This window comes from Mixophyes fleayi, chromosome 5 (assembly GCF_038048845.1).
Source record: "Mixophyes fleayi isolate aMixFle1 chromosome 5, aMixFle1.hap1, whole genome shotgun sequence".
In the NCBI taxonomy this organism is placed as follows: domain Eukaryota; kingdom Metazoa; phylum Chordata; class Amphibia; order Anura; family Limnodynastidae; genus Mixophyes; species Mixophyes fleayi.
This window is the reverse complement of record NC_134406.1, coordinates 274,856,343-274,928,431: the sequence shown is the minus strand read 5'-3', so window position 1 is coordinate 274,928,431 and position 72,089 is coordinate 274,856,343. Positions and strand designations below refer to the sequence as shown.

The 72,089-nt window shown below is 41.1% G+C and overlaps 3 long non-coding RNA genes across 3 annotated transcripts in view; all 3 read right to left on the bottom strand.

Annotated features, from left to right (window-relative positions):
• Nucleotides 1-26,384: 26,384 nt before the first annotated feature.
• LOC142159353 (uncharacterized) lies at nucleotides 26,385-32,830 on the bottom strand. Its single transcript, XR_012692941.1, has 2 exons — nucleotides 32,465-32,830; nucleotides 26,385-26,602 (listed from the first exon to the last, which is right to left on the bottom strand). It is a non-coding gene; the product is annotated as an uncharacterized LOC142159353 (long non-coding RNA).
• A 4,667-nt stretch (nucleotides 32,831-37,497) lies between these two features.
• Nucleotides 37,498-50,944, bottom strand: LOC142157915 (uncharacterized). The gene is made up of 3 exons (XR_012692693.1): nucleotides 50,691-50,944; nucleotides 38,659-39,602; nucleotides 37,498-38,544 (listed from the first exon to the last, which is right to left on the bottom strand). It is a non-coding gene; the product is annotated as an uncharacterized LOC142157915 (long non-coding RNA).
• Nucleotides 50,945-66,310: 15,366 nt separating this feature from the next.
• Nucleotides 66,311-72,089, bottom strand: part of LOC142157914 (uncharacterized) — a 9,275-nt gene continuing 3,496 nt past the window's right edge. The window contains exon 2 of the long non-coding RNA XR_012692692.1: nucleotides 66,311-66,531. This is a non-coding gene — a long non-coding RNA (uncharacterized LOC142157914). The remainder of the gene's footprint in view (nucleotides 66,532-72,089) is intronic.

The window sequence follows — 72,089 nt, the reverse complement described above, 5'->3', positions numbered from 1 at the left end:
AAATATATAGAAGGATAAATATAAAGCATTGTAAATTCATCTGAAATTAGTCTGAAATGTATATTTTGTTTTCTAAGACAATAATCCCCAAATTGCAGCATTTCTGTTACCTGGAGGCAGATTTATTGCAGATTGTGCTGATCTGTAACATATACATTTTCATAGAGCCATCAGTGCACCTCATGTCTCAGTTATATCACTAGATTCTTGTTACTTGATAGGCCTCATTCTCATAGATATTGATTCAGCCCCAAAATGGCTGCCCCCACTGTGAGCAGACCATATGTATGCCTTAATACTAAGCGTCAGATCTATTACAATCGACACTATGAAATGGCTGTGGAGTGGAAGGACCAATTGGAAGCCACAATGTGGCAGTGTCCATGATTGCTGACTCCGGCTCACCCCCCCCCCCCCCACTCCGCAACCTCACACAGTCCCGGTTTTCTGGCCTGGACTGTAAGATAAACCATGGTGCCTTACAAAAAATGGTTGCAATGAGCAGCTCTGGGGCGGGGAAGGACCAGGAAATCCATAGGTGGTAACGCAGCATTAAAAATAAGTACTTGGACTGTAAATTTTACAGATGGAGATACCATGAACGTTAAGTATTTTATGAGTCAAAAAACTAACAATCTATAGACTGTTAAACCCAGGATGCCGGCAATACAGCAAATTACAGGTCTTAGTCATATTGTGATGTAGCATACAGCATGTTGTAGTCATACTGCTGTAATGTAACTTTGCAATGTTACTATCATAGGCAAACCGAGGGGGGTTTCCTAGTGTCTGTAACCCCCCTCCGAGCCTGGGGCACTGTATAATAGAGTTGGCTGGACCCTGCCCCTGCTTCACATGGCTCTGCAGTGCATGCAGCATTGCCCATGTATATTATAGGGATAGGAAGAGACAGAGAGCAGCCAAGCACTGTCTAATATTATAGCGACGCCCCCATGTATGCTGGCCATGCCCACTGGTGGCGTGGTGGGGAAACCCCCCCTCTTCAAATCCTGCATTTGCCCCTGACTATTATAAGTTTGTGAATGTTGATTTCTTTGTAGCAAATCCGCTGTCACAGGTACTTTTGCTGATTAGAGAAGAAATATAAATATATAACCCTCTATTGCAAGTCCTGCGGATGAAGTATGGTCCTGGCTATTGAATCAATATTAAACCAGCAATCCCATGAAAGAAGGAGGTGCATTTTTCTTTAACATAAATCCCTGTGGAAGGCTATAAGAAGAATGTTGATATTTACCATTCTCCCTAATATATTTTTCTTCAGGCTGCTATTAATGATTTATCAAACCATGGCAACCACAGACACATGGCACATAATGCAGTGAGCAGAGAGGCTTTGACACGCCCCTCTGAGCTCTGTCTGCTCTCTGATGCCTTCTCCCCCTTCTGCCATCAGATGACCTGCTGAGAGCTGTGAGCCTGTGTCTGTGCACAAGACTGACTGTGTATGGCAGCCATTTTTGTTTGCCAACCAGAGAGACATTCTAAAAGGAGATACTGATTTGCACGGGGACCGCTATGAAGAATGACTATCAGATACACGCTTAAGAGGTACTTAACTTGCCATGTAAAGAAAAATAATCTATGTTGCATTGCTGCTTTAAAATAATATTTATTTTGACTATCTCACCAGAAAGTAAACCCTGCTCACAAGAATTCATTAAATTAAATAATTCTGGGTTGACATGAAATAAATGGGTCATTATGATGATATTATTCTGAATGATCGATGAAACTAACAGGTACTTTCCTGATATTAAAATATTGATTTCCACATCCCATATCACACCTGGAAACGTATGAAACATATTTTAAATGTAGTCAAGTGTCAAATTGTATCTTTCTGGAAAAGAACAGACTCTCCTCCATTAACTGACACAATCAATAGCATATGGTAAATCCACTCTATAGCAATAAACCGCTAGAAATTATGGTGATGTGCGGCGTATTGTTACCATTGCACAAAGCCCCAATTGTTACATTTACCCCACTGTGAATTGGCGTCTCTGCAGACGTGCTTTGGGTCTTCATTTTGAGCCACTTTTTTTTTGACAGGTTTGAAAAGATTACTATTATATATTTTGATGTATAGTCTTTAGGAGTTTTATAAAACACATGAGTTTAGAAAGGAAAAAAGTGTGGATGTGGAGAGGGGAGCGGGGAGAGGCAAATCAAATAATGACATTTACAAGGATAGGTAAGTGAGAGCACTTAATCAGTGAATAATACACATTTAGCAGTATTACACAATGATAATTTACAGAGAAGTATCTAACAATGAGTTATTTCCACCTGTAGTATTTGAACTGAGTATTTGAGACGTTATTCAATTCACCCCACATTTCCCGAAAACCTAAATATCTTGTGAGTTATTATATTTATCTCAACTTGTGAATTGAATGGAACCATTCACATATATCTCAGACATCTCCTTCCCTGATTTATTGTTCATGATCAAAAATGATCATGAACAATCAGCATACTTTACTTTGAAATTGATGTTTATAATGGTTGGGGGAGAATTAAATGGGATGGTGATGATTTGGGGTGGAATCAATATGGGAGTGTGATCAATAGGAAGAAATCAGCCTTTACCCAAGGAAAATGAATTGAGGGGGGGGGGGTCTCCCCGGTCTTTGGGGAGACTATGCCGTCCCTCATATTAAAATATATTTTACTCTTACAGTATTCCACTTTACTTAATGAAGACTAAGGAGCACAATTAAAATGTCCACAAGAATGGCTGTGTCCCTCTATACCAGCTCAGTTAAACAACACATTTCTCTCCTGAGAGGGTCACAACCCCTGACACAGGTCAAGCAGTAAGAGATGACCGCAAGAGCCATCAAAGTCCTTGGTGGACCCACTAACGGTGGCTAGAAAGTGACATTTCATTTTTTTAGCTTACTGCTTTCATCTCAAACTTAAATTACATTTGGAGATATCTAGAGATGTGTAAAGTTGGGTAAGATATTTGCACAACTCGAATTTAGAATCAAGCAACACAATGCTCAAGTTTTGTTTCACCATTCTGTGGAATTGAGGAATAGGCTGTATTTATACATTCTGCATTAAATGTTTCTGAATTTATAGTTTATAAATAGAGCAAGTTCCACTGTAGTTCCAGCCCCCACCACTGCAGGAGGAATGGCACTGTAGTTCCAGCCCTCACTACTGCAGGAGGAATGGCCCTAGAGTTCCAGCCCCCACCACTGCAGGAGGAATGGCACTGTAGTTCTAGCCCTCACCACTGCAGTAGGAATGGCCCTGTAGTTCCAGCCCCCATCACTGTAGGAGGAATGGCCCTGTAGTTCCAGCCCCCACCACTGCAGGAGGAATGGCACTGTAGTTCCAGCCCTCACTACTGCAGGAGGAATGACCCTATAGTTCCAGCCCCCACCACTGCAGGAGGAATGGCACTGTAGTTCCAGCCCTCACCACTGCAGGAAGAATGGCCCTGTAGTTCTAGCCCTCACTACTGCAGGAGGAATGGAACTGTAGTTCCAGCCCCCAACACTGTAGGAGGAATGGAACTGTAGTTCCAGCCCCCAACACTGCACAAGGAATGGCACTGTAGTTCCAGCCACCACCACTGCAGGAGGAATAGCACTGTAGTTTCAGCCCCCACCACTGCAGGAGGAATGGAACTGTAGTTCCAGCCCCCAACACTGCAGAAGGAATGGCGCTGTAGTTCCAGTCCCAACCACTGCAGGAGGAATGGATCTGTAGTTCCAGCCCCCAACACTGTAGGAGGAATGGAACTGTAGTTCCAGCCCCCACCACTGCAGGAGGAATGGAACTGTACTTCCAGCCACCACCACTGCAGGAGGAATGGCACTGTATTTCCAGCCCCCACCACTGCAGGAGGAATGGAACTGTAGTTCCAGCCCCCACCACTGTAAAAGGAATGGAACTGTAGTTCTAGCCCCCAACACTGCAGGAGGAATGGCGCTGTAGTTCCAGCCCCCACCACTGCAGGAGGAATGGAACTGTAGTTCCAGCCCCCACCACTGTAGGAGGAATGGAACTGTAGTTCCAGCCCCCAACACTGCAGAAGGAATGGCCCTGTAGTTCCAGCCACCACCACTGCAGGAGGAATGGCACTGTAGTTCCAGCCCCCACCACTGCAGGAGAAATAGCACTGTAGTTCCAGCCCCCAACACTGCAGGAGGAATGGCGCTGTAGTTCTAGCCCCAACCACTGCAGGAGGAATGGATCTGTAGTTCCAGCCCCCAACACTGTAGGAGAAATGACCCTATAGTTCCAGCCCCCACCACTGCAGGAGGAATGGCACTGTAGTTCCAGCCCTCACCACTGCAGGAAGAATGGCCCTGTTGTTCTAGCCCTCACCACTGCAGAAGGAATGGCCCTGTAGTTCCAGCCACCACCACTGCAGGAGGAATGGCACTGTAGTTCCAGCCCCAACCACTGCAGGAGGAATGGAACTGTAGTTCCAGCCCCCACCACTGTAGGAGGAATGGAACTGTAGTTCCAGCCCCCAACACTGCAGAAGGAATGGCCCTGTAGTTCCAGCCAACACCACTGCAGGAGGAATGGCACTGTAGTTCCAGCCCCCACCACTGCAGGAGGAATGGAACTGTAGTTCCAGCCCCCAACACTGCAGGAGGAATGGCGCTGTAGTTCCAGTCCCAACCACTGCAGGAGGAATGGATCTGTAGTTCCAGCCCCCAACACTGTAGGAGGAATGGAACTGTAGTTCCAGCCCCCAACACTGCAGGAGGAATGGCACTGTAGTTCCAGCCCCCACCACTGCAGGAGGAATGGAACTGTAGTTCCAGCCACCACCACTGCAGGAGGAATGGCACTGTAGTTCCAGCCCCCACCACTGCAGGAGGAATGGAACTGTAGTTCCAGCCCCCACCACTGTAGGAGGAATGGAATTGTAGTTCCAGCCCCCAACACTGCAGGAGGAATGGCGCTGTAGTTCCAGCCCCCACCACTGCAGGAGGAATGGATCTGTAGTTCCAGCCCCCACCACTGTAGGAGGAATGGCACTGTAGTTCCAGCCCCCAACACTGTAGGAGGAATGGAACTGTAGTTCCAGCCCCAACACTGCAGGAGGAATGGTGCTGTAGTTCCAGCCCCCACCACTGCAGGAGGAATGGCACTGTAGTTCCAGACCCCTACAGCTCTGATTAACAGTTAACACAGAGGTGGAGGTCAGGGACAAAGTGTGGGGGAGACATGAGGATTTTTTTTAAATGTGTTTAAGTTTAATCCCAAATTTTCCAGATGACAGATCACGGCGTGCAGCGGGCCGTGAAGCCATGAGTACAGGAGTGCTCCCCAGAATTTGTGCATCTCCCGCACATTTCGGGTGAGTAGCCAAGTATGGTGCGTATTAAATCTCTGATACTCTGAGCTCTGTGTTGGATTTTTTGCCAATTTAAACATTTTATCCATGATTTCAATAAAATTGAGATGTTTTCACAACCGTTTCTGCACTGCTGCTTTAAGCGGACATTGACAGTTTTTGGTAATAAATAGAGATGGTCACTGACCCCCGTGTTTTGGTTTTGGATTCGGTTTTGGATCTGGATTACCGTCGTGTTTTGGTTTTGGTTTTGGTTTTGCAAAACCGCCATTGCGTGTTTTGGTTTTGGTTTTGGTTTTGTTTGGTTTTGTTTTGCTATTTTTTGGGAAAATCCATGTTTTTGGGCCTAAATTAACCCAATTTAGTGCTCCAACTGTTTTAGAGACAAGTAATCTAATTGTTGAGGTAATAAATCATCCAAAAAAACAGTTTAATTCTTCGTTGGTAGGCCTATTCTACACACAAAACAGATTGTCTTCCTCTCCATCTATGCATATTGGCAATGCAGCCATCGTCTTTGAATGTATATTACACCCTACACTTATAGTTAAATATGTAAAGAAATGGAAAAAGCCAGTTTGCTTTCTGTCTCTCAAGGCCCCCCTCCACTTGTATAAAATAGCAAAAAATTCAGCCATTATAGACTGTACAATATTAATTGACATGGAGAAAGCCAGTTTGGTTTCTGTCTCTCTAGGCCCCCCTCCACTTGTATAAAATACTAAAAAATTCAGCCATTATAGACTGTACAATATTAATTGACATGGAGAAAGACAGTTTGGGGTCACTCTGTCTCTCTAGGCCCCCCTCCACTTGTATAAAATACCAAAAAATTCAGCCATTATAGACTGTACAATATTAATTGACATGGAGAAAGCCAGTTTGGTTTCTGTCTCTCTAGCCCCCCCTCCACTTGTATAAAATACTAAAAAATTCAGCCATTATAGACTGTACAATATTAATTGACATGGAGAAAGACAGTTTGGGGTCACTCTGTCTCTCTAGGCCCCCCTCCACTTGTATAAAATACCAAAAAATTCAGCCATTATAGACTGTACAATATTAATTGACATGGAGAAAGCCAGTTTGGTTTCTGTCTCTCTAGGCCCCCCTCCACTTGTATAAAATACTAAAAAATTCAGCCATTATAGACTGTACAATATTATGAAAAATGGACAAAGCCAGTTTAGGGTCACTCTGTCTATGACACCCTACCCTTAAGGATAAATTGCCCTAACAGCAGCCTTTCAAGATGGTATGTGATATGGAAATGCCACAAGTCCCTTTCCTCTTTGGGGGTAGATTGCACCCTACACTTACATAGAAAGTTTTAAAAAGATGTTATCGGCATCATCTTCAGCTTCATCCTCACCCTCATCAGTGTGTACGTCATCATCACAGACTATCAATTCATCGCCGCTTGAATCCGCCATTAGAGAACAGTCAGTGCTTGGATGTCTTGGATGGTGAAGGCCTTCCTCGTGGAAGATGTAGTTCATTTTTATAAACATCATTTTCTCCACATTTTTGGGAAGTAACCTTCTACGGCGATCACTGACTAAGTTCCCTGCTGTGCTGAACACTCGTTCAGAGTACACACTGGAGGGTGGGCAGCTTAGGTATTGCAAAGCAAGTTTGTACATGGGTTTCCAAATGGCTTGCTTTTCTTCCCAGTAAGGAAAGGGACTGTCTGACATTTCCATATCAACTACCTCTTGAAAGTAATCCTCCACCATCCTTTGCATGTTTATACTCATATTGGATGGACTTATGGGCAAAGTGACACTTTTTTTTGAAAAATCCTTCAAACCAGCCCAGATGTTAAATTGTTCTCGTCTGCCCCCTGTGTCTTCCCTGCTTCTTTTTTGGAAATTTAATTTTTTACGAGCAACAGCTTGAGAAAGTGAAGGAGGACACGTCGTCAAGCCGAGGCCCAGTTCAGCGGCCAACTTGCTGAGCAATAGCTCCTTGCAAAAGTTCACATCTCGCTCATTTACAAGTAAAGACTCAATGTAGGTTTTAAACCTTGGATCAAGCACAGTGGCCAAAACGTACTGATCCGAGTTCAAGATCTTAATAACTCGAGGATCATTGTGAAGCGAATTAAGTACTTGATCGACAAGGCCAACATACTTTGCTGAATTGCTTGCTTTCAGCTCCTCCTTCATTTTCTCAAGCTGCTTTTCCAATAGTCTAATTAAAGGAATGACTTGGCTCAAACTAGCAGAGTCTGCACTGACCTCACATGTCACAACTTCAAATGGTTTCAGCACCTTGCACAGCACTGAAAGGATTCCCCACTGTGCAAGAGTGAAATACATCCCCCCTCCTTTCCCAATGTCATGACTTGTGCAATATGCTTGGATGGCTTTGCGCTGTTCCTCCATCCTCTGAAGCATGTACAGGGTGGAATTCCACCGAGTTACCACCTCTTGCTTAAGTTGGTGGCAGGGCAAGTTAAACTGCTCTTGGAGCTGCTGTAATCTCCTACATGCTGTGGCTGAATGCCTGAAATGGCCTGAAATTTTACGGGCCACCGAAAGCATCTCCTGCACCTCACGGTTATTTCGTAGGAAGCTCTGCACCACCAAGTTGATGGTGTGAGCAAAACAGGGAATATGTTGGAAATCACCCAGCTGTAATGCTCGCACTATATTGTTGGCGTTATCTGAAATGACATACCCTGGGGAGAGTCCGAGTGGTATAAGCCATGCATCAATCACATCTCTCAGTTTGCGTAACAAATTGTCAGCCGTATGCCTGTTAGTGAAGCCGGTGATACAAAGAGTGGCCTGCCTGTGACAAATGTTACGTAGTGGTGTACATGCTGCTGCTGTTCCTGCTGGTGAAGGTGAATGACCAACCCAGTGGGCTGTCACAGTCATATAGTCTTTGGTTTGGCCACTTCCACTTGTCCACATATCTGTGGTTAAGTGAACAGTGGGCAGAATGGCATTTTTCAGCGCAATCTCTACATTTTTACACACTTTTTGGTATAGTTGTGGAATAGCTTTACGGGAGAAATGGTGTCGCGATGGAATTCTGTAACGCGGACACAAAACCTCAATTAACTGTGAAAAACCAGCTGCGTTTATTGTGGAGATTGGACGCAGATCTAACACTAACATTGCAGCCATGGCGTCTGTGATTCGCTTGGCGACTGGGTGACTGCTGTCATATTTGCTTCCCCTCGCAAATGATTGTTTCACAGTTAATTGCTGAAATGTAGGACTGCTCATTTTATTCACCTGCCTCTGGGATGACGATTCACCCCCAGCAGCAGCAACAGCAGCAGCAGGACTAACGCTTTCTTCAGAGGAATCAATAATAGTGCCGGAGTCATCCAGCCTTAAGTGGGATGCCGGGCTAACTCCGAGCGCTACTGAGGATATTGATGAGGATGGTGTGGTGGGTGTATTTTGTAGCCGTCGGTATGTCGGTGAGCGGAGGGTCTTAGCTGATGAGGGAGTGCTTGTATTCTTTTGGGAAGAACTTTCAGCTTTTCCCAACACTTTGCCATGAACTCTCGTTAAATGGCGTAACATAGACGAGGTTCCAAGATGGTTAAGGTCCCTCCCTCGACTGACTGTGGCTTCACATACACTACAAATGGCTATACAATTGTTGTCTGGATTTGGGTAGAAATAATTCCACACATAAGAAGTGGATTTTTTTGTTTTATGCCCAGGCATGACAATGGCCTTTTTCTTGTCACGTGCCAGAACTGCTGCCACTGGTGCAGGACTTACACAAACAACCTCATCCTCATCAACATCCTCATTAGCGCCCTCGTCGCCTACACAAATCTCCCCCTCATCCTCTTCTAATTCCAAAGTGGCATCCTCAATTTGGGTATCACCGGCTACACTCGGGCTATTAAGGCACACATCAGCAGAATGCTCACGATTAGACATCCCACTATTGGATGGACTCTCCACAGGGATTGTTGTCATTTGTGAATCAGAGCAAATATTCTCCTGTAATGCCTCACTGGTATCTTGCAGCTCAGCTTTGACGCGTAACAGTAGTTGTGCACCAATTGTAGCCTGGGTAACTTTTTGGGATCTGCCACTAATAGCCAAAGGTGAAGGCCTCATTCTCTCTTTGCCACTGCGTGTGTAGAATGGCATGCTTGCAATTTTTTTTTTATCGTCACTTAACTTTTGCTCAGTTACACTTCTTTTTCGCTTCAATACAGTAAATTTTTTTTTGGTTTTTGTTTTTTGCACTAATTTGAAAACACTCTGTTGTTTGACATCGCCTTGGCCAGATGACGTACTGGGAACACTAACATCAGGACTGGTGACAGAACCTGGTTGCTCATTTAGATCATATGTGGACTGCTTTGAATCCATTCTGAGCGCAAACCACTGAGGAGTGCTAAAAATTATTGAGTAGATACTGCTGACAGATATGACTTTTGACAGCCAGAAATATTAATGCACAATTAGGGAGGACACCCCAAAAACACTGAGGAGTGCTACAAATTATTGAGTAGATACTGCTGACAGATATGACTTTTGACAGCCAGAAATATTAATGCACAATTAGGGAGGACACCCCAAAAACACTGAGGAGTGCTACAAATTATTGAGTAGATACTGCTGACAGATATGACTTTTGACAGCCAGAAATATTAATGCACAATTAGGGAGGACACCCCAAAAACACTGAGGAGTGCTACAAATTATTGAGTAGATACTGCTGACAGATATGACTTTTGACAGCCAGAAATATTAATGCACAATTAGGGAGGACACCCCAAAAACACTGAGGAGTGCTACAAATTATTGAGTAGATACTGCTGACAGATATGACTTTTGACAGCTAGAAATATTAATGCACAATTAGGGAGGACACCCCAAAAACACTGAGGAGTGCTACAAATTATTGAGTAGATACTGCTGACAGATATGACTTTTGACAGCCAGAAATATTAATGCACAATTAGGGAGGACACCCCAAAAACACTGAGGAGTGCTACAAATTATTGAGTAGATACTGCTGACAGATATGACTTTTGACAGCCAGAAATATTAATGCACAATTAGGGAGGACACCCCAAAAACACTGAGGAGTGCTAAAAATTATTGAGTAGATACTGCTGACAGATATGACTTTTGACAGCCAGAAATATTAATGCACAATTAGGGAGGACACCCCAAAAACACTGAGGAGTGCTACAAATTATTGAGTAGATACTGCTGACAGATATGACTTTTGACAGCCAGAAATATTAATGCACAATTAGGGAGGACACCCCAAAAACACTGAGGAGTGCTAAAAATTATTGAGTAGATACTGCTGACAGATATGACTTTTGACAGCCAGAAATATTAATGCACAATTAGGGAGGACACCCCAAAAACACTGAGGAGTGCTACAAATTATTGAGTAGATACTGCTGACAGATATGACTTTTGACAGCCAGAAATATTAATGCACAATTAGGGAGGACACCCCAAAAACACTGAGGAGTGCTAAAAATTATTGAGTAGATACTGCTGACAGATATGACTTTTGACAGCCAGAAATATTAATGCACAATTAGGGAGGACACCCCAAAAACACTGAGGAGTGCTACAAATTATTGAGTAGATACTGCTGACAGATATGACTTTTGACAGCCAGAAATATTAATGCACAATTAGGGAGGACACCCCAAAAACACTGAGGAGTGCTAAAAATTATTGAGTAGATACTGCTGACAGATATGACTTTTGACAGCCAGAAATATTAATGCACAATTAGGGAGGACACCCCAAAAACACTGAGGAGTGCTACAAATTATTGAGTAGATACTGCTGACAGATATGACTTTTGACAGCCAGAAATATTAATGCACAATTAGGGAGGACACCCCAAAAACACTGAGGAGTGCTAAAAATTATTGAGTAGATACTGCTGACAGATATGACTTTTGACAGCCAGAAATATTAATGCACAATTAGGGAGGACACCCCAAAAACACTGAGGTGTGCTACAAATTATTTAGTAGATAATGCTGACAGATATGACTTTTGACAGCCAGAAATATTAATGCACAATTATGGGGGACACCCCAAAAGCGCTGGGGAGTGCCAAATATGAAGAAAAAATAATAAACCTCTATCCTCCTCTCTGCACTAGCGATTTTGGTTAGAGCAATTGCAAGAACAATATGGTATTCTCTGTCCCTGCTCTAATTAGCCTATGACTACACCCTGCTCTCTCCCTCTGTCAAATGGCGATGGATTGCTGTGGAGGCGTGTATTTATAAAGTTGAAGTATCGCGAGAACCGAGTCCCGAGATCCGACGACGTCACAATGACGTTCGGCCTCGATTTGGATTCGGAATGGGCGGGAGAGTACCGAGCTGCTCAGCTCGGTACTCGGATACCCAAAGTTCGGGTGGGTTCGGTTCTCGGAGAACCGGACCCGCCCATCTCTAGTAATAAAGCACATTATCTAATATCATTAATAACAGCATTTTCTACTAATGGCTAAATGAAAAATAATTGTTCTGGGGTTGCAAACATTTATTACCTACTGGTCTGAGTCTTATTACTATTTGCACATTGAGCAGTCAATTCGTGGAAAACTCCATAATGGCCGAATATTGATCTCTGAAGAACAATGCAAAATATAATGTGAGGCTCAAGATTGCTCCAAAAGAGGATTAATATTTAATTGTTTTTTGTTTTCAACATGATCAGCAATCAGCTTATTAAACCAGTTTGTCAACATTCCTATGTAGGGTGGGAAATAGTGAAAGGAAAAGTTGTATTAAAATAAAAAGTACAGACATGTGAATATCTGGGATTTTTTTGATAAGGGCTTTCTCCCTAAAATATACCAAATTACATTTAAAAATTACCCCAGGTTTTCAAAAAATCTCCAAGTGGCAGGCTGGTTAGCATTGCTGCCTGATCGCACTGGTATCATTGCCTTATCTGTGAAGAGATTGTATGTTCCAGTTCTCCCCATGATAAGATGGGTTCTCACACAGTCCAAAAAACATACAGTTAGGTTAATTGGTTTCCAACAAAAATGGATCCTAGCTTGTGTGAATTTAGACTGTAAGCTGCTAGGGGCAGGGACTGATGGGAATGATCTGTTGAATAGCAGCTTAGTGTGCCCAAGATGCCAGCCTTACCCTCTGCAACAGTGTCATGCTTTAAGTCCTGATAGCTGCTCCCCATACATTGCACCCTGGGCAAATAGCTGTCTAGCCGATGATAAGTGATACTGTACATCCTGCTGCTGATAACTGATAGAATATAATAACTAGAGATGAGTGGTATGGATTCAGAGAAATCCAAAAGATCCAAGATTTGGGTTCCCAGTCATGCCTCCGTTTCGCGCTCCAATTTCTTATCTCAAAATGAGGCAAAAACGTAATTTCCGGGAAGCTAAATGATACTAAAGGTTATATCTTATATATATCGCCCTTCTTCCTTTTCTCAGGGGCCATTTTAGAACAGATAGCGTGTAGGCAGGGCGTTACCTGCAGTGCTCTGCTCTGAAAAGATTGTCCAGGGTGAAAGACTGAGAAAACAATAGGCTTGTGTGATTATTGTGAAACAGTTCTGTAGGGATCAGTCAACTAGAATAGTTTGCTGATCCATTGGTTTTAATTTCAAACTGTCAGAGAGTTTAGACGGAGTAGTGGCTACTGGTTGTTATTAATGCATATATATAGTATAGTATATAGACTGAGTTAGATATCTAAATCAGGCTACATACATCTAGGGAACATTTCCAGAATTCGCACATGTCTCACGCAGGACACTGCAGAAACCTTGATTCATGCACTCATCATCTCCCGCATTGACTATTGCAATTCCCTTCTTACTGGTCTTCCCAGAAACAGACTCAAACTTTGCACGCTGCGGCAGGACTGATTTTCCTTGCAAATTGTTATTCCTCTGTTGAATCACTCTGTATGTCTCTACACTGGTTGCCTGTTTTCTACCGAATCCAATCTAAAATACTTTTACTAACCTACAAGGCCATCAACAAAGCTGCACCAACATACATCTCCTCTCTTGTCTCTAAATATCTCCCAACTCAGCAACTCTGTTCTACACCAGATCTGCCTCTCTCATCCACCCTCATTACATCCTCCCATTCCCGATTACAGGACTTTTTTCGAGCTGCACCCACTCTATGGAATTCTCTCCCTCGCACAATAAGACTCTCCTCTGGTCTAACTTTCAAGCGTTCTCTGAAAGCCTACCTCTTCAGACAAGCTTATAGTATTCCTCAACCACCCTCTTAACCTCATCGCCTTTAGCCTATTACCGCCTGTTACACAATTTTACACAAAACAACTACCCCCTGACCAACATTGTTGTGTGACAGGATCATTTAGCCTATGAGTCACTTTTACCTTTATAGCCTGGCTGGGCCAAAATGCAAAATGTAGACTTAACGTCATGTGTCAATCTCCCATTGTCCCATAGATTGTAAGCTTGCGAGCAGCCTCCTCACCTCTTTGTCTATTTTACCCAGTTTGTTTATTAGTTTATTATGTTTGTCCCCAATTGTAAAGCGCTACGGAATATGTTGGCGCTATATAAATAAACGATGATGATGATGATGATTCTGACGTAACTAGCATGCTTAGTGGAGAAAAGCAGAGTGCTTTTGCTGTATGACTATGAGCAGCAGAATCAGGGACATCTGTATTAAGTGGGGAAAAGCTGTGTGTGAGTGTCAGCAGCAGAACCTCTTCAAAAAACTATATTCTCAGCTTTTTTGTATTTTTCAATACTTGTTAAGGATCATTCAGTGACATCTATATTTAATGGGAAAACAGGGTGTTTGCATGTGAGGGTTTTGTTTGGGCATTTTCAATATTCAGCAACCGCAGGTAGAGGATTGCAGCGGCTGCAAAATATCTGCTATGACACAAGCTGAAGGAAGCCAATTAGATAAATTAAACAGCAAAAAAAATTTAGTGTAAGGTCCAAGAGATAAAACTGATGAAACACTAAGCACGCACTACATTTGGAACGTTAGTCTGCATGCATCACAGAGAGTGAAGAGGCAGTAACAATCAGATGTCATTAGATGGACAGAGGCATCAGTAGATATTTATACAAGTAGATACCCGGTTGTAAAGCGTTATATAATTTGCTGTCGCTATATAAATAAATGATGATGATGATAGATAAAGGTGGCCTGAACCCATACTACAAATTCAAAGACTGCACACACAATACATTTTGAATGTTACAGGTCATCCATCATAGACAGTTAAGCTACAGTAACAGGGTGAGGTCATTGGATGGACAGTGCTATGAATGAATAGAGTTAGATATTTATAAAAGTAATCAAAGTGGCCCGCACCCATACTAAAATATTCAAAGACTAGCACTATGCACTTCTCGATGGGCAGAACATTCATCAGGGGCCAAGAGCGAAGTTTTCAAATATCTTGTTTTACTTATATTTATATATATATATATATATATATATATATATATATATATATATATATATATAAAACACATAACAGGAAAGGCACTCGCGTTTGTAGATATTTCTCAAGCCTGGGTACATGAATGTATAAAATAGTATAATTAGGAGGCACTCACAGGACTTTTCAGATTGTTGAAGTATTTATTCCATTAGAAAATAAGTAATTTTTGGCTCCACACAGCCCTTTATCAAGATTTATATATATATATATATATATATATATATATATATATATATATATATATATATATATATACATGTCCATATGTACACATAAATACTGTATATATTGTGAAGGGTGATCGGGTTGGGAGATTACAGACAGTAATTAGCAAACAGGTCTTTCTATTACTGCATTGTGTTCTTAACCACACCCCAAAACTCAGTTCGGAATGTTTGGACTCCTATTATAATTTAACTAAGGCTGAACCAAAAATACCAATCATTAATTATATATTGCTCAGACTTTATTAGGCAATCTGCTTCAGTCTGGAAGATCATATCAACATGGTATATGATCACAGTTTGTATGTATGAGCCAGATCAACAAGTCTGGTGAACTGAGTGTATGTCCTGCCAGTATGCAACCACCAGCTGTGTTCGCAATATTGCCCCATCCACTGCTTTAGTCCCTACCCTGTTCTACTATGGCAGTCCCAGCTCAATATAGGATCCCGAATCATAGCTCTCCATCATTATGGTCCTGCTTACATCTCTGGCCTAATCTCCTAATACACTCCTGTATGTCCTCTGTTTTCCGAAGTGTCCTTGTGCTCTCCTTCTTATAACGTCTTCTGACAAACTCCTCCAATACTGCGGCACCTCTCCGACCTCTGACTTTCTCCCAACATTCTATCATTCAATTGTTCCCTGAACACCCACCTTGTCAGCTCATCTTTTATGGCTGTAGATATGTGTTGATGCTTGCTGATTGGCCTCACTATATTCCTTCATCTTTAATTGGTCTGATTCTTCAGTGGCACTTATTTATTGTCCAAATTTTGGGTAAATGGAGACCTATGCACAACCTAATCCAAAACTTTCCTAATCCAGAGAACTTATCAGCACACATCCCGGGCCTGATTCGTGTACATTGTTGTATTTAAAAAAACGAGCATGGAACTTGAGCGTAATTCCGACCGTATTTATATCTATATGGATCTCAAGATACGTTTCCATTTGAATCTGGGTGGATGTATGTTCTGCCTATACTTTACTTATATACTAAGAGGCAGATCAAAGTGCAGGATACGTACATATGTCTCATCAGAACGCGTGTAAAATAAAATAACTCATAATTCTAAGATCATTAATTAAAATGTGTTTTATTTTTTTTTTATAAATTAAATATATAAATGAGGATGTTCTTAATGCATAGTGTACATATAATGCATTTTGATAGTTCCTTTTACTTGTAAACACATGTTCTGGTATACATACGTGTAGTCATCACTATCAGTCGACACTTACATCTGCCCTGTAGCTGGTGGAAATAATATGGCTAAAAACCACGTACCTAAGAGACGCACAGAGCTTGAATCAGACAGACGTGCGTCCGACTGACCTCGCCGCGCCCTTTCTGTACATTGCCTACGTTTGTCCACAAGCAGCAATCATATTTTATCTTTCTCCGAGTGTCAGAACATCTCTATGTCCAGCGATCAACTTCATCCTTAAGCTACTATCCAGATACTGCCATATTTCTGTAAAAGTACGGCCCTGATCATTAGTTTCTTTTAAAAACTTGCTCATTTGTTATGAAAGCAATAAACACCGTGATCATTTCTAGTGTGTAAGATTTGTAATTGCTGATTACATGTAAAGATAATTCTGTATGTAGATGAAAATTACCGCAAGAACTATTAATATCTAAAGAACTCGAAGGAAGTGCTGCTACTATTCAAAGTTAAATTAATGGCTTAATGAAAGAATTAACATCATTTTCTTTTACAAATTAAAAACTGAATCTAAAATGTCATTGTTCTGAGATGTTCATTGGTTTCCCTCATAAAAGCTTTAAGTCTATATCACCCCACTGTTGAAGGGCTGCGTCTCTCTTCCACTCTCATCACATCCTCCCATTCTCGGTTACAGGATTTTTTCCGGGCTGCACCTACTTTGTGGAATTCCCTCCCACGCACAGTAAGACTTTCCTCTAGTCGCCAAACCTTCAAGCGTTCACTGAAAACCCACCTCTTCCGACAAGGTTATGATATTCCTCAACCACCATCTTAATTTCCCTAGATTACCCTATTACCATCCTCTACACAGCTAACGCAAGACAACAACCTTCTGACCAACATTGCCACACACACAGCCCACTCAATACTTTTACCTTTGCATTCTAGCAGGTCCAGTTTGCAATATGATGTAGCACATGCCCTTGTGTTTCAAACTCCCATTGTCCTATAGATTGTAAGCTTGTGAGCAGGGTTCTCTTACCTCTCTGTCTGTATGTATTACCCAGTATTGTCTTAATAATGTTTTTTCCCAATTGTAAAGCGCTACGGAATCTGCTGGCGCTATATAAATAAATGTTGATGATGAGTTCTATGGAGGTTTGAAGGATATGAAGTAGCAATTATTTTGAGTTGATGATAGATGGAGAGAGATTCAACATTCCCAGCCGACTGTATATCATCTTCCCCATCACCATCCTGGTCTTCGCTTGGTATTGCAAATACCTCCACAGGGATATGTAGTACTACAAGTACTTATTAGATCCAGTGATCCTAATACATTTAGATATTATACCTTGGGAACCAGCACTAGCTGTGTGGAAATATCTAAAGAAATATTGGACTGAATAGAGTCTGTTGTTTCATCTATTACTGCTTTGGAACGCTCAGGAATTACACCCCCACGTGGGGTACAATAAGAATGGAGCTGCAGCCGCCCCTTTGTTCTGCTTCTATTATATCTACAGCGTCACTGAGGCCGACCTCTACAATAGGTCAGGGCCGTAGGGGTAGTATAGGAGGGCCATCGGTTGGGTCAGTAGTAATGGTCAACACAACACTGAGAAAGATTTCAAAGTATTAATTCTATTTTCTTTAGGCTACAAAGTGCCTTTCTGACCAAATCTTAGTGAAGGTATAGGTTAGTGTTAAAAGTGTAATGTCTAATATTTCAGTGTTATATGTAATATTAAGGGAATGTCTCTTGATACATCTGCTCTGTTCTGCTGCTTTCCAACCTCCAGTGTATTTTTACCAAGAATAGAATTTTGTGCCTTCATATTTATTTTTCAGACGATGGGTGTATGTATAGGAATTAGAATTTGTTAATACCGAATAAAACGTTTGTATTTTATCATCATCAGCTATTTATATAGCGCCACTAATTCCGCAGCGCTGTACAGAGAACTCACTCACATCAGTCCCCATCTCATTGGAGCTTACAGTCTAGATTCCTTAACAAACACACACAGGCAGAGTGAGATTATGGTCAATTTTGATAGCAGCCAATTTACCCACCAGTATGTTTTTTTTGGAGCATGGGAGGAAACTGGAACACACGGAGGAAACCCACTCAAACACAGGGAGAACATACAAACTTCACACACATAAGGCCATGGTCAGGAATTGAACTCATGACCTGAAGGTATGGTTTACTAGTATTATCATGGGATAGGAATTAGTACAGTATATTATTATTATTATTTGTATAGTCCCACCATACATCATGGTACAGGAACCTGCAGATGATTACTCTGTAGGCAACATACATGACCTGATGCATAATTTTTATATGCAAAGCCCTGTTAAAGGTCTAAGTGAATATTAACACAGAGAAAGTCTGCAGAGTATCAGCAATAACTCGTAGGTTCCTCACTGCTTTTACATTTGTTTATATGAAGCTCATAGCACAGGATGACTCAATCTAACTGTTCCAAGTCAGTCCAGCAGTTGAGAAACAATCCTTTTTCTTCTACATAGAATAAAACTGTATATCAAAAGGCTAAAGGTACTTGTGGTTTATAACAGCATTTAGTACAGTTTAGAGGTTTGTTGTATATATTAATAAATGGTCAATAGGTGATATTAAAGAATTAAAATATAGTAGGTGATGAGGCATAAACAAGTATTTGTAAATGTCATCGGTGAGGGGGAATTGACCTTCCTATTTTACATAGGAGACAAGTACAAAACATGGGATAGGGTTCAAAAGGTGGGAAACCCCTACAAAGTGCTATAAAGTAAAAGGTGTTTCTTTTTACATTGGTTCTGTGAAATAAAATGTTTTAAAGGCTACTGTGGGTTATATTCATTTATATACAGGATTTGAATCTTGATATGAATAAACTGTTATGGCCGACACCTATACCGATAATATTTTTATGGTCTCACAAACACTCTGAGCTAAATAGTGGCCCCTGACTTAACCCCAAGCACTAGCCAAGAGTCATCCTTATATAATAACGACGATGATAAGGAAATTACTGTCTTAAATCTCAGCTATATATTGAATGCTGCCCTTCCTGACTAATAATCACTCATACACGTTACACATTGCCAGGCTTCTTTATTACACCTTAGTTGTTATACTTGAGTTACCGTGTCTGCATTTAAACACTTTACACAACAAACAGTCAATGAGGCCTTTCTGTGTCTGGTTCAGGTTGACATTGGCAAATTCAGGGTCTGTGGGCTTCCAGTGAGAGGCGTTACGTGAATAGTAACCTGCTGCGCCATTAGGTTCCTAAAGGAAAAATCAAACAATGAATTGATTTCAGGTTCCAGGTATGTGATTTCTTCCATTGCTTATATTTTTAATCGGCAGTGTACAAGCGGTTGTTCTCTACTCAGTCAAACTTACATTCTGGTTGTTTTATGCCTGGGACACAGGACAATAAGTGAGTTTTACATTGTCTTAGGTCATAAAGAACTGACACTGACATGTATTTGCAGGAATTCCTTCTGATTTAATGAGGTATAAACTTCACACATAAAACACAGTCCCCCTGTTGATATTTTGATACAGGAAAAACACTGATCAAATTCAGTTCTTGACCTGTTGCCCCCTAAACTTGTTGTGCCCAAGTTAAGTGTCTCTACAGCCGACCACTTGTCACAACCCGATAACCATTGGCCCCTATCCTGCCATGTTTTTACAATATAAATACATATGTTTAATATTCATGCTATAATCCTCAATCATTATTTCCATACCTATGTTACCTGGTGCTCCTATTTGGTTTACTTATTTGATGTTTTTATATTGAGTGGTTTGTCAGTTTAGTTCTAAGATTAATAATACTAAGGAACATTGTTTTTTATGCTATAATCATCAAGATGGGTAAACATTACACATAATTAGTTCCTCTATTGTGCAGGTGATGTTAGATATTCCCCCTCTAATGCACTAAGCAGACCTGTCCCAAGGGATGTGTGTATTACTATCTTTAAAACATTGTTACTAACTCAATAACATTTTTTACATTTAATTTTCTGTAAAAGTGACTTACGGCATCAATTGTACTGCGACATTCACAGCCTCCACACCCTGCGTCATTGCAACACCGAGGGTGTCCTTCTTGCTTGACATCCAACGCAGCTTTCACGGAAATAAATAAGACAGTGGCCCCAATCACCAAAATAATGTCCCAGTGCCTCATTGTATGTTGCAGACGAGTTGTCTTGTTCCAAAATGTTGTCACCTCTCATCCCGCATCCTTTATATTATACTGTGCTGTACATCCACGCCTAAATCTGTCACTGACTCTACCATAAAAAAGCAATTACAAAGAGTATCCAAATAACAACTAAGTGAGTGGAAAACAATTATATAATTTACAACATATCCAATAAAATCGTGGAGTATAAATAGCTAATTCTTCATAATCACTAAATGACCTAGTAAACTGCTCACATTGTTCTGTATGTAGAGTCACCATTTAGCTCAGACATTTCTGCGTCCTCTTGTTTCCTAAGATATTTAGCAGCCACTTTATTCATATATTGTCAGTATTATTGATAATGTTTCAGTTCTAGCTCACACATATAGCAAGCTCTCTGTTTAAGTAAATATTTGTTAATTCCCCCACCCTCCGAATACAAGCCCACCTTCACCCCAGTGTCTGCCCTGCTAAGCCATTTAATAACCATTATAGATGGGAATTTAACATCAGAAACCTCTTTTATACAATGCTTGGGTAGCATTGTTGCAATTCCATGACTAGGGGCTGAGTGGCAAATTGTAGCCTGAAGGACAACTACACAACAGCTGCCCTTGAGAAACACAGGGATCATTGTTTTGGATAAAACTGTTTTTTTTTTTCGTCAGCAAAGGGGATTGTTTTGGCTTGGTCCTATATAGTAATATCGATAACCCCAGTTGTGGGTGTCTATCAAGCCTTGAGGCGGTTCTCCCAGTTCTGCGAATGCCATCATCAGATTTGTTACTAGAGCAGAAGCATGAAAAAAACTCTTTTTGGAGTAAAGCATGGGTTGTAATGCAGTATAATGTACATTAGTTTTATTGATTTATTAAAAAGAAAGGTTCTGATAAGGTCACCACTGTAGCTCACCAGTGCCGCACAACTTTCACTTTAACCATTGCTCTCAAATGTCCAGCTGCCTGACATTAAGAAAAACAATATATTTTAAGATATTAATATATATATAAACATAAGAGAAGAAGCGCCAAACATAGTGTAATACCATAAGGTTATAATACATAAATTACGTGCTTCAAAAGCCGCGTACCAAATATATAAATAAATCAGGCTTATCTGGTTGATAATATATTTGGTACGCGGCTTTTGAAGCACATAATTTATGTATTATAACCTTATGATATTACACTATGTTTGGCGCTTCTTCTCTTATGTTTATTTAGGTTGTCTGCATCTGCAATTGGTGCATGTGGAGTTGGAGCAGCCTACTGTATGTGTATTTATATTTAAGCACTCTAAGCACTTTTTTGGTGATATACACTGAGCGCCGTTTTGGTCTAAATCACTATATATATATATATATATATATATCACACAAAGCAATAAACACTGGAGCTCAAAGCAAGTCTGTATATTAATCAATATAAAAGTTCACACCATACACCTCTTCCTTGTAAAGAGGCTGCCTTCCTTCAAGAATCCGGTTGGTTAAGTCGATAACAAATCTGGGAAACAAGGCAGGAAGACATGAGGGTGCCTAATAGTGTAGTAGTTTAAGGGCAGTAATCCAGAAACCATAGGTGTGAATAAAGGCGTACCAGAACTGGACTTGAGAGTGCTCTTCAAACCAGGACCCTGGATACCTGGATAGTGTCACTTGGAACATGTATATTTACTATTTACTCCAATCTCATGCACTCATACAACAAAAGGGAGAAATACCAAACATGGTGTAGTATTGTCAGACCAGTGGAAGATTGAAGTAAATATACATGTTCCAAGTGACACTATCCAGGGTCCTGGTTTAAAAAGCACTTCAAGTCGAGTTCCGGTACGCCTTTATGGTTTCTGGATTACTGTCCTTAAACTAATACACTATTAGGTGCCCTTGTTTCCCTCTGCTTTGTTTCATTGATATATATATATATATATATATATATATATATATATATATATATATTTATTTTCAGCCTCATCCATGCCTATGTGTTGTACACAGACTGCTATAAAATTATAAAACTCTTTTGTGTGGCTGCATGAGACTCTTTTGTGAAGATTGTGAAGAAACCACTAGATACCTCAAAGAGCCAGCTACACCTACATGGAGAGTGGGACCACAGACAACCCATAAGATAAAGGGTGCCAATCCAGACAATGCTGGTTATCACTCACATTCCCAGTACCATGCCATGCCAGCATGGAGATTGAACAGGGTATAAATAGGAGCACTGTCTGAGATTCAAGATTTTCATTATAAAGTACCTACTGTTCAGGAAATAAAAATAATTGCCCTGGACACTCCTAGAAGCCTCCAATGGGCTTGAGGCGATGTGTGCCTTTAAAAAGCAGGATGACATTTGACTTGGTCGCTGCCTTGCTGACAGAGGAGTGAATCAGGAAGTGAATGCTCAGCTGAACCCCCCGTCCATCTCAAAGAGTGACTATAGCATTTCCCTTGAAGAGTTTGTTCGGAGAACCTATCATAAATTTATAAAATAGTTGTAGCCACTTAGTGAGTTTGTTAATAAGATGTGTCTGTTTTCAAAGATAATCATTTAGGTGTACAATTTGGGTTACCAGGAGAAAAGGGTAGTGGGGACCGAGGTTCTGGAATTACCCTGGCAATATTGGTCTGGTGTTGGAGTTGCTCTTGGTTAAGGCTGGGCGCACTCTTTACTGGTTGGCACAGGTAAAAGAGCTAATCTGAGACTCAATGCCTTGACAGATGCTATGTACCAACTGTCCACAGGATAGAAGTGAAGATGGAGATTGGAATATTAAGAGGTTACTGATAAGTCACAATTTATATCACAAGTAACAATTGGAAATAATCGGAAATAGTCACATTCACAGATGTTTTTTTATAGCGAAGTCCAGGAACAATAAGTGACAGATGGTCTGTGAGCTCTTCTATTAGACTATAAACACGTCACGTTTGTTGAACCTTACAGATACTTACTTATTGGCATTTTTACATTCCATGCACTGGTATTGGCCTGATTCTGCAGGAGGGAATAAGTTATTAGGAAAATTTGGGGAAAGTCTGAAATGATATGCAAATTAATTTTAATTTGATAAAGTAAAATTGGTTAAATTGACCTCCTATACCCAGGGATATTATCTGTATGTTCAGCAAAATACATAGCAGATTTAATAAGAACTGCAAACTTGGATTGATAATGCAAAAGGATATGGCTGGGCAGCAATTATTATTATTATTATTATTAATTTTTATTTATAGGGCGCCACAAAGTATCCGTAGCACCGTACAGGGACAAACAATGGCACAGTACAAGGTGAAACAGCACAGTACAAGTAACAGTAAGCACTATAACTCTGGGGGCTCAGGCACAGCATGAAAGAGAGGGGGGGGGGGGAAGTGGGTATAGGCAGGTAACTATGGCCCAAGAGGGTGGGCACGGATGACAGGTTGAGAGTCACTGAGGGGAGCGGAGAGAAGCGAGAGGAGACAGAGGGCAGAGGGACTGAGAGGAGGTGAGCTGAGTAGCTGGAGAGCGCAGTTAAAAGTGATGGAAACAGAAGGTAGGAGAGCCCTGCTCAAAGGAGCGAACAATCTAAAGGGAGGGGAAGACAGACAGACACATGGATGAGACGGAGAGACGGGACGAAGGGGGAGAAGGGAAGAAGGGATGAGAAAGAGAGGTAGCCGACCGGTGGGAGTTTAGGCATGAGACTGGAAGGCTTTAAGGAAAAGGAAAAGCAATAATATATAATATAATATATTCATTGCCATAAAGGGGTGTATTAAGTCTGCAACAATATTTAGGCAGATGGTACGTGTCAGCATCCACATGAATGCCAGGGCCCAAGGTTTACAAGCAGAACATTGCCCAGAGCATCACACTGCCTCCGCCGGCTTGTCTTCTTCCAATAGTGCATCCTGGTGCCATCTCTACCCCAGGTAAACGACACAACCGGCCGTCCATATGATGTAAAAGAAAACATGATTCATCAGACCAGGTCACCTTCTTCCATTGCTCCATGGTTCAGTTCTGGCGCTCATGTGCCCATTGTAGGCATTTTCGGAGGAGGGCAAGGGTACATATGGGCACTCTGACTGGTCTGCAGCTACGAAGCCCCATACACAGCAAATTGCGATGCACTGTGTGTTCTGACACCTTTTTATCATAGATGAAAGGGAAAGGTTCTATGTCACACCAATTTCAAAAGATATATAAATAGGAGTAACTTTACCCTGTATTTGAATACCTGAAATAATATTCATCTTATGAATGCGGAGTGAAACCACTAAACTGATTAGGAATAGCAACAAAGAGAAAAAAGAGTTTATTTGATGTGGTGCACTAAGTTCTTCTTAATTTCAGATACAGATAGATTGGCTTCTCTTTATACTTAAAAACAACATTATTTTATATTTAAAAACTTGTTTAATAAATAAAACAGCAAAATAAAGGTGAAAATGTGTGTATGTGATAAATCAAATGTGAATTTAAAATTGCTGGATGCACCTAATATTTTAGTTCCTATAATTCAGTGAGGTATTTATTAACTATCTTATTTGAGGGTAATTAGCCTCATTATTTACCAGCTACTATTACAGGCTTGTGAGAGGGACAGGAAACTCTATTATGTTTATTATAATAATATACGAGGAACTGTGTGCAGGCAGCCAAACGCTGACTCGCGTTTCGCTGGGCAAACTGCTTTGTCAGGGCCCAGCTGCTCTCCCAGATCCCCGGAGCAGCAATGATATTTGGAGCCATAAGAATGAAGTTGATCCTCCGACAGAGTACAGTGCCGGGAACACACTGGTGATAACGGTGAACATCAGAACAGAGGCAACAACAGGATCAGGAGTCAGTAATAACAGTTCACTTGGCCATGGAGTTGCCCAGGGATTCCAGGGCAATATGTAATTTTAACACTAGAATGTACTATTGTTAGTTTGTGAAACGGGAAAAACCAGAGTAATGTTCATTAGTGGGCAAGTGGTGGTTACAACTGGTAGCTGGGTCAGTATGCAGGCAGCAATCGTATAGCGAGCAGTCTGTTTTGTCTGTCTACATACGGCAAGTAACATATAGTCAGAGCGTAATTATACGCATATTCTTATTCGTATAATAAGATTCAAGTACAGAAAACTGACATACGTGTGTACAAGTTACATGCCTTTTTTTAAAAAACGCAATTGTGGGCACAGCACGCGGATGAATTAGGGCCTTGAAATTTGTCTGCCTTGAAATGAATTCCTGTTTCTGCTCGACCAGTGAAATACCCAGCTGAAATCTCCGGTTGAAAAGTTCCCGTCTATTGTTATAACACACAAGAATGTGTCCCTGTCACAAATAGAGTCTTATAACATAACACTGCCCTTAGTTGTATGCAATGGAAGAGCAGAGGAGCGCAACAAAACTGTGTTTTACCCCAGGACAATGACAATAAACCCTTCTGACTAATGATATAAATACTGAACAACCCTTTTAAAGTATCAATCCCACATAGAATATTTTGCCTTTAAATAGCAAGTTAAGTATGTTTTAAGCATGCATTGGTATATTTTTTTCTTAGGCCTCCTCCCACAAATCATTATCTTCTTTTCAATACTTCTCTGTTTGGCAAACAATGACTGCCAGGCACAGACACAGTCAGTCTGCTACACAGACACAGGCTTACAGCTCTCAGCATGTCATGTGATGGCAGAGGGAGGGGGAAGGGGAGGAGGATGTCACAGTGCAAACAGAGTTCAGAGGGCATTCCAAAGACTCTCTGCTCACTACATCATGTACCATGTGACTGTGGTTGCCATAGTAGTCATGAATCATAAATCATTAATAGCAAGAGAAAATGGTAAAAACCAACAGTCTTCTTATAGCCTGCCACCGTGATTTATATTGAAGAGCACACATGCTTTCTTAGGATTTCTAATTACCAATGTGCAGAGTCCAGTAATAAGAGACAGAGTGGTTTTTATAATACTTTGAAGTTTTTTTAACATGTTTTGCAGAATCTTATATTGAAACACTTGAACATTATTAACAGAATCGGATTTTACATAACTTGCAGTCCAACAATCCAACAGCTGTTTCAAAGTTTGTCGCGTTATGCAATGACTTGGTCGTATAATTATTATAATTTTCGCTCTCTGACTTGTTTCTTAATTCTTCTTCAGAATCCCATAAAATCTAAGGAAAGAATCAGACATTAAATATTTTGATTACTAATAACAACGCAACATTAGTCAATGTGATACCAGGTAATTATACTGTAACAATACTTCTGCAAAGACAATACTAAGTGTCATATGCAAGCTAATGACTAGTTATATAAGACTGTAAATAAGTCTTTGTGAATTAATTCATAGTATTAGCTTGGTGTGGCTCAGGTGAAGTCTGTCTCCAGCCATGGGGTAAAACCAAGTAGTGGGAGACTAAATTACTTTATACCTTTGGTCTCTAAACTCTTCTGCTCTGGCAATGAGGTATTTATGGATAGAGAGTTCCAGACAAGTAGTTACAGATGAGTACCAAATACCAATTTATGGCAAAAGTCGGAAAAGCTAAAGCCCTTGAAATCTTTCTCTAAGGTTATATCAATATCAATAATACCCCAAAACAGACACTTAACATTCTTGTGATTCTGTGATATCTCAGGACACCTCAACTGGGTGACTGAGCAGCTGGGTTACATTTCAATGAAGGGGACTAAGGACACAGGAAAATGTCATATTTTCTCAAATATCATATTTACAGTAGTCATGTTTGGTATGCAAATGATACATATCATCTTTCTAGGATATTCTGGTGAGAAGTTAGGCCAGTGTAAATAAACCCTGACTTGAAAGGCATTTGAAAAGAGGTCATGAAAAAACTTATTTGCATTTACACAGACTTTCTAGGCTTGACATCACAGGGAAGGGTGCTGTGGGTACTTGCAGCAGATTTGTTTGCAGCAGATTTGTTCACTGAGAGTTAATTTCATAATGAAAGAGTCCCATTATTCCTGTTCTGCCAGCAAGCATAAATCGTGTGTCGAAGTAAAAATTAAAAAAACCCTATATTACCAATTAGTTCAATAGAATGAACCAATAAACTTGAATTTTGTTTCTGTGCTTTAAGAGAACGGAAAAACACATAGTGCACAATACAGAAATTACACAACAAGAGACACGTTTTTAGTAAATTTCCAGTATTTCCCAATACCGCCGAATAAGACCAAAGAAATATTGGCTTCACATAAGGCCAAGATGACCCATCCACAATGAATATGTCACTTTAATTATAGAGACTTAGAGTGCCAGCAGTGATGTAAGCTGGGAAGGTGTGTTTTAAAGAAATAAGTAGTAACATATTCTATAAAAGAATGAGTTCATAAAATATAGAGTGTCAATTGGCATTTGAGATCCTGGGCGTATGTCTGCTTCGTCCGGTATGGCTGTATCTATGTATAATATAATTTTAATAATAAACTATAGAAATATTATATTTTGGAAACCTGCTCATCTCATTTATTATTTAAACAGAAGAAAAGAGAAAATTTTATGCACGTGTTTTTGAGTTAGCCATTTTCTGTTGTTTATTCCTTTTTAATTTACCAAAAACTATTAAATTATATCTTTGTATGTCATTTTGTTAATTGTTTTCATCTTACGCATTGTGGATTTATTTTCCATATTAAATTACACTTAATAAATTCAGGCCTCTTTGTTCTTACTAATTCAAGTGTCGGACTTGGCTTTGTTTTAGAATGCTACATAGTTGAAACAGAGGAGATCATTTGGTTTATTATAACTCTGGGTCAGGGTAAATCATTTGGTTTATGATAACTCTGATAAAAGTAAATTGTAATAGATTAGTTTAAAGAGAGAACCGAAGGTTTCTTGAGTAAGTGTGTCAGCTCTTCACAAAAAACCTTGTTGGTGGCATAATTGGCAAGGCAAAATTAGTGTGTGGGGCAGACAGGGAGAATTTTAATTATTTTTAAACAGACCAGGTTGTTGTTTTTGAGTAACCCTTTGTTACAAACACGTAACCCAGACTCAGGTGAGTGTTGGATCGTGACACTAAGGCGCTGTTATAATTGAGAAGCTTTGTTCAAAAGTGACAATTTAGTAAAGACAATCAGGTATTTCACCATATTGCGTAATATTGTCACCACTAGGGGCGCTGCTACAGGGGTGCTGAAATGCAATTTTTCCAGGCATGAGAGCTGACTGACCGCAGTTGAAATTCGGCTTTAAATGATCCTACTCCTGCCCCAAATTCTACATAGCAGACTAAATTGATTGTTTTCACTTTAGCTCGCGCAATAAATTCTGCAAAATGCAAATTTATAAATATAACATCGAATGTCTACTCATAAGCGGAAAGTCGAAAAACGGATCCTACTTTATGGTATGGGGAATTAAAGGGGGGGGGGCATATTTCTTGTTAAGGGAGGAATTGCAATCCATTTTTATCCACAAATAGAGAAAGCGAGATGAGGTCAGGTAGGAAAAGAAGAGACGGAACTTAATTGTCCAATTTGCAACATTAAGGGGGGTGTAATTCATTTTATCAAGTCCCCCCCACCTCAGCAAACAGGGGGCATGGAGCCCAATTAGCATCATCGCATCCCTGCTACTTTGTGTTTGATGACGCAGTTAAGCTCTCTCTGGACAACATAAAATGCATGTTCTGAAGTGGGAGGGGGTTTTTGATGTAATATTTTTACTGTTTCCATACTACTAATTTTGTAGTCAGACGCGAAAAAACATATATAGGCGTATTTGCACTACCTTAATCTAACAGAAATGAAAAAACTATCCGCGCAAAAGATGAGACAGCTGCCGATATTTACATACAAACAGGGTCCACCTCACCCTGAAACATTACATAAGACAACACAATTATGCAATAGACGGCGCTAATCTCCAGCTCGTATAATATAATCAATTATATAACATCCACAATATATTATTTTCAATTGTCCATGGAATAAAATGTGTATCTCTTCCAATATTTCTTCCTTGGTACAAATGCTGTATTATAATTTCTTCCCCCAAAATTTTTTGGTCCACTTATGATGTTATCCTCAAAATAAAGAGAAGTTGGTATCAGAGTGTTTATCAAGTAGTATATCATATATCAGCACCCTGTGTGGATCACAGACACTGCACTTCAGTTACCAGAAATGAGTGAAGAAAGACCCCATCATTAGCAAAATATCATGCAAGAAAGAAAGGGGGTATTTATGTCAAAAGATAGAATATCCTCAGAAGGAACACTTACACAATACAAAGTGGTATAGGAAATGGGGCACTTATATGTTGATGGATCACAGGTTCCTTATGTTACCAATAATTCTCCCTCCAAAATCTCCTCAATGTTTTCCAATCAAAGGATATAAGACAGGTGAGAGAGAAGAAATTATAATACAGCATTTGTAGCAAGGAAGAAATATTAGAAGAGATACACATTTTATTCCATGGACAATTGAAAATAATATATTGTGGATGTTATACAATTGATTATATTTTATGAGCTGGAGATTAGCGCCGTCTATTACATAATTGAGTTGTCTTCTATTTGCACTACCTGTCGGCCTAGTGTGGAGCAGTGTAAAAATGAGATTTAGTTTTGCAGAGCGAGATGATTTAGCTGAGATATAAGGATGGAGTTGGTGCGTGTGGAGGCGTGCAAAGCAATTTTCATTACACAAAAAGATTTGAATTTTGCCCATCTAAGCTAGCGCAGATCGCTTCTCATTATAATCTTTTTTGCACCTTCCGTTTGCACTTCAAAAGAGATGTGCCAGTGTACTTTGCCCAATGTACAATAAAATCTCCACAAACAAAATCTCCATATATAAGAACAGAAGTCCTCATGATTACCCTCCTCACTGCGTACTAGTTTGCTGAGCTGCCTTTCAAGAGCAGAGAGCAGACGTGCGCATTGAATTTCGTTGAGTGGACCATCCAGGCACACCGATGCAATACAAAGGCATTGTGTGGTGCGTATCCAGCACTTGTCATAAATAAGAGTCACTGTTTGCAGGAGGACGCAAATTTTAATCCTTACACTGGGTGTCACTTAGGGTTGAACTATTGGGGGAATAGAGAACGAGCTAGAATCGGTTGCTGTTTGAGCAACACTTCCACTCTTCTTTTTTAGAAGACTTGATACATTTACTCCTTAGTGTGGTACAACAAAATGAGGTTCACGCAGTTGGATAAAGTATAGTCCACTAATACCTGTTAGGAGCCGCGGCGGCCGCAGGCACCGCCACCACTCACTACCTTCTGTCTCTGACGTCCCGGCCGTCTCCATGACAACTAGGATGTCACTTCCGGCTCCTCGCTTGAGGCTCCCTGCCGCTGTGCCTGGCCAGCTGGCCAACAACCAGGTGCGCGCGAGCAGGAGTGTATAGGCTCAGCCATCCATGACTGATTAGATTAATTATATTGCAGCCACCTGGCTGATTATGCAGCTGGGCACACTGCATGTTCATTGGCCACCAGTACTATTTAAGGCAGTAAGGACTGAGCCTCACTGCCGGTTATAATGTTGTGATACCAGTTTGCTTACCTGCTCCTGTGCTGTATTGGTGAATACTTTTTGGACTGCTTTTCTGTGTCTGACTTTCTGCCAGTATCTGGACTCTGAACCTTTGCTTGTTGCCCTGACCCTCTGCCTGTACCTATACTCTGAGCCATCGCTAGTTGCCCTGACCTTCTGCCTGTTACTGGATTTGCATCATTGCCTGTGACAAAGACCCGGCATGTACCTGACGTCTCCGCCTGTGCCCTGTTGGCCAGTCAGACATTATCATCTCTGTTCCAGTCCGCAGACCTCTGGCCTGTCCCTACCCCGTGTATTACCTCCCACTCCTGAGTGCTGCTGTGTGACCATAAACTTGTACTACACTGAGTGTAAGACCTGTGAGCATAACCAGTCTCTACGGGAGAGGCGGCTGCTATTGGTGAAGACCTCTTCTGCTAAGTTCTACAAGTTTATGACGCACTGGTGGCCATAACAATACCATTACATGTTTTGAGATATATGAAACTTATTGTCTATTTGTACTTTTCTTTATAATTCTACCCTTTAAAACTGAATTGTACTTATTTTCAGTACAATCAAAGACATGTCACCCGAATGATCTTACTGTAGCCATTGCTCATTTTATAGTTAAGAAATAAATCTGTTGCATTCATTACACAGGTAAAATCACTCTAATCTATTTTGACAATGAAACTACCCAGACAGGTCTGTTCAGGAGTAATACAGGATGAGCCTCAGTGCCAACTTTTAGAAATATTTAGATAAGAAAAACTGTCATTTTTGCTTGTTAGAGTTAAAAAAATGATATTACCTAAGTTAATCATATATATACATATACAGTATTTATTTCTGATGGTACTCAATGACAGTGTCATTACAGATTATTTCCATTTGTCATAGAAAAAAAGCACTTTTATATACTATTTCATTGGTGGAAATATTACTGGCCCAGCCAATTAATCTATGTCAGCTATGTAACAATTGCTTATTCTACTGTACATAGGGACTGTTTTCTTACAGGTGAGGAGGAACCGCTAGCAAATGTGCTTCTCAAAACCATTAAAAGTATTTTTTATTACTTTGAACAACACTGCTGCGGTCCAGGGAGGATAATTTTCCTTTTTTTAAAGAAAAAACAACAATTTTTGAATCAGAGAAAACGTCACTGCAATTTGCTTGTTTTGAGCTAGAATTCTGGCAAATCAGAACGCCTGAGGCTACACACTAACCTGGTTAATGCCGTCTGTGTCACTGAGCGTTCCAGAGAACACTGTGTTATATAATTCCGATATATTTCACACTCGTTATCACAATCAGTTCTTGATCTGTGTTTTACACTGGTGTTATAAAGAGGGAACACTTGAAATATAATCTACCCAGTGAGACACACATAATGCTAATATACTATAGGTCTATAACCTTTTAATTAACTGGATCAATATGTCTTTAGATTTCTAAGACCTGAACTAGGACTTAATAAATTATAAATTCCTGCATAAAACTTACCTTAAAGCTCATACTCCGACATCTACAACCACTGCAGGATCTACTCTGGCAACACATGAAACTTTCATTTTTGTCCAGCTCCGGTTTAGCCGACACCGTCACAAGAGCGCTCACTGCCCCAACCAGCAGAAGGACAACCAGACGCTGCATTGTTTATGGCAGCTACAGAAACTGCTGGAGTCCTGTCACAATCTCAGCACACGACTCTTATATCGTGCTGCAACCTCCATACACGCCCCAATGGAATGATTCACTATAGAAATTGTTATATAATCAACCAGGAATTTCCAGCAGATCAACAACAAGAGAAATATGCAAATACATCTGTGTGAACCTCTTTGTCTGTCGTGTGAGATCAGATTCATCCAGTGATACTTTCCAAATCTGTAATGTTTTTGTTTTGCTAGATACACACAGATATGCAGTGCTAAGAACAAGCGCTAACAACTGTCGTTTTGCTTTTTTATACATATATTGGCATTTATATTGCCACGCAGCTGGTACCATATACGATATGGAATATACCAAGCACAGGCTTATTGCCATGCAGCTGGTACCATATATAATATGGGATATACCAAAGCGCGGTTTGTTTTTTCTCTGGTTTTGTTATAAGATATTGCCTTATGTTGTCATAGCAGCTGTCCATCAAGCCTATTTAAGGCATATTTGGGTGTGGCTCACAAGCCAGCCCTTGCTAGTTGTAAGCCCCTATACCTGGGAGGTGAGTGCATCTGATTTTAATTGCATTTTAATGGCGTTCAAAGCATATAGGTCAGTGTAGGACCTGCATATAATGAGGTGCCCTTGACGCTAGGATGCAGGCTTAAACATTTTGATCAAAATATGAACCAATATCTCATGTTTTAATTTTGCTAGTTAGACACAGATATGCAGTGTTAAGGATAAGCGCTGACAACATCTGTCTTTTTGTTTTGTATTAACCGAGTGCGGACTTATTTCTTCTCTGATTCTATAAAAGCAGTTTTGACCCCCATGCGTTCCATCCTACTTTTTAATCCTTTAAATGCTTTTAGATCAAGTGATCAGTGCCCATTTGAACTAAGGACGCAATTCATGTTATAACCTGACAATTATGGAGAGGGAAGACATTAATAGACTATCAGGGAATGCTTTAATACTTATTAGACCTGGTGATAAGGGAGGAGCTTTTGTTATTTAAAATTATCGGGATTGCACAGTTGAAGGTTTACACCAATTCGGTGGGTTGAATACTTATAGTGAGTCGAAGAATGACCCTACGAATTCCTTTAGAAGAACAATGTATGATCAAATACATGTGGAGTATAAAAGTATTATATAATATACAACATACAGTATGTTTTATTAAAGTAATTTCTTCATTTTGCAATAAGCATAGTCTATGCGATTTGTGTGGTTCCAAAGCACAAGCAATTTATTTAGCAAAGCAAAAATTTAGCAGTTCAATAAATAAGTACAGTACAGCCGATACCTGATACATACATACATACGCTGCGCCCGCTGCGCTCTCTGATGGATCCAGCTACAGTCCTTCACTCTTGAAGACTGTGGTCAGAGTGACTGTTTAACTTGTTCCAGGGAGCTGTATATAAACATCTAGTGATACAGTGAAAACATTGGCTTGCTTCCATAGGTTCAGGCTTCAGGAGGGTCCAGTGCAATGCAGGTCATTGGCCAGTTCAAGCAACCCCCTCCAAGGGTGGGGGTCAACATTCCCAGGGTGGGAGTCTGCTCGCCAGATGATGCATACTTAGTTTTCCCGCCAAGAACTGGTCTATTAGCATTACACTGACAATATCATTCTAATAATTTATTCCCTGTCATCGATAACTAGCGCACGCAATATGTGATCCTTTCGGCGACTGAACCGGACAACTGCGGATAAATAGGGGATTAGAATGATACCAAACATGACATGCTTCCAGTGACCTGAACTTAAAATATCACTAAAGTGTACATATAACCTTATAATATATAAATATAAACCAAACAACATCTGCTCATAAAGGACCGTGGAATGGAATCATTATAAATATGAAATATATATCTAAATGAATGTGAAAGTGTGAATGTATGCGTGCGCGCTTTATCGTGCGATTGGTGTACTGGCGTACTGGCATACTGATCGCAATCGCACGGAGTTTCTTTCATCCAATTATACAACTATGACAGTTTCTTGTTTCTAGCTATCAGTAGTTCACAGGAAGTTGGAATTGATGCTTCAAGAGAAGTATTGATACAATGAAGGCTTAAATATAGAGTTATCACTTTTACGCTTATCTTTGGAGGAAAACTAGTTTTGTTTTATAAATAAATATTTTTTGCATATAACAGGAACCACAATGGGGTTTAAAGTATCCCCAATATTTGCTAATATTTTTGTGTACATCCATAAGTCTAAATACATTCTCAATCAAGTTTCAGAGTATAATTTTTTTCATTGTAGATTCATAGAGGACATATATTTCATTTGATTTCGTCGAAGGTCTTAATCTTATGGATACTTTGATCAAGTTTACTGAAGGAAGCAACACAGAAACAACAGTGGTTAGTATGACAGACACCCTGTTACACACTAAGTGCTGGAGCTTCATCTTTAGGGTCTGACGAAACCCACAGTGAAAATTTTCATGAAAAGGAAAAGTAGGTTTGAGGTTTGACACAGGCGAGTGACATTAGTCATTGTATGAGGTATTTAAGACAGGAACAATGTGCACATGATTATGGATGTCCAATACAACATAGAAATACAGTTTCTAAAGTCACTGCCCTATTAATCAACATTGTTGGTGCACAGCTCGGTTATAGGAACAGAGAGTAGAAAAATTACCTGGAGGGAGACCAGTCATTGAGATTTCATTTTATAAACTATACTTTTCATTGACTTCAAATAAACGTGGATATTGTGTAGCTACATTGCTGTGTTACATTTCTGAAGAGTTAGTTAAAATTGTGATAAGTTGTTCTGATTCTTTTGAATCCAACAATTCCAAGTTTTAACAATCCGAGTCGAGACATTGACTTAGAATTTCCCAGTCACCTCGGATGTGGAAAAGAGGGAAAATGTCACTCTCTCGTGACGATAGAATTTTGTAACTCAATGATTTAATGTTTAACGTTGTGTGAATAAACCCTCTAAGCCTATTTAGTGTGGACAATGTAATGTAGCAACAGTCAGAAAGAAGGAACAACTAGGGGGACTTTGCAATATAAATATATTACATTGCAAAAAATTCAGTATTTTATTATACCCTCCTTAGAGCCATGAGGCAATAAGCAGATAATTATTTTAATATAACTTATCACCACAAAGGGGTCCCTAATAATACATTTACCTCAGAGCTTTGCGGCTTTCAGGTGCTTGTGTCATGGGTGACAAAATATCTACGTAACACTAAATAAAAACAAAAATATTTACATTTTTGTCACTAATGAATAGAATGATACATTAAATGGGTAGGAAAAATGTCTCTGAGGGGTTCTGCAACCACGTGATAATTATTAGAAACAACAACAAAATAGAGGCGCTCAACTTAATTCTTCCATATATTAAAAATATAAATAATATGAGATATAAAAAATGATAAATGAGAGGATAGTGTTTAAATGGTATGAAGCATCCTAATGCCTAATTTATTACAATGCAAACATAAAAGTAACAATATATCTCCATCCAAGTTAATAAAAATACAAAACACAGTTGAAAACAGAACAATTCGCTAACTTGCAATTGTTACACAGGTGAAACTAAATATATCCTCGATATCCAAGGATAATGAAAACTTAGTGTTCAGGTGCCCAGAGAATACAAACACATTGTGGATCCTTAAATACAAAACAGTGTCTTAAACTAGCAGAGCAAAATTCGCACATGAGATATCATAGGAGTAGTCTTATTACCACCTGAAGTTAGAAAGTGTTTCCAAGCAATAGTGTGTAATACATTGGAGCGTGGTCTTCTGCATTTCCTTTGCTTAGTTCAAAGTAAGTTACCGTGAGACGTGGTCTTCCACTGTTCCCTTGCTTGCTTTGGAACCAAGTGGCAGGCAGCTTGTAACAATGGTTCCGTTATGACCAACAAGACTCTGCTGTGATCAGGGCCGGATTAACCATAGGGCTAACTGGGCTACAGCCCAGGGGCCTATGGCATCCAGGGGGCCCTTGAAAGTGCTCAGCAGCAGTACTGATCGGTCGGGGGTGGGGGCGCCCCCGGCGCGAACAGTGCTGCTGAGCACTTTCCCTGCGGTCCTTCCCCGGCGCGCTGTAGTCTCCTTACTGAGGAGATCTCGTGAGTCTCACTTTCACGAGATCTCCTCAGTAAAGAGCGTACACAGCGCGTCGGGGAAGGAGGTAAGTGCAGAGGGGGGGGGCGGGCAGCTCGGATCAAGGGGGGGCCCTCACGGGGGAATGGAGGCCCCCTTTGCCCAGGGGCCTCCATTCCCTTAATCCGGCACTGGCTGTGATGAATGAAACGTCGACTCTAATCAGAAGCAGGTTTGATTTTTTATTGCAGGTGTTTTAAATACAGGATGTTCTGTCTTTGTGATAATGAATAGAGGAAGAAAGTAATGTTCAGGTATTTTCTCCAATGTAAAGGTTACTATAGGACTGTGTAGCAGTGGTGTTCTTAGTATGTTACTATAAACAGCACCACTGACGCGTTTCCCCATATAATATGGATTCATCAGCGGTAGTTAGTGCAAGGGAAGACATAGTATTGATATCTGTATCAGATAATAAAGTTAATAGTGAGATTACTCCAACATCTAATCTGTAATAGACAGATCGATAAAATCCAACTATTATGTTATAAAACCATAATCCTCTCATTAATAAAAATAAACAGTAATTTTATCAAAAGAATACTAATATTATATATAATTCAATTTTAACAATTAAACTAAAGATACTTTGTCAGTTTGTATGAATTGAAACAAGTTATATATAAACATGAAAAATATATACACTGTATATATTCCAATGACTTAAACATATTAAATAACAGTTGTATATATTTCCAGAACCACACATACAGTTAAAACTAATTCATGATATTAATGTGGGTCTAAATGAGTTCATTAAAATGAAGCATTTCATTTAGACCTTCAGGAGTTAGTGTTACCAAAGTATATATCCAAAAGGACTCTCTCATATATACATTTTTTTAAACTATCACCCCCTTGTTTAGTTTTATTAATCTGATCAATTCCTATCAAGGAAAGGCCAGCAGGAATACTATCATGAGCTAGGATAAAATGTCTTGATATTGGGTGTACATGAGATTTTTAACTGTATTGGGTTAAAGAACTATATAGGTAATTAAGTATACACTTAATAGTAGATTGTAGAATGAATATAACTATCCTCATTTTGAAAATGTTTAACGTATGAGTTTCACTAAGTGGACACTAGAGAGCGCTAGAGGTGTGTATATATATATATATATATATATATATATATATATATATATACTTAAAAACTTAAGTCCATTTCTTTTGAAGGGTAACTGGTTTTATTCAGTTCTCTAAGAGGAAAAAGGATTCCAAGTCTAGAGAAATCTCCCAGAATGCCGAGTTGCGAGCCATACTCACAGGACCAGCCAGGATGAGACACTGAACGATTGAAGTACATGGAATTCAGAATAATTACCTTGTCATTGTTTTAAATCACTTGTTTCTCTGTACACTTATAAAACTTTCTGTTCATAAAAAATCTTTTAGATTGTATTCCGGATTGAAACCAAGATAACATATGTTACGTGCATTTGTCTATTTTTGTAACCTAAACCTTTTATATCTTTTTAATGTTCCTGGTTCTGTTGGTATGAACATTTAATCATTGCTTTAAAAATTGCAAAGAGATTCCAGAAATCGTATTCTAAGCGAACAAATAGAATGACCAACATATAATAGATGACATGGAAACTATAAGATGTAAACTACATATTTGGCATCACAGTTAATAAAACTCTTACATTTATAGCTTTCTTTCTTCAGTGATGACTTATAGTCAGCGCTCTTCATACGTTTGAAAGTCTTGCAGTTTGTTCTCCCACATCTGAAACATCCATTAAGGTCCTTTTTCAAGTCACTATAAGGTGTTTTTATCCTGAGTCACTGACTTATCTTTATAGCTTAGTGATTTTCTGTCAAAGAAACTGGAAACAAAATGATCTTGGAGGTTTTCTAGACCTCGGAAAGTGATCGTCGGACTCTCAGGTAAAATCGTTTTTAAAATAGGATCTAATTTTCAAAGTAGGAAAATATTTCTGTATCACCTTGTTAATATTCTGTGATTTACTATTAAATTTTGATATAAATTAAATAGAACTTAGAAATTATCCATACTTGTGTGTCCCTAATAATCTTTAATACCTGTTGTAATGAAGCTTCCAGTAAATCAACAAGATATCTCTTTTATTTAAAGGAATCTAGTAGATCTCTAGCTTGTATCTCAAAGACTTGCTGATTTGAACAATTTTGTCTTATTCTTTGTATCCCTTAGGGATATTTTTCAGCCAAGAGTGATGATGATGACTGCTGTTAAAGATTATATAATGATTATCATCCACCTGTTTCTTATTAATTGACATATGAATTTATGCCTTATACACTGTAAGTGTGATATTGAGGAAAATGAACTGATAGCATACTAGAGGTGTGAGTAATGGAGAGGTTATAAGCATTATTATTAAGGTGGGAATTAAATTGATCAACCGAAAGAGAATCCCCATCTCATACGAAAAACAAATCATCTATGTAGCATCGGTAGAGCACAAAGTTGGACTGAAATCACCCCCCCCCCACACAAAATGGCCCATATAGAGTTTTGCGAAACATGGAGTAAACCTCGTGCCCATTTTGTCAATGGGATTGCTGCTTTAATTACCAGTCCTGTGATAGGAGACAGAGTGGTTTCCATCATACGTTGAAATTGCTTTTAATATATTCACAGAATGTTATATTCAAACATTTGATAATTATTAACACAAACGAATTTTACAAAGCTTGCAGTCCACCAGGTCGATAGCTTGAATTTCAAAGTTTCTCTTATTGTTCAGTGGTTTGGCCTTATAATTATTATAATCTTCTCTCTCTGAATTGTTTCTTAATTCTTCTTCAGAATCCAATAAAACCTAAGGAAAGAATCAGAAATTAGACATTTTGTTTAATAATAACAACTGAACATCAGTCAAAGTGACACCAGGTAATGTAACAGTACTACTACTACACAGACAATACTAAGATACCGCAGTGATTGAGTAGCTTTGTTCAAAAGTGATCGTTTAGTAAAAACAATAAAGTATTTCACCATGTTGCCTCTATGGGCGCTGTAATGTACCATTTCTAGTTAGGTAAGCAGACTGACCGCTTCCTCCTGTTAGTGAATACAAATTTGCAGAGAGATAAGGTAGATGAGTGAACTTCTAAAAACTGTTCTGTGAAATAATCGCTGCATGACTTATGTGGCTGCAAAATTTTAACGTTTTGCTGGCAAGATTTGACCTTAAGTGTCCCCAATTCTACTGCAACTACACCACTCGGCAGAATGAGCTGATCATTGTCATCCCAGCTGATGCACTATATTCCACTGAATACAAATTTACAAATACAGGGGCTCATGTTAAGTTAAACCAAATTTTCGGGGGAACCTTGCTTTTCAAATGTATGATTTACACATCATTCACAAGCAAGGAAATGCAATGCGGACGGACTGTCTCAGCAGGAAGAGCCGGATCCCCTGGGTCACCCTTGGTAACCTCAAGACACTGCGGTACCAGGAGCCAAATCGAGAGGACACGGCCCGCTGGTGGCCCGCATGGACAAGAGGGGAGGGAGTGTGGCTGGGTCCGGAGGTCTGGCTATTTTTAAAGGTACTCCGGTGCCGGGAGGATTTATACCCTCCCGACAAGGATAAAATTACCGGTGCTAAGTACCACTCGTATAAATTAGTAAGGACAAATGTATTTATTACATTTAAAGAATAAATGTATTTTACATGTGCGCTGCAGCGCAGAGAGAGTAAAAATGTGTTTTTTAACTGAATGAATATAATATATTAAGTACTTAATTTGTGGGCACTGTGGAGCAGATAGTAGACCTGCGCACAGCGCTGAAAGGGTCAACTCTCAGCGCTAGGCTAGAAGTTACATCTTTGTGTGTAAAAAGTAATGTATATTAACCGTGGAGGTCCATTGGTGGCCAAGGGAGTCACCTCAGAGTGGCTGCCAGAGGGAACCCAGCGGGCGGAGTCCCATACAGGAGCTCAGAGAGCTTCAGTGCAGCCTGGGGGCTGCTGCACTGGGATCTGGCTGTCTTCTCCCTGGAGCCAAGTTTGGCCAAGGGGGAGAGCCAGATGGGTCCATGGAAGTGTTTTTAGGTGGGAGAGTTAAAGATAAATCTACCACCGTAGACTCACCTGCTCCAGGGGTGAAGAGGAGGTCTTTCCAATTTTTTATGACCTACAAAAATTCCTTAGGAAATTGTTCCTTAACAAAACTTTTAAACTGAAAGGAGACAAAGAGATAGGAACCACAAATATAAATACATTTAAAAAATTTCCACCTTCATCCCTAGTCATATGAGAAAAGAACATATAGAGACCTCTGGGAAACTCATGTTAGATGAGGTTGAATCCTGAGGTAATACAATCAATAAAGGAAATAACCTTACTAAACAAGAGAAACAAGCGCTGTCATCCTTGAAAACTAATGAAGATATTGTGATCAAACCCGCAGATAAAGGCAGTGCCATTGTGATCAAAATACATCACAGAGATTAACCGACAATTAATGGATGGAGAAAGTTACCAAAAGCTAAAAGGGGATTCTACCGGGAGAATCAGTAAAGACCTGAAGATTTTGGTTGAACAATATCGGATAAAGGGAGTGATTGGAGAGGATATAGAGGACTTTTTAATTCCCCCTAATCCATCTATACCATCTATATATGTTCTCCCAAAAATTCATAATAGCATAACCTCCCCGCCCGGTAGACCGATCGTGGCAGGTGTGAATTCTATAACATCCAAGCTATCAATGTATATTGACCATATGCTACAGCCATACATGACCACCACCAGATCATATCTGAAGGATACTTGAGATATTCTCAATAGACTTAAGAATATTGAATGGCAAGATAAATGGTTCCTCATAACAGCGGATGTATCTTTGTTATATACCATCAGTAGACATGATCAAGGATTGGCGGCGACACGGAAATTGGAAGAGATTGAGGTAGAAGAAGTAGTATGCAACTTCATTTGCGAAAGTATTCAATTTATTCTGTTTAATAGCTACTTCCACTTTGAAAATCATTTTTATTTACAAAAGATAGGAACTGCCATGGGCACCAGGTTTGCCCCTTGCTACGCCAACCTCTTTATGAGCATGTGGGAAGATCTCTAAATTTGGGGTGGCGAAAGGTGGGGGGCAGACCTGGTGTCATGGTCTAGATATATTGACAACATCTTTTTTATCTGGAGGGGGGATAGAACCTCCCTTTTGCAACTATTTGAATCAGAATCCTTTCAATATCCAATTGACCTATGATATTAGCCAGAATTCAGTTACCTTTTTGGATTTAACCATTTATGTAAAAGGTAATGAGATCCATACCAAAACCTTTACCAAACCTACCGATAGCAATTCATATACTAATGCATCTAGCCATCACCATAGAAATTGGCTTAACAATGTTCCGGTAGGTCAGTTCATGTGGATTAAAAGGAACTACACTGAAGATCAAATCTGTAAAGATCAGATTACCACAATGAAAATGCAGTTTATACATAAAGGTTATTCGAATCAACTAATTGAAAGTGCCCATATGAAAGTTAAAAATATGGATAGGATATCGTTACTGGAACCAAAGAAAAAAGTGGATGATGTAAAAAGAGATGTAGTTTTTGTTGCACAGTACAATAGAAAATATAGATATTATGAGAATGTAGTGAGAAAGTATTGGAAGATACTCACCAGTGACCCAACTTTGACAGATCAATTACCTAGGGTGCCTAAATTTGTGTGTAGAAAGGCCCCTAATATTAAAGATCATATTGTGCAGAGTATACTACCTAGGAAGACCAATCAACAACAAATTAAAACTTTTGGCTTCCATAGATGTGGTATGTGCTTACCATGTAGAACTATTCAGAACAGTCAGTCAAAAATCACGGAATGTAAAGTTACAGCAAATGGCCTGACCTTTAAAATTAAGGATTTTATTACCTGCAATTCTAAAAATGTGATATATCTGATTCAATGTAAGTGTGGAAAGCAATATATAGGAAAAACTAGCCGACCCCTCAAAGTCCGCTTGGCGGAACATTTGAGAAATATAAAAAAAGGGAATATAAATCACTCCTTGTCTGCTCACTGCAAATATCTACATGGCTGTAATCGCAATTCAATTTAATTTTTTTGCAGTTTTAGAATGGTAGCCAATAACTGGAGATGCAATGATCAAGATATTAGATTAGCAAAGGCCGAAATGGAAAATATTTACAGATTTAAAACATTAGCTCCAAAAGGTCTAAATGCAGAATTCGAGTTAAAGTGGTTTTTGGAATAACTAATTATCCCCCATTCACATACTCTCTAGTAAGTAGATCATTTCATCATATATGAGTTTCATTGTCATTATATCATCATCATCAACATTTATTTATATAGTGCCAGCAAATTCCGTAGCGCTTTACAATTGGGAACAAACATTAATAAGACAATACTGGGTAATACATACAGACAGAGAGGTAAGAGAACCCTGCTCACAGCTTACAATCTAAAGGACAATGGGAGTTAGAAACACAAGGGCATGTGCTACATCATATTGCACAATGGACCAGCCAGACTGCAAAGGTAAAAGTACTGAGTGGGCTATGTGTGTTGCAATGTTGGTCAGAAGGTTGTTGTCTTGCGTTAGCAGTGTAGAGGATGGTAATAGGGTAATCTAGGAAAATTAAGATGATGGTTGAGGAATATCATAACCTTGTCTGAAGAGGTGGGTTTTCAGCGAACGCTTGAAGGTTTGAAGACTAGAGGAAAGTCTTACTGTGCGTGGGAGGGAATTCCACAAAGTAGGTGCAGCCCGGAAAAAATCCTGTAACCGAGAATGGGAGGATGTGATGAGAGTGGACTTGTACTTGCAGTACATGTGAAACTTCTTTCCAGGCTCTATCGTAGCAAGCTCAATGTTTTTTGCGTTCAGCTTCTCTTCCATGACCTGCTTTAGGATTGTGAGTGACGTAGATCTTATGCAGAACGGAGGTGTCGAGTAGGGAAATATTTAGAGACAAGTGAGGAAATGTATGTCGGTGCAATTTTGTTGATGGCCTTGTATGTTAGTAGAAGAATTTTATATTGGATTCGTTGAAATACAGGCAGCCAATGTAGAGACTGACAGAGTGGCTCAGCAGAGGAATAACGGTTTGTAAGGAAAATCAGTCTAGCCGCTGCGTGCAAAATAGATTGTAGGGGTTCAAGTCTGACTTTGGGAAGACCAGTAAGGAGGGAATTGCAATAGTCGATGCGGGAGATGATGAGTGCATGAATTAATGTTTTTGCGGTGTCTTGTGTCAGATATGTGCGTATTCTGGAAATGTTCTTTAGGTGTATGTAACATGATTTACATATAGAGTTGATGTGGGGAATAAACGACAGTTGTGAATCAAGGATTACACCTAGGCAATGAACTTGCGGGGTGGGATTTATAGTCATGTTATGGACAGAAATAGAAATGTCAGGCAGGAAGTTTCTGTTTTTGGGTGGGAATATTATTAATTCAGTTTTTGAAAGATTGAGTTTGAGTTGGCGAGAAGACATCCAAGATGAAATGGCAGAAAGACAGTCAGTAACGCGAGACAACACGGATGGTGAAAGATCAGGAGAGGATAGATAAATTTGTGTATCATCCGCATAGAGATGATACTGAAATTCAAAGGAGCTTATTAGTTTTCCAAGAGAAGTGGTGTAAATAGAGAATAGCAGAGGACCTAGGACTGAGCCTTGTGGAACTCCAAATGATAAAGGAAGCGGAGCAGAGGTGGATCCAGAGAAATTAACACTGAAAGAGCGATTAGATAGGTAGGATGAGAACCAGGATAGGACAGTGCCTTCAAGACCTAGGGATTGTAGCGTTTGTATGAGGAGAGAGTAGTCAACAGTGTCAAATGCAGCAGAGAGATCCAGGAGAATTAGAAGAGAGTATTGGTTATTATGTTTTGCTGTGATCAAATCATTGACAACTTTGGTCAGCGCAGTCTCTGTGGAGTGTTGAGAGCGAAAGCCTGACTGAAGAGGATCCAATAGGTTGTTTGCTGTAAGAAAGTGTGTGAGGCGTGTGTAGGCAATTCTCTCGAGAAGCTTGGAGGGGCATGGGAGCTGGGAGATAGGATGGTAATTTTCGAGAGAGTTAGGGTCAGAATCTCTGTTTTTTTAAAATGGGAGTAATTACTGCATGCTTAAATATATATGGAAAAATACCAGTAGAAAGAGATAGATTACAGATTTTAGTTAGAGGGGGAATGAGCACAGGAGACACGGACCTACCAATTTGTGAGGGAATGGGATCAAGAGGACAGGAGGTAGAGTAGGAAGATGAGAAGAGAGTATAAACTTCCTCTTCATTTGTGGGATTAAATGAAGAGAGAGTGTCAGAGGGTGCTACAAAGGAATTGAGCAGATTGCTTGTCAAGGGAGATACCATTTCAAGCCTGATCTTATCAATTTTGTCCTTGAAATAGGAAGCAAGATCCTGTGCACTGATGTTAGCTGGAGGATTTGGGGCAGGAGGATTCAGAAGAGAGTTAAATGTGTTAAAGAGCCGTTTGGGGTTAGAAGCCTGAGCATAGATGAGAGATCGGTAGTATGCTTGTTTAGCAGTGTCCAGAGAATTTCTGTAGGAGTGGTAGATATCAGTATATGTGATGAAATCATTAGAGGCACAAGATTTACGCCAGTGACGTTCTGCTTTACGAGAAAGTTTTTGTAGAGTTCGTGTAACTGTAGTGTGCCACGGTTGGCATCGAATTCTATGCGAAGTATGTAGTGTCGCTGGAGCCACTTGATCCAGGGCAGTTGCTAGGGTTTGATGAAAATGGGGTACTGCCCGATCAGGGGAGGAGAATGTAGAAATTGGGGAGAGAAGGTGTTGGAGAGAGGTGGAAAACTGTTGAAAATCAATAGCGTTGATATTCCTGCGGGTACGAGGAGGCTTGGAAGAGTTTAAAACTAGGGAGGGTAAAGAACTGGGGGTGAGCGCGTAGCTAATAAGGTGATGATCCAAGAGGGGGAAAGGAGTGTTAAGGAAATTAGAAACTGAGCATAGTCTAGAGAAAACAAGATCAAGACAGTGGCCATCCTGATGAGTAGCAGATTCAATCCACTGGGAGAGGTCAAGTGAGGAGGTTAGAGAGAGTAGTTTGGAAGCAGCATTGGAACGTGGATTAGAAATAGGGATGTTGAAATCACCCATGATGATGGTGGGGATATTAGTAGATAAGAAGTGAGGGAGCCATGCAGAGAAGTGTTCAAGAAATTGTTGGTGTGGACCAGGGGGGCGATAGATGACAGCAACACGCATAGAGAATGGGTTAAAAATCCTAACAGCATGTACTTCAAAAGATGTGAATGTGAGTGATATTCATTTTGAAGGATTATGTTGTCATTTGTCCTCATCGTTTTATTATATGGTTCCAATAGAATTGATATGTGGTACAACGGCAAGCATTTTGTTGGATCAAAAAGTCTAGTTCAACTTTATATCTCGCTAGTGTGCCCCCCCTTTCTATATAAGATTGGATTTGTGCATATTGGTTCGTAGTGTAAATACAAGGAAAAAATGTTTTCGATCTATATTGTGTAAGACAAAAGAAAAGGCATAATTATGAGTCTATTCGATTTCGATCATATGTTATCATTCTGTGAAATAAAGTCCCATATTTGTGGTAGTGGTTATTTAGCCTATCAATATATACGCGAGGATACGTGTAACAGTAAAATGTTACTCCTGATAGGTATGCGCATCCTTTGATGGGGAAGTCCAAATGTGATTAAACGAGATTTATTATATCCCGATATACTTTTTCATATATATGTTTGACTTTGAAATCATTCCCTTTTGATCTACCGTTGTACTTATATATGCATACATCGCTTCGGGATGAAACGGGTTGATAGTGATCCGGGGCCTGATTCATTAAGGATCTTAAATGAAGAGGATCCTTATTTCAGTCTCCTGGACAAAACCATGTTACAATGGAAGAGGGTGCAAATGAGTGTTCTGTTTTGCACATAAGTTAAATACTGACTGTTTTTTCACGTAACACACACATATCAACTTTAAATTTCAGTGTACAAATAAGCTATCAAGTATTTGTGTGCTACATGAAAAAACAGTCAGTATTTAACTTATTCAGTGTATGTCCTAAATAAGGGGCACATTTTAATCCTTACTCTGGGTGTCGCTTAGGGTTAAACTAATAGGTAGCAAATGTATCAAACCTTCTAGAAAGGAAAAGGGGAGGTGTTGTCTTTGTTTTTATAATTCTACCTTTTAAAACGGAATTGCTTCTTGTTTTCTGTGCAAGTAGAGACTTGTCACCCGAATGATCTTACTGTGACCATCGCTCATTCTACAGCTAAAAATAGATTTGTTGCATCCATTACACAGGTAAAATCACTGTAATATCTTTTGACAATGAAACCACCCAGACAGGTGTGTTCATGAGCAATACAGGCCCATCTTCAGGGCCAGATTGTAGAAATATTTAAATAAGACAACTTGGACTTGAAATTATATTACCATATATATAATTCCCTGTGTAGAAATATTACTGGCCAAGCCAATTGATCTATGCAACTATGCAGTCCTGGCCAGTCAAGGTAACTTAACTTATTTAAAAACACACACATACAGTATATTTATATATAACAACATTAGAAGCACTGACAAGTAAAGTGAATAATATTGATTATCTCATTACAATGGAACCTGTCAGGGGTGGGATATATTAGGCAGTAAATGAACATTCAGTTCTTGAAGTTGATGTGTTGGAAGCAGGAAAAATGGGCAACTGTAAGGATGTGACCAACTTTGGCAATGGCCAAATTGTGATGGCTAGATGTCTGAGTCAGAGCATCTATAGGTGACTTAAAGGCAGGTAAGTAATGTAACAAAGTAATGAGGAAGGTAAGTCAGATGCTTGGTTGTATAGAGAGAGGAATCAGTAGCAGAAATAAAGAAGTAATAATACCACTGTATAGGTCATTGCTACGGCCTCATCTAGAATACTGTGTTCAGTTCTGGAGGCCGTATCTCCAGAAGGATATTAATACATTACAGACTGTACAAAGAAGGGCAACTAAAATGGTGCATGGCCTACAGCACAAAGCTTACCCGGAAAGACTAAAAGATCTTAATATGTATAGTTTGGAACAGAGAAGGGAAAGGGGGGACATGATAGAAACTTTCAAATACATCAAGGGTTTGAATAAGGTACATGAGGGAAACATTCTTCAAAGGAATGAAAGTACTAGAACACGAGGACATGTACTGACACTGGAGGGAAGAGAAGTATTAGAACACGAGGACATGTACTGACACTGGGGGGAAGAGAAGTATTAGGACACGAGGACATGTACTGACACTGGAGGGAAGAGAAGTATTAGAACACGAGGACATGTACTGACACTGGGGGGAAGAGAAGTATTAGAACACGAGGACATGTACTGACACTGGGGGCAAGAGAAGTATTAGAACACGAGGACATGTACTGACACTGGGGGGAAGAGAAGTATTAGGACACGAGGACATGTACTGACACTGGGGGGAAGAGAAGTATTAGAACACGAGGACATGCACTGACACTGGGGGGAAGAGAAGTATTAGAACACGAGGACATGTACTGACACTGGGGGGAAGAGAAGTATTAGAACACGAGGACATGTACTGACACTGGGGGGAAGAGAAGTATTAGGACACGAGGACATGTACTGACACTGGGGGGAAGAGAAGTATTAGGACACGAGGACATGTACTGACACTGGGGGGAAGAGAAGTATTAGGACACGAGGACATGTACTGACACTGGGGGGAAGAGAAGTATTAGAACACGAGGACATGCACTGACACTGGGGGGAAGAGAAGTATTAGAACACGAGGACATGCACTGACACTGGAGGGAAGTAGGTTCAGAGGAAGTTTGAGGAAAAACTACTTCACAGAAAGGGTAGTGGATAAGTAGAATAACCTCCCATCAGATGTGGTAGAGGCTAATACAGTCAGACTGCCCATGCTGATCCCTGTTTACCATTGAAAGCTCATACAATGGGCACATGAGTGCCAGACCTTGACTATGGAGCAATGGAAGAAGGTGGCCTGGTCTGATGAATCACGTTTCTTTTACATCATGTGGACAGCCGGCTACATGTGAGTCGAAATTTCACCTTGGGTCCTGGCATTCATGTGGATGTTACTTTGACACGTACCATCTACATAAACATTGGTTCAGGTTAAGTACACCCCTTCATGGCAATGGTATTCCCTAATGGCAGTGGCCTCTTTCAGCTGGATAATGCACCCTGCCACACTGCAAAAATTGTTCAGGAATGGTTTGAGGAACATGACAAAGAGTTCAAGGTGTTGACTTGGCCTCCAAAATTCCCCAGATCTCAATCGAACATCTGTGGGATGTGCTGGAAAAACAAGTCTGAGCCGTGGGTGTCTGCTGCTGACGTCTTGGTGCCAGATACCACAGGACACCTTCACAGGTCTTGTGGAGTCAACGGGTCAGAGCTGTTTTGGTGGCACCAGGGGACCTACACAATATTAGGCAGGTGGTTTTAATGTTGTGGCTAATCAGTATATATTGTCCAATCTATAAGCTGATCTGGAATCTTTGTTATTCATTTCCCTGCTGCCGTACGGTAGAAAACGCAGTTTCCAATTTTTTAAATAATGTTTTTTTATTTTTCTGTACATAGGGATTGTATTATTACAGGTGAGGAGCTGCCACCGGCAAATGTGCTTTACCCAACCATAAAAGTAGATTTTCTTTAACTTTGAAGAACACTAGATCCAACCTCACGCTATGGTCCAGGGTTGGTAATTTAGCTGTTTTGAAAAAGAAAAGAAAACGACATCTATGGTGCCAAAGAAAAAAATATATCAGGTTCTAGTGGACAAGTGATCAAATTATTGATATCTGTATGAACAGCAATATATCATCATCATCATCTATTTATTTATATATATAGCGCCACTAATTCCACAGTGCTGTACAGAGAACTCACTCACATCAGTCACTGCCCCATTAGAGCTTACAATCTACATCCCCTAACACACACACAGACTAAGAGAGATACTAAGGGCAATTTAATAGCAGCCAATTAACCTACCAGTATGTTTTACGAGTGTGGGAGGAAACCGAAGCACATGGAGGAAACCCGCGCAAACATGGGGAGAGCAAACAAACTCCACACAGATAAGGCATGGGTTGGGAATCAAACTCATGACCCCAGTGCTGTGAGACAGAAGTGTTAACCACTGAGCCACCGTTCTGCCCACGTATATAGTATTATATGAGGTGGGGGCAGCACGGTGAACTGTCAGTTACGGTAAGAGCTATGAAATATTGATTCTAATATTTTAAATACATATCTGTTGTCAGCGCTCTTAAATATTTATTATTTGTCTCTGTGGGGACAGTAGTATTAGGTAATATATTAAGTGGTTAAAAGTAAAGCATTTTAGGGTTTCAGTAATACTGGATCCCTCCCGGGTGAAGGCGGTATGGGCAGGGCACTGTGTCCATTGGCCAGTGTTAGGCTGCCGGTTAACAGAAAAAGTCTTCGTGGAGGAGGGAGCAGTCCTGACACGGTAAATTGCAGCTGACTTGGATCATGTATCACTGTGATATGCAGTGATACATAATGATTGGTATCGCTGTTATATAACAAATAGACCCCATAGTTACATAATTCCGTTAAATGTCACGTACTTTATAATCATTGATATGACACCAATTTTGGTCTGTGTTTTACACTGGTGTTATGAAGACAGAACACATGATATATAATCTACCCAGTGAGACACACACAAAGATAATATACTATAGATCTGTAACCATTTATTAGCTGGAACAATATGTCCTGGATCTAAGTCCTGAACTAGACACCATTTATATGTAGGTTAATAAGTTAGAATTTCCTGCATAAACTCACCTTAGGTCTCACATTCCGACATCTACAACCACTGCAGGATCCTCTCTGGCAACACAGGGGACTTTCATTTTTAACCAGCTCCGGTTCAGACGGCACCGTCACGAGAGCGCTCACTGCACCAATCAGCAGAAGAGCAACCAGACGCTGCATTGTTTATGGCAGCTCCAGAGACTGCTGGAGTCCTGTCACAATCTCAGCACATGACTCTTATATGGTGCTGCTACCTCCATACACGCCCAATGGAATGATTCATTATAGAAATTGTTATATAATTATACATCAGACAGGTACTTCCAGCAGATCAACAACAAGAGAAATATGCAAATACATCTGTGTGATCCTCTGTGTCTGTCGTCTGAGATCATCTTTCCAAAAAAAGCTGAAACAAGAAGTATTTTAGAGCAAAAAAATCCAACGTCAATTGTAAAGGTCTGACCAGAGCCATCTTAACAATATAGATGTATAGAGATACAGATATAGATATATAGAAATAGAGATAGATAGATGTACTTGCTCAGTGACCCTTGAAGTTTTTTTTTGCAGGTTTTTTTCTTTTGCAGGATTATTTATTCTCATTAAGAACCGTGCCTATGGGGGCCCCTTGCCCGTGGGCCCCCTGGGCAGCTGCCTATCGTGCCCAATGGAAAAGATGGCCCTGGGTCTGACCCTAAAAGTACAGTAAGGGGCTTTTATGTGATATTTTTATTCTTTAGACCATACACATTCCCATCTTGTATCAATAGTCCACATATGGTTGTTCAAAAGGTTTATCCTGTGGTACCAATATAAATGTATAAGCAAATAGGTGCATTTGTGCAATTTAACATCTTCTGAAGTGATGGATATTACTATTTAAAAAAGCCACCCTGGTGGGCATCACTTCATCCCTCAAACAGACAGACGGGAATAATTTATTGCATGTAAATAGCTTCCATCCATGTCTATTGATTAATTGACTTTCATATTCCCAATTCTTGGGAGTCATACAGATCAAATGATGAAGATAGATGGGTGCACACGGTAACTCATGGAGGTGAAGGAAATTTATTTAAACAGAGGTTGTAAGAAGAGAGCATTGGAGCATATATAGAGGAAAGAAAAACACAAATCTAAAGATCAAAGATTAACATCAGTTTTTAAATACATTTCTGTTAATCCATTTATTAATAGTTGTAGAGGGAGCTTTGGCCTCTTCTCAGACACTAGACTACCTAAACCTTTACCAAAAAAACATTGTGCAGCCTACAAGAGAGGAAAGCATGGTAGTGATGACAGATCCAGTTGCCTCATGTTTGAGAAACACCAACTGGTTATAACAAGACAGGAACACTAAATTAGGATGTTTTAGGTGTACGGACTGCACAACATGTAGTGATTTAATACAAGACGCACCAACATCCATATAATTTACGTAGATAAAAGTGGTTTGAGTTGCACCAGCCACAACATAATTTATCTTTTAACAGTGCGTTTATATTATATTGTCATGTCCTCCATTTGTTTAGCAAATAAGGAAGGAAATCTTAAATCTTCAAGTTCGCTTCAGTACAGAGAGAAAACTATTGTTGTTTTTTTACATTTTCTTCTATGGTGAAACACTTAAAATGGTATCTACACTGCAGAAGAGATTTCTTAAATTTTCTAAAACAATTATCAAACTGAATGTGTGGTGATGACTATAGGTGTAGGATTATACTGCTCTACTAGAGCAGACACTGCGGTATACGTTTATAGAAAAGAAAGATATCCGCACTAGGTGAATCTCATACCAAGGTCTATTGATAAGCTCTCAATATTGTAGCTCATCAATCAGGATGTTTGTAATATAACAAAAAGCATCCTGAGCGGTGCACCCATACACCAGAAATGTAATAAGTACCAAAAAGGAAAGAGAAAAGCAGGTGACTGAGGGGCACTCAGAACAATGGATGAGTATAAATATTAAAATAAAATACAATTTTATTGATATGCCTTAAAAATGTTGATATTGATTCATCCTATACTCAAAAGCTGGCGAAATGTTAAAAACCAAAAACAAAAACAAAAATGAATAAAATTGCAGATCCACTGCAAACTTAGCTCGGTGGTCCTATATTATATAATAAACTCTAAATAGAGAATCTCGCTAATGTAGGTTTAGTATATTAACAAATTGGTTTAGAAGAAATTTATATATAAATTTCCCTTTCAAAGGTTCCCTAATTGCAGATGTATCTCCTTGGTGTCTCAGGCAATATATTATCAGAATAGTTCAGAAAAACCCTCCTAGTGGTAGCTGGAATAATAGCTGTCTGATATATAGTAATATGAGAACTCAATGGTTGATATGTCTCAGAGAGATTGTAGCAAAGGAGCAGTATATATAGACATAGAATTTTTTTAATATTTATACTCATCCATTGTTCTGAGTGCCCCTCAGTCACCTGCTTTTCTCTTTTCTTTTTGGTACTTACTGCGGTACACGTACAATACCTATGTGCAGTATAAAATCTCAAAAGAACGCAAAGAAAAAAATATTAAACCATTAATGTTACCTGTCAGCAATACAGTCATTTATTATAAATGGAATTTGTTTTTTTTTATTTATCTTTTCATCTTGTTAGAATGTACTTAATGTCTACTGTACATAAAATACATTTTTACAGTCCCTCCTGATTGCAAACACGTTTTCGCTGCATACTCAGCCATCAGCACTAGTATTCAGAACTTAAACTAGTCCCCCACTTGGAGCAAGATATACAGCAGAAAACCAGAGTACCTCTGTCTGCGCCTGAGGTTGACTTGGAAGTGGCTGCAAGGGAACGCCCTTACTGTATATTGCCTACATAAATCCACCCATTCCCCTCCTCGTTCACTCCCCTAAATCGTAGGCTATAGTAAGTGTGGTTTGTGCTCAAAGCTAACTTGGACGTGGCTGCGTTCTGTTGCACATCGCTCGGTTCTGAGTGTGCACAGAGTCATTTTTGCGAACGATACACACAAAACCGGCAGATATGTTCCTTAATGACTCAATTGCAGAGTGTTCAACCGTGCTATTGTATCTAGGGAAGAGTGATAACTGGATCACCAGGGATGTAAGAGATTCCTATTCAAAGGCACCTGTGTAAAGTACTATCATCATCATCATCATCATCACCATTTATTTATATAGTGCCACTGATTCCGCAGCGCTGTACAGAGAACTCTTTCACATCAGTCCCTGCTCCATTGGAGCTTACAATCTAAATCTCTAACACAGACACACAGATAGAGAGATACTAAGGGCAATTTAACAGCAGCCAATTAACCTACCAGTATGTTTTTGGAGTGTGGGAGGAAACCGGAGCACCTGGAGGAAACCCACGCAAACACAGGGAGAACATACAAACTCCACACAGATAAGGCCATGGTCGGGAATTGAACTCATGACCCCAGCGCTGTGAGGCAGAAGTACTAACCATTGAGCCACCGTGCTGCCCCAAGTACTATGATGTCTAACTCATGGTTTATCTGCCTACATTAGGCACATGCATATGCTGTGATAGATCACTGGCCACCAGCACGCACCAGCAAGAGAGCTATAAGTATTAGCGTGCATTTACATGTATAAAGTGTTTGGGTGTGGTACAAGGTGATGTGAACTGTGTAAAATACTGTGATATCATTGCATAACCTTAGTAAAGAGTTAAACTGCTACTGGAAGTACTGCTGCAGGTAAAGAGAATCACATTTATGCCATGTTCTTGTTATTTGTAGTGAAATGTAATATAACCATGGGCAGAATCTAGTGTTAATCTGTAATAATATAAAATGCAAAATACTAAAATGGGCGCTAGAGGGTCAAGATATGTTTACTAAAAAGGAAAATAGGATGATATATATTAGGGACAAAAAATGACTGCCCTCTAAATGGAGCTCTGCAATGAGTGTGGAGTGCTTAGGCTTCAGGTGAAATACCTGTTGTGGTATCAAACCAGCTGGAGTAAGTCGAGTGCCAGAGGTACCTGATCTATAAGCACTAAGTGAGAGGTAAAGGTTGTAGTGTAAGGGAAATTATCTGCGTTACTATGCAACTTGTTAGATTTCTAATATTCAAGTAATCATTATCTTTATTATTATATGTTGAATTGTTTATGCCCTGTCATTATTTCATGTCAAAATTATATATCCTCATCTAATTGGTTTTGGGTTTGGATCTGGATTAACTTCGTGTTTTGGTTTTGGTTTTAGTTTCGGCAAAACCACCCTTGCGTGTTTTGGGTTTGGTTTTGCATCCCGATTTGTTTTCTAAAATCCCTATTTTTTTTGCTAAAATCACATAATTTGGCTCTTTTTAATCCCTACATTATTATTAACCTCAATAACATTATTTTTCCAATCATTTCCAGTAAATTTTTGTGAAATGTGACAAGAACACTGCTACCCCTCCTGTTTCTGTGTGAGCAATGGCACTGACCAATGGCACTGAGCAATGTCACTGGAGACTGGAGAGTGACAAGAACACTGCTACCTCTCCTGTTTCTGTGTGAGCAATGGCACTGACAAATGGCACTGAGCAATGTCACTGGAGACTGGAGAGTGACAAGAACACTTTTACCCCTGGTTCTGCGTGAGCAATGTAGCTGGATCTTCTGGGGAGGGAGGTGCTTATGGAATCCAAAACCCGTGAGATCCGACAACGCAACAGTGACCTTTTGCCTCCATTCAGATCCGAGGACGCGCGAAAGTACCAAGCCGGCTCGCGAGCCTACTCAGATCCCCTAAGTTCGGGTGGTCTCAGTTTTCAGAAAACCGAGCCTGAGCATCTCTACTAATAAGTGCGCCGGGGGGCTCCTGCACCTTTCTTGTGTCCCTCTAAAGTATTTTTGTGTTTGTGGTCATAGTTATAGAGGGGGTTAGGGATCCCCCCCCAAGTCTCCCCCTGGTGTCTGTGGTCCTGGACACTCCACAAAAGAGAAGCCACATTTCAAGATTTGGGTGTAGGAGCTGTTCTGAATAAGAGAGGTGAGAAGAAACCCTACAACCAGACCATTTACATGCTCCAACTCCTAGAGGAGCCTGGGAAAGGTGTGTTACCTAAAGTTTCAAAGAAATGAGGAACAAGAAGAGGAAATTGTATCAGAGGGTTTTTTGTGGCTGTAACGTTTTTCATTTTGTTTTTCCCAATATAAAATATTAATATGGATGTTTATAAGAAAGAGTATCTGGAACAAATATCTGGCATGATTCTATGTATTGTGTCTGTAAATATCTCTTATACCTCCGTCCGTCATGTACAGGTGCACAGTATGGTGTTGTGGTGTACAGTGTGGGGTTGTGGTGTACAGTGTGGGGTTGTGGTGTACAGTGTGGGGTTGTGGTGTACAGTATGGTGTTGTGGTGTACAGTGTGGGGTTGTGGTGTACAGTGTGGGGTTGTGGTGTACAGTGTGGGGTTGTGGTGCACAGTATGGTGTTGTGGTGTACAGTGTGGGGTTGTGGTGTACAGTATGGGGTTGTGGTGTACAGTGTGGGGTTGTGGTGTACAGTGTGGGGTTGTGGTGTACAGTATGGTGTTGTGGTATACAGTGTGGTGTTGTGGTGTACAGTGTGGGGTTGTGGTGTACAGTGTGGGGTTGTGGTGTACAGTATGGGGTTGTGGTGTACAGTGTGGGGTTGTGGTGTACAGTGTGGGGTTGTGGTGTACAGTATGGTGTTGTGGTGTACAGTGTGGGGTTGTGGTGTACAGTGTGGGGTTGTGGTGTACAGTGTGGGGTTGTGGTGCACAGTATGGTGTTGTGGTGTACAGTGTGGGGTTGTGGTGTACAGTATGGTGTTGTGGTGTACAGTGTGGGGTTGTGGTGTACAGTATGGGGTTGTGGTGTACAGTGTGGGGTTGTGGTGTACAGTGTGGGGTTGTGGTGTACAGTATGGTGTTGTGGTGTACAGTGTGGGGTTGTGGTGTACAGTATGGGGTTGTGGTGTACAGTGTGGGGTTGTGGTGTACAGTATGGTGTTGTGGTGTACAGTATGGTGTTGTGGTGTACAGTGTGGGGTTGTGGTGTACAGTGTGGGGTTGTGGTGTACAGTATGGTGTTGTGGTGTACAGTATGGTGTTGTGGTGTACAGTGGGGGGTTGTGGTGTACAGTGTGGGGTTGTGGTGTACAGTATGGGGTTGTGGTGTACAGTATGGGGTTGTGGTGTACAGTGTGGGGTTGTGGTGTACAGTATGGTGTTGTGGTGTACAGTATGGTGTTGTGGTGTACAGTGTGGGGTTGTGGTGTACAGTGTGGGGTTGTGGTGTACAGTATGGGGTTGTGGTGTACAGTATGGTGTTGTGGTGTACAGTGTGGGGTTGTGGTGTACAGTGTGGGGTTGTGGTGTACAGTATGGGGTTGTGGTGTACAGTATGGTGTTGTGGTGTACAGTGTGGGGTTGTGGTGTACAGTGTGGGGTTGTGGTGTACAGTATGGGGTTGTGGTGTACAGTGTGGGGTTGTGGTGTACAGTATGGTGTTGTGGTGTACAGTATGGGGTTGTGGTGTACAGTGTGGGGTTGTGGTGTACAGTATGGTGTTGTGGTGTACAGTGTGGGGTTGTGGTGTACAGTGTGGGGTTGTGGTGTACAGTATGGGGTTGTGGTGTACAGTATGGGGTTGTGGTGTACAGTGTGGGGTTGTGGTGTACAGTATGGTGTTGTGGTGTACAGTGTGGGGTTGTGGTGTACAGTGTGGGGTTGTGGTGTACAGTATGGGGTTGTGGTGTACAGTGTGGGGTTGTGGTGTACAGTATGGTGTTGTGGTGTACAGTATGGTGTTGTGGTGTACAGTGTGGGGTTGTGGTGTACAGTGTGGGGTTGTGGTGTACAGTATGGTGTTGTGGTGTACAGTGTGGGGTTGTGGTGTACAGTATGGGGTTGTGGTGTACAGTGTGGGGTTGTGGTGCACAGTATGGTGTTGTGGTGTACAGTGTGGGGTTGTGGTGTACAGTGTGGGGTTGTGGTGTACAGTGTGGGGTTGTGGTGTACAGTGTGGGGTTGTGGTGTACAGTGTGGGGTTGTGGTGTACAGTATGGTGTTGTGGTGTACAGTATGGGGTTGTGGTGTACAGTGTGGGGTTGTGGTGTACAGTGTGGGGTTGTGGTGTACAGTGTGGGGTTGTGGTGTACAGTGTGGGGTTGTGGTGTACAGTATGGTGTTGTGGTATACAGTGTGGTGTTGTGGTGTACAGTGTGGGGTTGTGGTGTACAGTGTGGGGTTGTGGTGTACAGTGTGGGGTTGTGGTGTACAGTATGGTGTTGTGGTGTACAGTGTGGGGTTGTGGTGTACAGTGTGGGGTTGTGGTGTACAGTGTGGGGTTGTGGTGCACAGTATGGTGTTGTGGTGTACAGTGTGGGGTTGTGGTGTACAGTATGGTGTTGTGGTGTACAGTGTGGGGTTGTGGTGTACAGTGTGGGGTTGTGGTGTACAGTGTGGGGTTGTGGTGTACAGTATGGTGTTGTGGTGTACAGTGTGGGGTTGTGGTGTACAGTGTGGGGTTGTGGTGTACAGTGTGGGGTTGTGGTGTACAGTATGGTGTTGTGGTGTACAGTGTGGGGTTGTGGTGTACAGTATGGGGTTGTGGTGTACAGTATGGGGTTGTGGTGTACAGTGTGGGGTTGTGGTGTACAGTATGGGGTTGTGGTGTACAGTGTAGGGTTGTGGTGTACAGTATGGGGTTGTGGTGTACAGTGTAGGGTTGTGGTGTACAGTATGGGGTTGTGGTGTACAGTGTGGGGTTGTGGTGTACAGTATGGTGTTGTGGTGTACAGTATGGTGTTGTGGTGTACAGTATGGGGTTGTGGTGTACAGTGTGGGGTTGTGGTGTACAGTATGGTGTTGTGGTGTACAGTGTGGGGTTGTGGTGTACAGTATGGGGTTGTGGTGTACAGTGTGGGGTTGTGGTGTACAGTATGGGGTTGTGGTGTACAGTATGGTGTTGTGGTGTACAGTGTGGGGTTGTGGTGTACAGTGTGGGGTTGTGGTGTACAGTATGGGGTTGTGGTGTACAGTGTGGGGTTGTGGTGTACAGTATGGGGTTGTGGTGTACAGTATGGGGTTGTGGTGTACAGTGTGGGGTTGTGGTGTACAGTATGGGGTTGTGGTGTACAGTGTGGGGTTGTGGTGTACAGTGTGGGGTTGTGGTGTACAGTATGGGGTTGTGGTGTACAGTGTGGGGTTGTGGTGTACAGTATGGTGTTGTGGTGTACAGTATGGGGTTGTGGTGTACAGTGTGGGGTTGTGGTGTACAGTATGGTGTTGTGGTGTACAGTATGGGGTTGTGGTGTACAGTGTGGGGTTGTGGTGTACAGTATGGGGTTGTGGTGTACAGTATGGGGTTGTGGTGTACAGTGTGGGGTTGTGGTGTACAGTATGGGGTTGTGGTGTACAGTGTGGGGTTGTGGTGTACAGTATGGGGTTGTGGTGTACAGTGTGGGGTTGTGGTGTACAGTATGGTGTTGTGGTGTACAGTATGGGGTTGTGGTGTACAGTATGGGGTTGTGGTGTACAGTGTGGGGTTGTGGTGTACAGTATGGTGTTGTGGTGTACAGTGTGGGGTTGTGGTGTACAGTGTGGGGTTGTGGTGTACAGTATGGTGTTGTGGTGTACAGTATGGGGTTGTGGTGTACAGTATGGTGTTGTGGTGTACAGTATGGGGTTGTGGTGTACAGTGTGGGGTTGTGGTGTACAGTGTGGGGTTGTGGTGTACAGTATGGGGTTGTGGTGTACAGTATGGGGTTGTGGTGTACAGTATGGTGTTGTGGTGTACAGTATGGGGTTGTGGTGTACAGTGTGGGGTTGTGGTGTACAGTGTGGGGTTGTGGTGTACAGTATGGTGTTGTGGTGTACAGTATGGGGTTGTGGTGTACAGTATGGTGTTGTGGTGTACAGTGTGGTGTTGTGGTGTACAGTGTGGGGTTGTGGTGTACAGTATGGGGTTGTGGTGTACAGTATGGGGTTGTGGTGTACAGTGTGGGGTTGTGGTGTACAGTATGGGGTTGTGGTGTACAGTATGGGGTTGTGGTGTACAGTGTGGGGTTGTGGTGTACAGTATGGTGTTGTGGTGTACAGTATGGGGTTGTGGTGTACAGTATGGTGTTGTGGTGTACAGTGTGGGGTTGTGGTGTACAGTGTGGGGTTGTGGTGTACAGTATGGGGTTGTGGTGTACAGTATGGGGTTGTGGTGTACAGTGTGGGGTTGTGGTGTACAGTGTAGGGTTGTGGTGTACAGTATGGGGTTGTGGTGTACAGTATGGGGTTGTGGTGTACAGTGTAGGGTTGTGGTGTACAGTATGGGGTTGTGGTGTACAGTGTGGTGTTGTGGTGTACAGTATGGTGTTGTGGTGTACAGTATGGGGTTGTGGTGTACAGTGTGGGGTTGTGGTGTACAGTGTGGGGTTGTGGTGTACAGTATGGTGTTGTGGTGTACAGTGTGGGGTTGTGGTGTACAGTATGGGGTTGTGGTGTACAGTATGGGGTTGTGGTGTACAGTGTGGGGTTGTGGTGTACAGTATGGGGTTGTGGTGTACAGTATGGTGTTGTGGTGTACAGTGTGGGGTTGTGGTGTACAGTGTGGGGTTGTGGTGTACAGTGTGGGGTTGTGGTGTACAGTATGGGGTTGTGGTGTACAGTGTGGGGTTGTGGTGTACAGTATGGGGTTGTGGTGTACAGTGTGGGGTTGTGGTGTACAGTGTGGGGTTGTGGTGTACAGTGTGGGGTTGTGGTGTACAGTATGGGGTTGTGGTGTACAGTGTGGGGTTGTGGTGTACAGTATGGTGTTGTGGTGTACAGTATGGGGTTGTGGTGTACAGTGTGGGGTTGTGGTGTACAGTATGGTGTTGTGGTGTACAGTATGGGGTTGTGGTGTACAGTGTGGGGTTGTGGTGTACAGTGTGGGGTTGTGGTGTACAGTATGGGGTTGTGGTGTACAGTGTGGGGTTGTGGTGTACAGTATGGGGTTGTGGTGTACAGTATGGGGTTGTGGTGTACAGTGTGGGGTTGTGGTGTACAGTATGGGGTTGTGGTGTACAGTGTGGGGTTGTGGTGTACAGTATGGTGTTGTGGTGTACAGTATGGGGTTGTGGTGTACAGTATGGGGTTGTGGTGTACAGTGTGGGGTTGTGGTGTACAGTATGGTGTTGTGGTGTACAGTGTGGGGTTGTGGTGTACAGTGTGGGGTTGTGGTGTACAGTGTGGGGTTGTGGTGTACAGTATGGTGTTGTGGTGTACAGTATGGGGTTGTGGTGTACAGTATGGTGTTGTGGTGTACAGTATGGGGTTGTGGTGTACAGTGTGGGGTTGTGGTGTACAGTATGGGGTTGTGGTGTACAGTGTGGGGTTGTGGTGTACAGTATGGGGTTGTGGTGTACAGTATGGGGTTGTGGTGTACAGTGTGGGGTTGTGGTGTACAGTATGGGGTTGTGGTGTACAGTGTGGGGTTGTGGTGTACAGTATGGTGTTGTGGTGTACAGTATGGGGTTGTGGTGTACAGTATGGTGTTGTGGTGTACAGTGTGGTGTTGTGGTGTACAGTGTGGGGTTGTGGTGTACAGTATGGGGTTGTGGTGTACAGTATGGGGTTGTGGTGTACAGTGTGGGGTTGTGGTGTACAGTATGGGGTTGTGGTGTACAGTATGGGGTTGTGGTGTACAGTGTGGGGTTGTGGTGTACAGTGTGGGGTTGTGGTGTACAGTATGGTGTTGTGGTGTACAGTGTGGGGTTGTGGTGTACAGTGTGGGGTTGTGGTGTACAGTATGGGGTTGTGGTGTACAGTGTGGGGTTGTGGTGTACAGTGTGGGGTTGTGGTGTACAGTGTGGTGTTGTGGTGTACAGTGTGGGGTTGTGGTGTACAGTATGGTGTTGTGGTGTACAGTGTGGGGTTGTGAGACTAGCTTCATGTGGGAAGAAGGAAATAAGTGTAGAAAATCACTTTATAAGAGAATGTTTCCTGCGCTGAGGGACTATCCCAGGGGTGTAACCGAATTAGATGCTTCTAGTAATAATCTCAATATAGTAATCTTATGGAAACTAGTAAATCATGTCAGTGTTCTCCCCAACACCTATTTCTTGGGTGCTCCATCCGGCTGTTTGTACTTGTAGACCAACAGAGTCCTATTATAATAGAATAAACCACTGCTATAACAGGCACTGTGTGAGCACTACAGCCAGCAGTGTGTGTTACACCACTGACCACCAGTCTGACCAGTCCTGGCAGGTGTGGGCAGTAACCGCCAACATTTTTCAATATTATTGCAAAGTATTACAACTGCCCCCACCCGGCTTCTTAATACCGCCCGGCTGGCAGAATTTTCTGGGGAGAACACTGCATGTGACTTCAATATGCAGCAACAATGGTTATTCTGACAGATGCCCTGTTATACTATAAGTGCTGGATGGATCTTTAGGGTCTGACGAAACCCACAGTACAAATATTCTTTAGAAGCAAAAGTATTATTGAAGAATGTGAGTGACCGTCGTCTTTTTATGATGCATCGGAGACAGGAAAATCTCCCAGTTACCTCGAATGTGAAACAAAGGAAAACGTCGCTCTCTCATGATGGCCGAATTTTGTGACTCTACAAATTTCATTTTCAACTTTGTGTGAATAAACGCTCTTATCCTCTTCAGCGTAGGCAATGTAAGGGAGCCACAGTCAGAGAGTATGAATAAATAGAGGTCATATGCAATATAAATATATATTCACTTGCAAGATATTTAATATTTTGCATGAATTCAGAGTTTGAAAAATGTAAAAACATTTTTGTATACACATCTGCAAAACTGTACTGTGGTATCTATGACCCCTTAGAATCGAGGACCCTGGGAGTTGGCCCCTAAAACGCATCAAATAAAATCCGCTAAGCGGGATGTCGCTCTATATTGCAGTTTAGTAAGTGGACGCCTCTATCTTCTGCTCCAACTTATATGAGATACAGTCCAGAGACCTGGGCTGAAAACTATCTATACTTCCCTTATACATAGAAAACAGAAACACCCCCTGCTACTAATTACCAGCCCACTACAGAACCTTTTTTCAACTAATTGCTATTTCACACTGGATTCTCTCCCAAACAGATATACATGTAAAGAGATTAGCCATGAGCTTTGGTGAATTTAGGATATTACCATATATTACCATGCTAGTAAAAAATAAACAAAAGCAGATACTTCCACTCTATAACAAGATTGAAAAGCTGGATGATTGTGCTCTCCAAACATAGGACAAGATGCAGGTAAAAAAAAAATTGTATTTATGTGCTTACGTGTTGTAACACGTTATTGAATGTTCCAGCACTTAAAACACTATACAGGTGATATGTAAATTGGTGCTTAGAGTGAACATTACTATAGGATCAACAGCTGAATGTATGTAAATAGGGAGTAGCTACGTGGTCAGCTGCTTTTTTAACAGCTCTGATTACTCTTGGATGTCACTTTTCATTTTTTTTTAATATCTCGATAGCTTAATTTATGAGAATCCCTGTATATTTTTAATGAATATCAATAAAGCAAATTGCAGTTTTTATTTAATTGAATGACTGGTCTTGGAGTGCCTCAACTAGACACATTTTCCTTTTTTCTCGTTCCTAGTGAATTTTATTTATGCCAGGGTGCACCCCCCCCCCCCAAGTACTGAATACAGTATTTTCAAATTCAGAGATTTAATACAAAATGATGGGGGGTTTTGATCACACTCGGTGCGGTATATAACTTTTGGCATAGTCACTGCTGATCCAGACACTTAAGGGCAAATTTACTAAAGTCTCTATAAAATGAAAAGGGGAGTTTTTGCAAATAGCAACTGTGACAGGATGGACCGCCTGTGCCACGCTATCTGTTGCTACTGGAAACCGGCTGGGCTTACTTTGCCACCGTTCCCTTTCTTTATTCCAATGCGCCCTCTAACCGCAGTAGGAGGGGCTTAAGCTGCTGCCACCACTGGACTCCTTTACGACGTCCAGAACTGCGTTCCTTCTGGGTAACTGTCGCTGTTAGTGTACCCCCTTGCTGGTGCCCCTGGGCTGGTGCCCCTGACCTCTTCCTATAGATCAGGGTTCCTGTGGATAGATCCCCCTGGCCTATCACACTGGCCAGATCTTCTGGGTAGCTGGCAGAGAGGTGGTACCGGAAAGCTGGGTCCAAACCTCAGAACAGCAGGAAACGGATTAGATTTGGGTCACAGAAAATACAGCAGGGAAGTAGTTGTCAAGCAGGTCTTAAAGCAAGGGATTTTTTTTAGCTCAAGTGTCCTTATAAGGTCAGTTCACACTGGTTGAAGATACCAGTGACCAGACAGTCAGATGGAACAATAACACAATTCAATGCAAACCAGAGCCTTTTTTATACAGTTTTTGAGACTAGTCTTAGCAGGAGGTAATCTGTCCTTCTGTCCCTTTGACCAATCTGGGTTGATTCATGCAGTCTGTACGTGAATCAACCAAGAGAGGTCAACACCTCTTTACATTGTAACTAGTGGCAGAGTGGAAGTATATTCTCCCACCCCTGTCTACGAGCTGCCAGGGAGTGGTGGGGTTCAGCCCACTCTACTCCCCTGGTGTCGTTCTGTCTGAGGCTGGAGATTTATCTTTTAAATCTAAACTTACTTCCCGGGACTCTGCTCCGGGGTCTGGCTCTCACCCCTGGCCGAAAATAGTATCAGGGGATAGCAGCCAGATCTCAGGGCAGCAGTCCCTGCCCTGTCGCTAGCAGAAGCTCTTTGAGCTCCAACTAGGGACTTAGCTTCCTGGGACCCCTAGGAGGCGCTGCACCTCCTGGATCTATTTGATACCAGGAGGCTGGAGTGGAAGTCCCTCCGGCAGCCACTGAAGCTGACTGCAAGGATTCAGGGCTGTTCCTGAAGCACACTCAGGACCACCAGGGAAAGGGTAAGTACTTTTCTTTATATACACATATACACTTACATCTTACATTTAAATGCACATTAAAATTACACATAGCTACACACCCTTGCTGCACACCGGCTTACTACCGGCGCTGCAGCGCCTATACAAATTAATTTTTACATCTATTTAATCAATATACATTTATACAGGGCAATACCAATTAACCCTTCTGACCGATTATATAAATACCAGGCTGTAAAGCACAAAGGGACTCTAGATATACAAAACAATGTTTTAAGTAAAAATTGTGGGAGGGCATGGAACAACCCTTTTAAAGTATTAATCCCAGATAGAATTTTTTGCCTTTAAATAGCAAGTTACGTATGTTTTACACATGCATTGATGTGGCTTGATCACATAGAAATAACTTACTGTACATATTTATTTTAATTAGGGGTGCAGAGTACTGCTGTATATCATTGCAAATGTACTGATTTTTTATATTGTGCTGTATTTCGGTTTAGGAAATGTATTGATTCTGAGACAGTATGCCAGGGGAGGAAATTTGTTTTTGTTTTGTAACTTCTGAAGGCAGGTAATCTCATGCTAATTAGACATTTTTCATTTGTGAAAAAGGTGTAATTAGAAAAAATTGTTTAGCTTAAACACACAGCAGGGAGTCATTAGACCGTCATCCTGTGTCTGAGAGAGGTAGGAAATAATAGATTGGTGTAAATTTTGTTAACTTTACATTGCATTTAAGTCCAAGTTTAGAGAACATATTGCATCCACTAAATATCTGAGGTAATACCTCAGTCTTTGCGGTGCCATCTAGGATAAGGGGGAGGGTTTACGCCCTGCCAACATGTGTGTCAGAATCTGTATAAAAAGAGCTCTGTTTGACAATGTAATGCTTCATTCCATCTGTAACTTCTGAATCGCTAGTACCTCAAGCTAGCATGTAACTGTCCTTATTAGGATTGCTTGAGCTAGTAAAACAGCACTGCTTCAAGATCCTGATTTGACACCTACTTACCTGCTGTAATTCCAGTGACCTACAGATTAGACCAATCTAGTCCGTTATCCGGTAGTTTTACCCACTACCCTGCAACTCTGGCCATTGTGAGAGGACAGGGGGAACCATCCACAGCAACCCTAATCTAAGGGAAGAGGTCAGGTGTATCAGCTTAGGTACCCAGCAAGGGGGTACACCAGCAGCAAAAGTTACCCAGAAGGACGTGGTTCTAAGTGCCGCTGAAGGAGCCTAGTGGTGGCAGCAGGCCCCTCCTATTGCGGTTAGCGGGGTACAATTGGGATAAAGAAAGAGGACGGTGGCAAGGCCGGTCCCCAGCAACATGAACAGGGTGGCATAGGAGATCTGTCCTGTCACGATTGGCATCGTTTTTTCTTAGCTATCCTCCCACAAATCATTATCTTCTTTTCAATATTTCTCTATATGGCTGCCAGACACAGACACAGGCATACAGTATGCAGCATGTCATGTGATGACAGAGGAAGGTGGAGGAGTAGGTTACAGTGCAGACAGAGCTCAGAGGGGCGTTCCAAAGCCTCTCTGTTCACTATATCATGTACCATGTGACTGTAGTTGCCATAGTAATCATGAATCATAAATCATTAATAGCAAGGTAAATGGTAAATACCAACATTCTTCTTATACTCTGCCCCTGTGATTTATGTTAAAAGTCACAAATGCTTCATGGGATTGCTTCTCTAATTACCAATGTGCAGAGTGCTGTAATAAGAGACAAAGGGGTTCTTGTAATACTTTGAAAGCGTTTTAATAGGTTTTGCAGAATCTTATATTCAAACACTTGATTATTAATAACAGAGTCGGATTTTACAAATCCTGCAATCCAACACTCCGAATGCTGTAGCTCCTAAGATTATGTGCGATGAATTGGTCGTATCATTTTTATCATTATAACCATTATCATCTTCTCTCTCTGAATTGTTTCTTGAAATTTCTTCAGATTCCCATAAAATCTAAGGAAAGAATCAGATATTATGATTAATAATAGTAACTCAACATCAGTCAGTGTAACACCTGGTAATTATACTGTAACAATACTTCTACAAAAACAATACTAAGTGTCATATACAAGCTAATTACTAGTTATTTACAGCTGCAAATATGTCTTTGTGAATTAATTCATAGTATTAGCTTTGTGTGGCTCAAATGAACTCTGTCTCCAGCCATGGGGTAAAACCAACTACTGATAGACTAAATTTCTTTATAGCTTTATTTGGTTTCTAAACTCTTCCGCTCTACGCATGAGATATTTATGGATAGAGAGTTCCAGACACGTAGTTACAGATGAATACCCAATACTAATGTCAGGACTGTGAATTGGATGGAGCTACTAACTTGTATTGGCGCAACTGTACAAGGAGGTGCGGAGTCTAACGCACCCCCGATATTTACCAGGGAACCCCGCAAGCAGGATTGGACTTCGCTGAAAGAGGTGCGCAGGTCTCGGATCTCCAGGACAGTTACCAGTATAGAAGTGATGAGGGTGGTCAGGTCAATCCAGGTCAAGCCAATAGGACAATGCAGTACCAAGGGAGATCCAAAGGAATACTCAGGGTAGCCGAAGTCGAACCAGGAAATCAAGCAATCCGAATCAGGCTCCAGAAGAATGGTCACCGAACAAGCTGGGCCAAACAGAAGGTCAATAGTAGAAGCACAATACAAGGAACGCTAGAGGCAGGAAAAATCCTGATAGTTTGGCACCCTAATGGTGTCAGAGACAGGTTTAAATAGAGGCTCAGAAATTGATAGGTCCGTGGTCAGCAACGTCACAGATCGCCGATGGTATGCCAGAATAGCATCCCTACCAACGGAGCCTAGCAACGGGGTGCGCTTCTGAGCCTGCTCAGGCGGTGCTCAGACAGACAAGGGAAACTGCTTCTCTGTTGCCTAGCAAAAGAGCTCCTTCAACCGGAAGAGGCAGGCAGCCATCCCCCTTCTTTGCGGTGACGGTGCCTGACAACCAATTTATAGCTCGAGTCATAAAAACTAAAGCCCTAGAAATCTCTCTCTAAGGTTATATCAGTACCCCAAACAGACCCCTCATATTTTTAGTGAAATCTATTATATCTGGGGACATCTTAGCTGGGAAAATGACATATTATCTCAAATATCATACTTACAGGAGTCATGTTTGGTATGCAAATGAAAGGAAACTTATGACTTGTTGTGTGGGGGTAATATCATATTTGTAGGACATTCTGGTGAGAAGTTTGGCCAGTGTAAATAAAACCTGACTTGAAAGACATTTGAAAAAAGGTCGAAAAAAACTAATTTGAATTTGCACAGACTTTCTAGGTCTGACGTCACAGGAAGGAGGGCTTTGGGTATCTGCAGCTTGTTTAAAATGTCCTGTAAATCTAACATTTCGTAATGAGAAGAGTCTCATTATTCCCGTTCTACAAGCAGAACATGTGTGTTTACCATTTTCTGTTGTTTATTCCTTTTTAATTTACCAAAAGCTATTGAATTATATCTCTGTATGTCATTTTGATAATTGCTTTCATCTTAAGCAATGTGGATCTATTCTCCATATTAAATTACACTTAATAAATTCAGGTCTTTTTGTTCTTAAGAATTCAAGCGTCAGACTTAGCTTGGTTTTAGAACACTATATAGTTGAAACAGAGGAGATCATTTTGTTTATGATAACTCTGATGAAAATAAATTGTGATAGATTAGTTTAAAGGGAGAACAGAAGACTTCCTGAGTAAGATTTCCAGCTCTTCACAAAAAAACCTTAGTGGTGGCATAATGGGTAAGACAAAGTTGTTATGTGGGTGTCAAAGTAATAATTAACAAAAACCCTATATTATCAATTAGTTCAATAGAATGAACAAATGAACTTGAATTTTGTTTCTGTGTGTCTTTAAAAGTACGTGTTGCACAATACAGAAACCCATCACTGTTACACTGCCCTGTCATACTGCTGCCAGATCTCCGGCAGCTGTTAAAACTGTAAAGAATAGATAAAAGTTATAAAAAACAAAAAAACATGGGGTCCCCTCTCTATTCATGTTTAACCCTAGTGCTGCCTGACTATTGCTGGTTCCGTGAAAATCGGGGAAAAATTTTGCGTGGTGTCCCTCCGATTTTCATGGAACCAGCACTAGGCAAACCAGTCAGGGTTGGCGGCACTATAGCAGGGGGACACGCGGCAGGGGTCCCCCTGCCATAATGACTATCCAACCCCAGACTATTCAGCGCTGGGCTGGATTCCCTAGGGAGTGGGGTCCGCCAAAAAAAACGAGCGATCCCCCCCTAGGGACACCCAGCCCAGTGCTGATAGCACTAGGGCTCTTCCTACACCACTGGGCGGTGGGTGTAGGTTAATAACGGCGAAAAAAGTTGTAAAAAAACAAACGGACACTATTTTGTTTTGTGGAACTACAAGTCCCAGCCAGCCAGGTTGCCTTAAATATTGTGGGCATGCTGCTACTTGTATAACTACAAGCACCAGCATAGCCACGGCAGCCAGGGCATGGTGGCACTTGGAGAACCACAAGTGCCAACATGCCTTCAACCCCGGCTGGTTTGCCTAGTGCTGGTTCCATGAAAATCGGGGGGACCACACACAAAATGTTTCCCTGATTTTCACGGAACCAGCAGTAGTCAGGCAGCACTAGGGTTAAGCATGAATAGAGGGGAGGCCCCATGCTTTTTTTTTTTAAACTTTTATCTATTATCTATTATCTCCGGCAGCTGTATGACAGGCAGTGTAACGGTGATGTGTGATGTGTATACAACTTGCTGCTACAACACGGGAGTGTTTGAAATCGCTGCAAATCGCCAGAGATGACCAGTGATTTTGAAGATCAGGGTAAAAAACGCAGCTTGATACATTTGATGAGTTTGGAACTAAAATCTCGGGTTAACACCCGTGATTTGCCGCGATTTTAACACGCTGGCAAAATCGGACCTTGATACATTTACCCCCAGGTGGTTGTTTTTGTTAACCCTTTGTCGCATACAGGTAACACAGGTGAGTGCTGGATCGTGAAAATCTGGTGGCAAACTTGTGGGATATATTTTTATATTTTTAAGAACTTAAGTGAATTTGGGTTGTGTGATTCCTGAGAGGGGAAATACAGACTAGTTCACCAGAGACTGAAAATATTATAAGACGTATTGCAAAGTTTCTTTCCCTTCCTTTATTTGTTTTTCTTTAGTTGTTTGATTTGGCATTATACTGCAGAAGTTGGCTGTTGCATATAAATGCATGGCAAATGATGTCCTGATTGCACAATGTGAGGAAAAAAGAATTCCCAGCATTGACAAAAGCAAGAAGCACTTGTTTGAAGCCCTCTTGCAGAGTGATCAGAGTGAAGCTGGAGATTGTCCCATGGAGGGCACAGCCATGATTCAGAAAATGACCTGGTTGTGGATATTGCCCAGAATCCTGAACTGATGCTTCCTGATAACTCTAATAGTTCAATTGTGGACACTGCTATGGACATTTATTGACAAGCAGCTTTCAAATTTTTGTGGCCAGCAGACATTGCAATAAAAATGCAGCTTATACAACAATTTCAGGAGAGAGAAGTTGCAGAGCGACAAGCTGCCATGGAGACAGCAGAGAGGCAAACTGCTGTGGAAGCAGAAGAATACCACCAAGTGTTACACTGACAGTCAGTACACAAACTCACAGAACTAGTTGGCGGAGGTCTCCACCTTTAGCAGCCGCCTTTCCCATAGAGCTTTATAAGCTCATCGGTACTCAGATGCCCCCAGGACTTATCTCCAGATGTAGTGTAAGTTTGTGATACAAAACCGTAGCGGCAGGCCAGGAGGCAGCGTAGATGGCAGCGGATGGTCAAACGAAAGCCAAGGTCAGGGGTCACTTGCAAGCAGGAATAATCGGGAAACACGCCAAAGGTCAGGGTCACGAGCAATATAGCAGGGTCCGAGGCACAGGCAAAATTAATCAGGGTCACAGGCAAAGAGGCAAATCCAAGGTACAGGCAGGGGTCATACACGGCAAAGACAATCCAAAAAGGTATATACCAACAGCACAGAGCAGGTAGCAGGCAGAAAACTGGAAGCTATAACCGGCAGGGAGGCTAAGCCCTCCCTGCCTTATATACTGAGACTATCCAATCAGGGCTTAGCCCTGTAATTACTACCAGACCCCAGCTAATTAATTAATAAGGATGTAATCAGCCCACAGGCTGTGTGGTACTTGCGCACGCGCCCAGCTGCTTAGTGTTGCTGGGGCATGCTAAACGAGCGATCGGCATCCGGCCATTGCCCTGGCATATCGATGGCCGGGACGCAGGTGATAGAGTCGCAGCGGCTGGGCACCGCCGCAACTCGTAACACCAAGAAAGAGAAGCTGCTGAACGAGAAGCAGGAAGGAGAGAGTAGCTGTAGCTTGCCAAACTCCAATGCCTGTCAGAAGCCAGAGAGGCTGATATCAGTAGACCCCGTCCAGTGCATTTCCCTGTTCTGGAGAAAGATGGAGATATGAACACTTTTCTGCGAAGATTTGAAAAGACTTACTGACAGTGTGGACTGCCCCAAGATCAGTGGGCACAGTACTTAAATCCTGGTCTTAGAGGTAAAGCTTTAAATACCTTTGCAGTCCTTCCCACTGAGATGGACAGAGATTATGAGGATATTTAAACTGCCCTGTTGTAGCATTTTAATATCACCCCTGAGAATCACAGAGAAAAATACATAGAGTTAAAGTGCAGTGCCTCTGATACTTATTCAGTGGCCCAAATTCTTCTTTCCAACAGTGGATTGGAGGGGTTCAAGATCACCAGTGTTGATGATCTGAAAGATTTAATGATCCAGGAGCAGTCTCACTTTATGCTCAGCTGACGTGAAAGAATGGGTATTGGATCGTGAGCATACATAGTCTGCGGAAGCAGTTAGACTGGCTGACAAGTATACTGTCACTCAGGCACCTGCAGCTAGAAGAGGATCCTTTGTGCTATGGGAGTAAGCCTGGAAAAAGGGGCATCCAGGAGTAAGAACACTATCCCCCTCAGCACCTTCAATAGCTGTTTCTTCATCACCTTTGGGGGGAGGGGCTGTGGGGTATCTCCAGCATGTTTAAATTGTCCTGTAAGCAGATTTATTCACTTTTGGGAGTCAATTTGATAATGAGACGGTTCCCATTAATACTTTTTTGCCAGCAAACAAAAAATTTGCTTATTTGTGAATTTACCATTTTCTGTTGTTTATTCCTTTTGATTTTACCAGAAACTATTGAGTTATATCTTTGTATGTCATTTTGTTAATTGTTTTCATCTTAAGTTTCGTGGATATATTTTCCATATTAAATTACACTTAATAAGTTCAGGTCTCCGTGTTCTTACAAATTCACACATCAGACTTGATGGTTTTAGAATGCTACATAGCTGAAACAGAGGAGATCATTGTTACGGCTCACGCCCCAGGTATCAACTTCTAGAACCGCTTCAGAGGTCTTCACCTATAGGAACCGCTTTTCCCGTAGAGCTAGATGCGCTCACAGGTACTCTGATGCCCCCAGGTCTTGTACTCTAGT